This window comes from Pan troglodytes, chromosome 7, assembly GCF_028858775.2.
Source record: "Pan troglodytes isolate AG18354 chromosome 7, NHGRI_mPanTro3-v2.0_pri, whole genome shotgun sequence".
In the NCBI taxonomy this organism is placed as follows: domain Eukaryota; kingdom Metazoa; phylum Chordata; class Mammalia; order Primates; family Hominidae; genus Pan; species Pan troglodytes.
Window position 1 is genome coordinate 38,284,597 of NC_072405.2, and position 60,000 is coordinate 38,344,596.

Below are 60,000 nucleotides of genomic sequence, written 5' to 3' on the forward strand. Positions count from 1 at the left end.
TAATACACCATGATTAGGTGGGATTTATCCCAAGGATGCAGGGATGCTGCAACATACACAAATCAATAAATGTATGGATTGCATAAACAGAATGAGCAGCAAGAACCATATGATCATCTCAATAGATGCAGAAAATGCATTTGATAAAGTTCAGCATCACTTTATGATAAAAATGTACAACAAACTAGGCACAGAAAGAAAATACCACAACATAACAAAGGCAATTTACAACCAACTCACAGTCAAAATCACAGTTAATGGGGAAAAGTTGAAAACATTCCCTCTAAGAACTGGAACAAGACAAGGAAGTCCACTGTCACCACTCTTATTCAACATAGTACTGGAAGTTCTTACCAAACAATCAGGCAAGGGAGAAAAATAAAAGGCAACCAAATTGAAAAACAGAAAGTCAAATTCTGATAATATGATATCTAGAAAACCCTAAAGACTTCACCAAAAAAAAAAACATAGATTTGATAAATGAATTCAGTAAAGTTTCAGGATACAAAATTAACATACAGAAATCAGTAGCATTTCTATACACCAATAATGATCTAACTAAAGGACAAAATCAAAAATGCAATCTCATTTACAATAGCTACAAAAAAGTTAAATACCTAGGAATATATTTAACTAAGGAGGTGAAATATTTCTATAATAAGAACTGCAAAACTCTGATGAAAGAAACTGCAGGTGACACAAACAAACAGAAAAACATCCCATGTTCACGGGTTGGAAGAACCAATATTGTTAAAATGACCATACTGCCCAAAGCAATCTATAGATTCAATGTAACTCCTATAAAATTACCAACAGCATTCTTCAGAATTAGAAAAAACGATGCTTGAAGTTCATATAGAACCAAAAAAGAGCCCAAAAGCCAAAGAAATCCTATGCAAAAAGAAGAAAGCCAGAGGCAGCACATTACTTGACTTCAAATTATACTGCAAGATTATAGTAACTAAGACAGTATGGTAATGGCACAAAAGTAAATACACAGATCAATGGAATAGAATAGAGAACCCAGAAATAAAGCCACATACTTAAAACCAACTGATCTTTGACAAAGTTGACAAAAATAAATAATAGGGAAACTACACTCTGGGAAAATTGGCTAGCCATATGCAGAAGAATGAAACTGGACTCCTATCTTTCAACACATACAAAAGTAACTCAAGATGGATTAAAGACCTGAATGTAAGACCTGAAACTACAAAAGTCCTAGATGAAAACCAAGGAAAAACTCTTCTGGACATTGGGTTAGACTAAAAGTTTATGACTAAGACCTCAAAAGCAAATGCAATAAAAATTAAAATAGACCAATGGGATTTAATTAAACTAAAAAGCTTCTGCACAGCAAAAGAAATAATCAGTTGAGTACATAGACAACCTACAGAATGGGAGAAAATGTTTACAAATTATGTCTCCAACAAATGACTAATATCCAGAATCTACAATGAACTCAAACAATTCAACAAGAAAAAAAACAAACAATCCCATTAAAACGTGGGTAAAGGACATAAACATACCTTTATCAAAGAAGACATACAAGCATCCTCAAGCATATGAAAAAATTCTCAACATCACTAATCATCAAAGAAACACAGAGTAACACCAAAATGAGATTACACCATTCAGAATGGCTGCTATTAAAGAGTCTACAAACAACAGATGTTGGTGTGGATGCTGAGAAAAAGGAATTCTTATACCCCTCACATTTGGTAAGAATGTAAATTACTACCACCTCCATGGAAAACAGTATGGAGATTTCTGAAACTACTAAAAATAGAACTACCATTTAATCCAGCAATCCCACTACTGGGCATCTACCCGAAGAAAAATAAATCATAACATAAAAAAATAGACCTGTGCTAGTATGTTTATCATGGCACTATTCACAATAACAAAGCCATGGAATCAACCTAAGTGCCCATCAATGGATGACTGGATAAAGAAAAAATGTATATATACACACCATGAAATATGCAGCCATAAAAAAGAATGAAATCCTGTCCTTTGCAGGAACATGCGTGGAGGTGACTATTATCCTAAGTGAAATAACTCAGAAATGGAAAATCAAATACCACATGTTCTCACTTCTGAGTAAGAGCTAAATAATGGGTACACATGGACATAAAGATGGAAATAATAGACACTGGGAACTGCAAAAGGGAGGAGGGTGGGAGGGAGTGAAGGTTTAAAAAACTATCAATTGGGCTCAATGTTCGCTATTTGGGTGACGAGCACACTGGAAACCCAAACCTCACCATTATGCGATACGTCCATGCAACAAACCTGCACATGTACCCCCGAATCTAAAATTAAAAAAAAAAAAAAAGCAGTCTAAGGAAATAGGGAAGTTTGATAATTATGTACCTGGACTTCTAGAGAGTACAACTTAGAGTTTTGTCAAATAAGGGAGGAAAAGAGTATTGGGCCAAGGGAGAAAAATCAGAATATTATGGTGATAAAAGTACTAAAGAGAATAGAAAAGCAAAGGGGCTTACGATTTGTACAGTGATCAAAGAAACCAGGAAGGTTAAAGCAGACAGGGTTGCTACATCAGAAAAAAAGAAGAGGGAAGAGTGCAGTAGCCTCCTTAATCATCTGCCATGGAGTCAGCAGCTCAGGTAGTGATCAAGGAAGCCCAAATCTAGTCTTCAGGCACTCAGGAGTGGGCAGTTATTCTACCAGCTTTGGCTCTACGTTTCTGGTTCTGGTTAAGAGTAATGCATCAAACCAATGGACCACCAGGACCAAGGGATAAGCTTCAAAAAGTACAGTTCTGCTCTTAAGCACTTCCTCCCTACAGGACCCAGCCCAGAGACATAGGCGGAGGTAATGCTGCTGCTAGGTGCTTTGAGCCATTTTGTGCTCCCTCCTACCTGCCCCTCCTTTTGCCCCAAATTCTAGTCCCACCTGCTTTGTCATCCACTGCCTGCCTATGGTAGTTCCCTCTCTGGTCCTCAGTGTCCTCACTGGTAAAATGAACGTAATATATATATCCCTTCTCTAATCCCATATATTCATGCAGTGATGTAAATGATGGGAAAGGGCTTTGAAAAATGTGGTAAGTTAAAGAGGCTGGGGCACTGACTTTCTCCCACTTTCCCAAGTCCCACTTCAGAACTGCTCCCCTAGGTCCCAACCTCATAACTCTTTTCTAGCCCTTTGATAAATATTTGCCTACTGAGGGGCAAAACTACATGACATCCCAAGAACAGAGACTAATACTATAGCCCATTTCTTCTCTTTATTTCCCATGATTGTTCTTTTTTTTTTTTTTTTTTTTTTTAAGGAGTCTCATTCTGTCGCCTAGGCTGGAGTGCAGTGGTGCAATCTCAGCTGATTGCAACCTCTGCCTCCTGGGTTCAAACAATTGTCCTGCCTCAGTCTCCTGAGTAGCTGGGATTACAGGCACCTGCCACCACACCTGGCTAATTTTTATATTTTTTGTGGAGATGGGGTTTCGCCATGTTGGCCAGGCTGGTCTCAAACTCCTGACCTCAGGTGATCTGCCCATCCCAGCCTCCCAAAGTGCTAGGGCCACTACACCCGGCCCCCATGATTACTCTTAAACCTAGAAACTGGGACCGTTTTCCTGGTTGGTGGAGCCTATTCACTAGATCAAAAGGGAGGGGCATATGAGTTTCACAATGGGCATTCAGTTATGGGGTGATGCAAGGAGTGGGTGTGTGAGATAAATGCTGAAGTAGGCCTGGGGCACATTTTGACTCCTGTGGACAAGTGAGTAACTAGAGCTCTCATATGAAAAGATGTCAAGACAGCTATCTTGAATTTCTCCATCTCAACCCCAGCCTTCACTTTTTTCCATTCCTTCCTGCTCTCATCATCCAGCCCTTTCTCTCATTTTTTCCCAATTCTCAGGCTGCACCCTACTCTCCTGTTTCATCCAACTTTTTGTGTTTCTTCCCTACCTGTCAACATCATCCCTGCCCACTACCCTACCTTAAGGATTGCCCTGCCCAGCTGTCTTCTGTTGGTTTTAACCTGTGCATTTGCCACCACTATGTTCATCAGGGTCCCGATTTCCACTACTGCCTTCTTTTTCACCCTACCTTTCCTCCTAGGCCTAGTTTCTAGTCCTCTGTATTCTAGTCTCCACCCCCATTCCAGTCACCCCTAACCAGACCTGTTGGGGGCTCACAAACCTCATCCTAGACACATGGTTTCCCTACTACTGTGACAGTTCTTGGGCCAGGACTGTGGATTCCTGGAAGCCTAACATGGTGGGCATAGGGAATGCAAGACAATGGCAAACCAACAGTCAGCCTCAGCAGTCTGTTCCTTCCCTCTCCCGCATGAACAGCCAGACTTCATTAGCCTCTACATTTGGAACTGGCTTCTCCATTGAAACTTGCCTGTAACCACATAGCAAACTGCAGGACAAGTAGCAGAGAAGGTGGAGGAGAAAAGTGGAAAGCGTATAATCAGGAGGAAAATAATTGGCCAAAATCAGGTCTAATCGTGTGTCCAATACTTCCTGAGACTGCCCCTTGACAGTGAGCCCTTTCCTGGCAGTATGCAGGGGCGATTCTAGTAACCAGGCTGGGTTCTGAGAAGCGGGGGCAGGGCAGTACAGGGACACTGTTGCCTGGAGACAGCAGAGGACACCATTGCCTGGAGATGACAGAAGGCCGAGGATGGAGAGAGGCACTGATAGAGGCCAGACCAGACAAGCAGTGCCAAGTCCATAGTGGGACACCAAAGGGAGGAGGCAATCCCAGATGAGGTCCATCCCAGAACCAGACCTTGCAGGGACCTCAAGGAGCTATGAACATAGAAACCCTATACACGATATCACTTGAATCCCTCCACAGGGGCTTCTGATATTGTCTTAGACCTTCAGAAAGTTCAGGGGTAGTAGCCTCTGGGCCCATAGTGCTCCCCTGATGATGCAGCCCCACCCTCGACTCTTGCCACTGCAGATGCTCCTTGGGCAGTTTCATCTGGGCCTTTCACATCAGCTCCCTCCAAATGTGACTGGACCTCAAATGGATCTTCAGACCCCCATGCCCAACCACCTCCCAGCTACCTTCCCTGGACAACCCACAGGTCACATGATCACCAGGAAGCCCATGTCTCTGCATGATAACCTGGAGAAACCTACAGATGCCAGGCTTCTGAATCTCATTCACCGTGCTTCCCAGGGATCAAGGAAGAAATACCCAGAGATACAGACTGAAAAATCAGGAAACTGGATGGGATTCAGAGCCCTTGGAGCGGAGCCTTCTCATTCATTCACCCAACTCCAGTCTAAAACGTGCAGCTCTGAAGCCGGGCTGCTTCATAGAGACTTGAGTAAATAGCACAGTAAAGCCCAGGTTTTACCAGTGAGGAGGAGGGTAAATACACTGATCATTTGCAAGAGCACCTCTTCAGATATGGCACCTCTCCTTGGAGAGAGGAGACTATGGAAGACCGGGAGACAATTCTAGCTGAAGCTCACACCACTTACACAACAAAAGATCTAAGTCTAAAAGGGAGAGAGTAAAGACCTGGCTCACATGGGTGTGAAGTGTACGTGTGGAAACATTGCATGTTTAACATTTCACAACATCTTGTAGCAGGCTTACTACGGCGGGAAGGACAAGTGTGGCTGGCCCAGCCAGTGCTGTCCTGCTCAGACCTTCCTAGGCTTTGCAATGCTGGGATAATAGGGAAGCCACACTCAATGAGCATTTCTCAGCCTCACATCTCCTGGTCAACCCAGAATGCCACAACCACAGGCTGAACCACAGGTAAGAAAGGAAGTAGGTAACTTCTGGGTCTACAATGACATCACTCTGTACAAGGCTAAAATATGGAGTTTGGGAAAAGATAATGACCATGAGTAGCATCCCAGAGGATTTGATACCCTGAGTTTGCATGGCCCACAGAAATATTACCTTTAGAAAAATACAAGAGGGTGAACATACACCACTGAGGTGGGTCTAGGGGTATTCCCAAAGCCACCAACCTTACCTTAATATGTCACTCCTGTTTCTCAACACCATATAAACGGGAATATCTAATATCTAGGTAGGCATTCTTTTTTTCTTGGTACGTGTCTCAGTTTGTTTTCTGCTGCTATAACAAAATACCACAGACTGAAAATTTATAAAGAAAATGAATTTATTTCTCACAGATCTGGAGGCTGGGAAATCCAAGAGCATGGCACTGGCATCAGGCAAGGGTCAGCCCATGCTGGAGGGCAGAAGGCAGAAGTGAGCATGTGAGACAGAGATAAGAAATTAGGCTGAACTTGCTTGTATAGCAAACCCAGCCTCTCAATAACTAACCCACTCCGGCAATAATGGCATTAATCCATTCATGAGGGCAGAGCCCCCATGACCTAATCACATCCTAAAGGCCCCACATCAATCATATCTCAACATGAGGTTCAGAGGACACAAACATTCAAACCATAGCAGTAAGTAATCCTTTTTCTTAAAAAAAATTTATGTTTTTACTAAAATATTTTATAAATTTGCTTTAAAATTTTTAAATAATATGGAAGCTATAGAGTGGGAGTGGGTAGGAAGATTCTGCAAATCTCCAGTCTTCTCCTGCTTCCTCTTCACTACCCATCCCAACCTACCATTCTGCACTACCAGGGTAACCACTGCTAACATTCCATGCTGTGTGAATATTCTGAATGTTTTTTAAAGGAAATAAGATCATTTCTTACATAATATTCTGCAACTTATGTTTTAATGTAATGTATGTTAGAGAGCTTTCCATATTAATACAATATGTGTGGCCCATTTTAATAGCTATAAGCCATTGTATTAACATACCATCATGAGGGTACACTGCCACCTTGGATGAACACGTAGGCTACTTCTTTGTGTCTATATATTTGCTTTTGTTATTATTAGAAAGCAGCAAGGAACAGCCTGTACACATAACTTCGCAAGTTTACATGAATTTATCTACAAAATAAATTCATAAAAGTAGAAATGGTGAGTCAAAGGAATGAAGCATTTAAAATTTTTATAGATATTGCCAAATTGATCTTCAAACACTTGTACCAATTTGTTCTCCCAGGAACAACAGTGTGCAGGCATATTTGTTTGCATAGATCCTAGCCAACTGAGGGAGTTATCGAACTATTAAATCTTTGCCAATCCAATGGGGGTAATATGATAATCTGTCCATTTATTTTGTATTTCTTTCATTATCAGTGAGCATGAGTCTCTGTAAGACAGATTCATTCTTTTTTATGCAAACTCCCTCTTTATGTCTTATACACATTTTTCTCTGAATTTTGGTCTTTTTCCTGTTTTTAGAAGCAATTTTGGTACTATGGAAAATGAGTCCTTTTGTTACAAGTGTTGCCATTATTTTTTTTCCAGGCTGTCTTTTGACTTTCTGATGGTATTTTTTCAAGTAAATTTTTTTTATTTTTGTATAGGCAAATCTGTTTATCCTCTTCCTTATGGTTCTTAGTTTTACATCATACCTAAAAGAGTCTTACCCATTCTAAGATCTTTTTTTTAAAATTCATGAAGGTTTTATTCTAGTGTTTTTATAGATTCATATTTTTGCATTTAAGCATTTGATCCTTCTGGAATTTATTTTGATGTAAGAAAGGAAGTAGGTAACAAGTTTACCAGGTGGAAGAGCTACTCTTACCAGGAAACCATACTAAGTTCAAATATCAAAAAAAATTGTGCTATGCACACATCATGTATTGAATGTGTAAGGGCTGTGCAACACGTTGACATTTCATTGATCACCTCAACCTTGACCAGCTGTTTGTTCTGCCTTTATGACCTAGCAGTGTGTGCAGCTTGCCGATTCAAACCTCAGTTTACCTGCTGGCATGGAACCTAGTAAATGCCTTTTATTGGACTGTTTTCCTAATGCAGAATTTTTTTAAGTTTTGTAGTTTATTTACTACAAAACAAAGTTGACAAATACATAAATCTGTCTCACTCATTGAACCATTAAGTATCCTCCATTTTCTTCGATAGCTTTTGGGGTACAGGTGGTTTTACATAGCTAAGTTCTTTAGTGATGATTTCTCAGATTTTAGTGCACCTGTCACCCAAGCAGTGTATACTGTACCCAATATGTAGTCTTTTATCCCTCACCCCCTCCAAACCTCCCTCCCCAAGTCCCCAAAGTCCATTATATCATTCTTATGCCTTTGCATCCTCATAGCTTAGCTCCCTCTTATAAGTGGGAACATACGGTATTGGGTTTTTCCATTCCTGAGTTACTTCATTTAGAATAATAGCCTCCAGCTCCATCCAGGTTGCTGCAAAAGACATTATTTTGTTCCTTTTTATGGCTGAGTAGTATTCCATGGTGTATATATGCCACATTTTCTTTTTCCACTAGTTGGTCAATGGGCATTTAGGTTGGTTCCATATTTTGCAATTCCACCAATTCAGAAATTCTTAACCTTTTTTGTGCCATAGACCTCTCTGGCAGAATAATGTTTTTAAAACACATAGAATCACAAAAGAAACAAATACATTAAAATTGAGTTCTATCCACAGACCCCTTGGTTTATGGACCTAAGATTACTTGAGACTTCTTTTCTGCACCAGACGTTCCAAAAACACCACTTCTTAGAAGTAAACACAAAACCCTCTCCAATGGTCAAACTCTCACCTACAGATGCCAGCAGTTCTCTCTGAATCCTGGGCTTCCCTCTGCCTTAATGCCTTTTTCTGTGGTCATTGACTCACACTTAGCTAGTTTGCAATCTGCTACTCCATATCAGATGAACTATTGCCAAATTCATAAGAGGTAGGCCGTATTAAGGCAAGTGAATTTATATAAACTAATACTACCTTCTCTTGTTCTCTTTATTTCCATACTTACTGTCATTCCTTTTTCCCACCCGGTGCTAATATCTCTTGCCCTGTTGCTTCCTACAAGGGCATCGCTTACTACTCAGTCATCCAATGCACAGCTACATATTATAGTCCTGTTACAATGCTGAAGAAAGAACATAATCATATATTCTCATGAGTATGTGTCTATCATGAATTTGGTTGCTTTGTTTGTCCCTAAATAAGCGTATCTTTCTCCATGTCACCATACTGGAGGTCTTCCTGATCCCTGCCTCAATAAATGGGTTGACATCAGAAGGTCATCTATGATGAACTATTAACTGAAAATATTTGGAGAGCAGAAGGAAAATGATAACCATGGATTTTTGTGATAAGAGGAGCCATTCTGAATGAGGCATCAATTGAGTTGAGACTCACACAAAAGAAAAATCTCCCTTTGCAGACACCAGGAAGTCTGAAACTGATTCCATCTGGTTTGTCTGTGATGTATAACATTACTGGGTCATTAGTCTTTGCCTTTGCTCAAAGCTAACTCTAGCATCTGGACCGGCAATGTCAGAGCCCTCACAGGCATCCCCACACCAACAATTCTGTAGCCCATGTGGGAGAAGACCTTTGACTTCAAAGGCTGAAAGAGAATCAACAAAAAAACCTTTTGGCTCCCTAGTGACTAGAGAATACATAAGGCCCAAAAACTTTCTCTTTTTCTCTCTCTCTCTGCAACTCTATGCGGAAAGAGTTCCTGAAAGGAAAGAACTACAAAGAGTAAGTGGTGAGTTCCTTGACAAAAACAAGTCTCATTAACAAGCAATTCAACTTTTCTCTGAGATGAGCCATATGGACTGTAAACACAAAGACAAAAAGAATTTTAACCCCTAAGTAGCAAAGTTTTCACAGAGCTACTACATTAAAAAGAGATAATTGACATGAAAACACATTTTTTTTAACAGCTGGTAAGTAAAGGTATAATTATCATCAACAATAATCATAGTTTTCTTCATTGAACCTGGTTGAAAAATCATAAAAATTCCAAGTTATGAACTCAGAACATTTATTTTAGACCTCATTTTTTCTGACGTAAGATTACTCATTCCTGTAAGCACAACGAAAGGCCGAGAAGAGACCGCAGAGGTCATCTAGCTTAATCCCTTCTTACTGATGAGGAAATAGAGTATCAGAAAGGTTAAATGAGGTGTTCAAGTCACAATGAGTCAGTGCAGAGCCAGAACACACCACAGATCTGCTAACTTTGTGGTCCTTCTAGTGATACCATACCACCTACCAGAAACAAATTTAGAGAGTTATATTGTCTGTTACACAAAGCCCTGCTGGACTCACTATCTTCCTTTTGTTTCTCACATCTTCTATTCAGTCTTCCCCACTCTGCTGTCTGCCCCAGGAGGCTGACTTATATGGACTACCTCAACTGACACGCTTGACCTCTGACTTCCAGTTGAGTTTAATCAAAGACGACCCCCCAGCAAGAGGATGAAAGGACAGAGGATAGAGAGGTTGGGTTGCTTATTCCCTGGAGTCCCCTTCAGTCCCATGTTAGTATCATCCTGAGATGAGAGCTCCACACAGCTCTTTCCCTCTGTCCCTTCACCCCTTCAGGCCTAAGGGTGTATGTTAGTTCCCTAAGGCTGCCATAACAAATTTCTATGCTTCAAACAACAGACATTTGTCTCATAGTTCTGAGGCCAGAAGTTTGAAATCAAGGTTTTAGTAGGGCCATGCTCTCTCCGAAGGGTGTAAGTGAGATCCTTCATTGCACCTGCCTTGCTTCTGAAAGTTGCTGGCAATCCTTGCCATTCCTTGGCTTATAGATGCATCACTCCAATCTCTCCTTCAGCTTCACCTGATGTTTTCCCTGTGTCTCTGTCTATATCTCTTCTACTCTTATTATAAGGATGTTAGACATACAAGATTAGGGCCCACCATAATGACCTCATCTTCATTTGATTATGTCTGCCAGGATTCCCTTTCCAAATAAGATCACATTCAGAGGAACGGAAGGTTACAACTTCAACATGTCTTTTTGAGGGACACAATTTAACCCGTAACACGATAGTAACAAAGCCCTGTTACTACTTGCCCCAGGGCACTGCATTATCCTGTAGTTTTCATAGATCTGATCTGCGTTCCTACAAATAATTCCTTTACTAAACTTTCCCCAAGTTTCACTTCCACTTAGGATATAGAAAGCATAAGAGAATATTGATCCCACCCCAATAATGAGAAAAAGCCAAAGAACCTATTCTTGAGCCCATCAGAGAGCTGAGAACACAAAGCAACCAACTGAAGTAAGTTCCAGTGAGTCATAGACCCCTCTAAGGAGAGACAGGGCACACAAACTATTTCCCTTTTGGCAGAGCACAAAAGGAAAAGGCAGGTGCCATAAAGGTAGGTAAAAAGAAAACAGCTACAATTTTAACAAATTCTTAAAGGTCAAGTGTAGGCTAAAGACACAATATGCAATCCCTAGACCCCTTATATACAAGCAGAATCTGCACCCACACACCAGCTATTTTTCTTAAACCTTTACCAGGTACTCTTGAGAAGGATTTCAGGCAGAATAGGAAACTTGACTGAGTCTCTTCAATGTTGCCAACATTCTGGTCATGAACATCTGCTGCTGCGGTGGAACAAGCACAAGGTCTCGCTCACTTCTTTAACATGGAGCAAAAGTCTAAAGCTGCTGGGGAGAAAGCAAGAAAACCTCCCGCTTTCAGAGCCCTGGCAAAGATCCCTGCATCTCAAAGGGAAAGAAAGCAAAAGTTCTCTGCTACAGGGGTAAGAAAGCTTCTGGAACAGGAGAAACTCTCTCTAGCCCAGGACCCTACACTCATACAAAGCAGTGGCCTGTTGCCACTGAAGGCAAAACTGAAAAATCTGACTACACAAGAGCTCCCACAGATACTAGGTTGGTGCAAAAGAAATTGCGGATTTTGCCATTAAAAGTTATGGCAAAAATCACAATTACTTTTGCACCAACCTAATATAAGGCAGAGTTCGGCTGAAATGGAGGGGAGGGATAAGAATACTGAGAAAGTGCCACCACTGAGGCTCAATGACACAGGACCTACCTAACACAAATGCTGAACCAGGAGAACAAAGATCTTCCCCGCTGCATCACAAGCCTCACACCAAATAACATACAACAGCTGTCTACACCTGAGGGTATGACGGCAAGAATACGAATAAATATCCTATCTGTGATGGAACCATGCAGAGGCTGCTAAAAACTAATGATGAAACATAAATATAGAGAAAAACTCTCAACATCTCAGGCCCCATGTCAAGTGCAAGTTAGCAGCAGTCCACCACTGAAGGAATTTGAAGCTCACAGTCTACTGAAGGTAACTACAATAATCACAAAACCTAAGCTCAACACATGTACTGACAAGAGTAACTCAAGCTCGCACACTAATAGCATGAAATAAGAAAAGTCATGCCCATTTCAGAACATAAATACGACTTACCTCAGATACTACTATTCTTTTACATATAATGTGTGGCAGTCAATCAAAAATAACGAGACAGACAAAATAACAAGATAAAGCAAACCACTATGAAGACACGGAGAAATCAATAGATTAATAAGACCCAGAGATGATATGAGCATTGGCATTATCAGACAGATTTTTAAACAACCATAGAATATTTTAGATAATCTAGTTGAATAAGTGGGTAACTTACATAAAGAGATAGAAATCTTTAGCAAAGCAATACTATCAAAAAGTCACATGGATGGCCAGGTGTGGTGGCTCTTGCCTGTAATCCCAGCACTTTGGGAGGCCGAGGCAGGTAGGTAGATCACTTGAGGTCAGGAGTTCAAGATCAGCCTTGCCAACATGGCGAAACCCCATCTCTACTAAAAATATAAAAATTAGCTAGGTTTGGTGGTGCGCACTTACAATCCTAACTACTCAGGAGGCAGAGGCAGGAGAATTGCTTGAATCTGGGAGGCAGAGGTTGCAGTGAGCTGAGATTGCGTCACTGCACTCCAGCCTGGGCAACAGAATGAGACTCCATCTAAAAACAATAATAATTAATTAAAATTTTAAAAGAAGTCACATGGAAAGCTAGAAATAAAAAGCATGATACAATGAGTTTAGGGTTTGTTTTTGCTCTATTACTTTCAATAAACATGATATCTGAAATACAAAATTCTTTCAATAAGACATAGCTTAAGAAAAAACAAGTAAAACTGAAGAGTGAAAAAATATTATCCAAATTAAAACAGAATAAAGAAAAAACAGAGCACTAAAGAACTGTGGTAGAATACCAGTTTAACATACATGTAATTAAAATTCCAGATGGAAAAGAGAGAAAGAATACTGCAGAAGAAATATTTAAAGAGGTAATAACAGATGATTTTCCATAATTAGAGACAACACACCAAATCCAAACAGCTCAGAGAAACACAAGCTAGATAAATATACACAGACACAAAGACCCATCATACTCACACTGCTGAAATCAAAGATAAAGAGAAAATCTTGAAGGCAACCAGAGAAAAAAGAAGCATTACATACAGAGATACAAAGATAATATGACAGACTTTGCATCAGAAACTATACAAGACAAGACAAGACGAGAGAGGCATCTTTGAAGTGCTGAAAGAAAAAAAATCAACCTAGATTTCTACGCCCAGCAAAAATATCTTTTATAAATAAATGCAAAATAAAAATATTGTCTAAAAGACAACAGTTGAGAAAATTCATTGCCAGTAAACCTGCATTAAAAGGGGAGTTAAAGAAAGCTCTGCAGGCAAAAGGAGAATGATAAAAGACGGAGATTTTGACTCACACAAAGAAATAAAGGGCAATAAAATTGGTAATATCAGAATATATATAAAAGTATTTTTTCTGATTTTTAGTCTCTCTAAAGGAAAATTGTCTTAGGCAAAATAATAGCAATATATTGTGAAATTTATGACATATATAGAAGTAAAATATATAACAAAAATAACATAAAAGATGAGACAGAAAATAAAATATACTGTTGTACTATAAAGGAAGCAATATAATTACTTAACCATAGACTGTAATATGATAAGATGTCTTTTGTTAATCTTACATCAACTACTAAACAATTTAAAAGAGGTATAACTAATAATCCAATTGTGGAATCACACAAAAAAATACTCAAATAATGCAAAATAAGGCAGAAACGAGAATAAGGAAACAAAAAAGGTGGCATTTAGAAAATAAGTAGCAAGACAGTAGATTTAAATCCAACCATATCAACAATTGTATTAAATAATAATGAAGTCTATCTCTCCCCATTAGAAGGCAGAGATTGTCAAATTAGAAAAGTGGCAAAAGTAGCAAGACCCAGACACATGCAGTCTACAAGAAACCCACTTTTTATATATAAAGACAAAGGCAAGTGAAAAGGGGGGAAAAGATATAACAAAATAACACTAATCAAAAGAAATCTAGATCAGACAAAGTAGGCTTCCAAACAATGAATACTGCAAAATATGAAGAATATTACATAATGATAAAGGGATATAATACACCAGGAAGACTTAACAATCCTAACAATCCTAAATGTACCTAACATGACTTTCCAAAATACATGAAGCAAAGACTAATTGACTCAAATGAGAAATAGACAAATCCACAAGCTGACATTGCAGTTAGAGAATTCAAGTTAGAGGATTCAACGTTCCTCTATTGGTAATTAACAAAACAAATATACAGAAAATTAGTATGGATATAGAAAATCTAAATAATAGTATAAACCAGCTTGACCTTCTTGATACTACGTAACATTCCACTTAACAATAGCAGGATAAACATTCTTTTCAAGCATATATAAAATATTCACCAAGAGCAACCTGGTTCTAAGCTATAAAAAACCTCAACAAATTTAAAGGGAATTAAATAAATGCAAAGTATGTTTTATAAATACAATGAAATTAAACTAGAACTCAGTAACAGAAAGATATCTCAAAAATCCCCAAACATTTGAAAATTAAACACACTTTAAAATAAGAAAATCACAAGGGTAATTAGAAAATATTTGGTATTGGATTTAAAATGAAAACACAATCAAAATTAATGGGATGCAGGTCAAGCAGTGATTAAAGGAAAATTCATGGCATTCAATGCTAATATTGGAAAATAAGAAAGTTCTTAAATCAATGACTTAACCGTCTAACTTAAGGAACTAGAAAAACGACAAATTATACCCAAAGCAAGCAGAAGAAAGAAAATAAAAGTGAGAAGAAATCAATAAAATATAAGAAACAAAATCAAACTATCTCTCTGGGTTTCCAAAGATAATGCAACATGACTGAAAGATAGTATGTGTCTAGTTCCTAAGTTCCTGAATGTGTGAAGCTGAGATAATAGCAACCAACATTTGTACAGGCCCAGCCAATTGGCACACCGTTTTCCTAAAAATTTGCCTATTTGGTCCCACAGTGATCATATTGGGTAAGGTAATACAGCAATTTTCATTACTATCTACAGGTAGGTGATAGTTACAGGTGACGTATCTATATTAGGTGACCTACCAAAGACTAAGTCAAGATATAATTTCAAAATTCCTATTTCCAAATTTACCTTCCGACTATTCCTTCCTGATTCCTTACACTGGGTGCTATGGAAATTTTGTAGAGGACTGAAGCATCTTATTCCTGCCTCCTGGGTGAACTCGGGAGTGAAATAAATCGGAAGCAAAAATCCAAAATGTGTAGCCATGGCTGAGTTGTTGAAACATCAGAACATTTTCATAATACTTGAAGAAATTTTTTTCTCACCAATGTTCATGCATTTCAAAGACAAAAATCTACATTCTTCATCAACATTCCAAAAATACTACCCATTGTCTACAAATTGGCTATTTGTATTTTTTTTTTCACTTAACAGAAAGACCTTTTCAATAACTAACTAGACTTTCCACACCCTCCCCCCTCCATTGGATGTAATAAATCTTAAATTATCTGTCCAGGAAACATCATACTTGGAAAGTAATTTGGACGAACTCTCCGTTTCATTTTGGATAAGTAGTAATCTAACCTCTCCTTGAACATAACCAGGACTCTGAACTTACTTCAGGACATTATATTTTCAGAAAACAGTAATTATTTGAAAATCTCTGCTATGTTGCATTCCGTCCAAATCTACCTCCCTGCGTCTTATACCTATAATAGTAATAAAGGAACACCTAATGAAAATAATCCAGATTGATTTAGTCTGGAAAATCACAAGGCACCCTAATAAAGATGTCCTTTCCAGTGGAAACAATAGCAGGTAACTCATTTGTACTAACAGCCACTTGACTGAGTAGCAATCTAGACGAGTGAGTAGTTGATTTCATCCATATAAGTTATTTTTTTTTCTCCCCCCAAGACAAGAGTCTTGCTGTGTCGCCCAGGCTGGAGTGCAGTGGCGTGATCTCGGCTCACTGCAACTTCTGCCTCCCAGGTTCAAGCAATTCTCCCTGCCTCAGCCTCCTGAGTAGCTGGGATTGCAGGCGCCCACCACCACGCCAGGCTAATTTTTGTATTTTTTAGTAGAGATGGGGTTTCACCATGTTGGCCAGGCTGGTCTTGAACTCCTGACCTCAGGTGATTCCCCCCACCCCTCGGCCTCCCAAAGTTCTGGGATTACAGGTGTGAGCCACCGCACCCAGTTCATCCATATACATTTTTATGTGGATAACTGCTAGATGCCGGTATGGAGGATTCAAGACCAGTTTTGTGTTTCAATTGCTTTTGGATGTATACAGAGGAATGTAGCAAATATTTGCTGAGTTTCTATTATGAAATAGGCACCATACAAGGCACTTTATAGAGACACTCTCATTTAATTCTTACTGATAATCCTTACTATGTGTTATTACTTCCCATTTTATGGATGAAGAAATTAAGGTTCAAAGAGGTTGAATAACGTGTCAGAAGCTACGGAGTTTGTAAGTAAAAACTCAGGGTTTTGAACGCATCTTTGAAGCTTCAAAGCAGATCTTACCCAGTGCATCAGTGTGCCTTGATTAACCGAAAGCAGAACCTAAGCTGTCCTTTCCTGATTCCTTACCCTGGTTGCTATGAAAGTTTTGTAGAGGACTGAAGCACCCATTCCTGCCTTCTGGGTGAACCCAGAGTGAAGTACATCAAAATTGAAATCCAAAATGTTTAGCCATGGCTGATGAGAAATGGGTAGATTTATTAATAGTTTCCCCATTCCTCCTTCCCCACCCACCTAATACTCCTTCCAGCACCCTCTTGGGGTCCATAACAGCCCCAGGTCCCCCAAACACCACCTGTCCTGGGTTTGCCTTTCCCAGATTTTGCTCCTGCTTCAGGATGAGCCCTCATCTTAGCCTCCTTCCTGCTTGTCTCACTTTCCCAAGGCCTGGTTTGATCACCTCTGAAAATTTAATTCATTGCTTCAAAAACTGCTAGGAGGGGTAGCATTGTAAAAGAGGAGTCCTGGAGAGGTCACTGTGATAGAGTAAGGGAACGTTTGGTGTGAAGAACAGTAGGACATTTCAGCCCCAAAGTTTAATACCCAGTGATCTAATCTGACCACAATGACACCCCAAACCAACATTCTTTTCCATAAAAACTTCCATTATTTCACCTCTTCTACCTGGGGGTGCTCATTTTCTTATAAGGGGAGCAGGCCCTGCATGGGATGCTGCCAGCATCTCGAGGGCACAATTCATGTCTTATTCTTCTTCATATTCCTGATGCCTAATGTAATTCCTAGCACATAGTAGGGGCTCAGTTGCTCTTTGTTAAGTGAATGAAAGAAGGAATGGGCAGAAAAACATAGGATTGCATGGAAATGTCACTAGTTCCAGCTTAGTCAACTCAGCTAATTTATCTCTCTGGCCACTGTCCTAAGGAAGCAATGACATTAGCCATAACAAAAACACACATTGCCAGGTCTCCTTCGTAGAAAAACAGTCTGAATAAACAGAATAGGAGCTCTGATGATAAAGAGACCTCATTCCAATGAGGGAGGCAATCCAACTCGATCTAAATGTTCAGGGAATCTGAACACTCAGAATTCAAGAAAAAGTATGTCTAGACTTCTAGGGTCATTAAATCCTCAAAGTCACGTCCTTTATTCCTTACTTCATCCCGGCTTCTGAGTATTTTAGATCCAGTACTATACGACCTGAATGAATAGCTCTACAAACCCAGGATACAAAGCAATTAATTACATCTGTCATTTTTCCAATTTTATCTCAAGCTTCCTCCTGCCATTATCTCAACCTTGATAGAGAACCCCAGAAATCTGCCAAGGGTCCCCCTTGAGCATTTAGCCGAGTACTGATCAATGGATGTATATGGACAAACTACTCAAGACAAAGGAAAGAACCAGGCAAAAGGGTCAGAGAAAGCATCTCTCACACAGGGCCAAGAAGAGTGCCTGTTCCCATCACCCACATTGGAGAAATTCAAAACTCACTGGGCGTGACGTAGAGGACGGAAGAAGATCTTGCCTCAGTGGTAGGAAATAATTAGCCCTACACTAGCACTGCTCAGACCCACCTAACAATCTAAAAAGCAAGCTCTGAAAGGATCTACGCATTTCTAAGGATCTACAGTTTCTAACGCCTCCCAGAGCGAAACTCCAGGAGATTTACAGGAATACGAAAATATCCATTGTCGCTTTGCTTTGTATACTGGTTTTGAAAATCTGACGCTAGCCTAATTCGTTTGTCTGTGTAAGTGATTTCATCTTTTTACCTGGAGACAGGCCTTGAGAACTTTATTTTTTGAGAACTAATAGTTATACCAGGATAAGTCTGAGAATTCATTGTTTCTGCATTAATTTTGCCAGATGACTTCTTTCAATGTGTGGGTTTACGTCTTTTTCTACTTTTGGAAAATTTTCTTAGATTACAGTTTTAAATGTTAGTTCTGTTCCTTTGTTTTATTTTCCCCCTTCGGGGACTCAGATAACATGAATATTATTTGTTCTTTGCCTGTCTTCCATTTTTACTACTTTCTGAGACTTTTTACCTTTTTCTCTACTCATTTTCATTTCTTTGGTGTCTTCCTGTTTTCCTGCCCCTTCTTAAATGTTCATTTGGTCCATTCTCCCTTGTACATCTTGTAATTTATTCTTCATTTCTGAGACAATTTTGTCTTTTTCTACCATTTCTTTCCTGAGTTTAAGGAACTCTTTTTTTTCTCCCTGTTTTTTGTTCCATTTCTGCTCTTAATTTTTGAATTCCAGATCCTCAAATGTTTGCTTCACCTTCATGCACCACATAATGGCATCTCAGTCAACAATGGACCACATAGAGGACAGTGGTTCCATAAGATTTTAATGGAGCTGAAAAATTCCTATCACCTAGTGATGTCGTAGCCATTGCGATGTCATAGCACAATGCATTCCATGTTTGTGGCAATGTGGGTATAAACAAACTTACTGTGTTGCCAGTCATATAAAAGTCTTGCACATACAATTATGTGCAATAAATAATGCTCGATCATGATACTAAATGACTGTTACTGGTTTATGTATTTACTGTACTGTACTTTCATCACGTTAAAGTGTACTCCTACTTATTTTTTTTTAAGTTAACTGTAAAACAGCCTCAGGCAGGTCCTTCAGGAGGTATTCCATAAGAAGGCATTGTTATCACAGGAGATGACAGTTCCATGCATGTTTCTGTCCCTGAAGACCTCCCAGTGGGACAAGATGTGGAAGACAGTGATACTGATGATCCTGACTCTGTGTAGGCCTAGGCTCATGTGTGTGTTTGTGTCTTCATTTTTAAGAAAAAAGTTTTTAAAATAAAAATAGAAAAAAGCTTATAGAACAAGGATATAAAGACAGAAAATATTTTTGTACAGCTATGCAATATGTGTTTTAAGCTAAGTGTTATTACAAAAGAATCAAAAAGCTTTTAAAAATTAAACATTTATAAAGTAAAAAAAGTTATAGTAAGCTAAAGTTACTTTTGTGATTGAAGAAACATTGTTTCATAAAGTTAGCTTAGTCTAAAGGGGCAGTAATGTCCTAGGCCTTCACATTACTCACCACTCACTCACTGATCCACCCAAACAACATCCTGTCCTGCAAACTCCATTCATAGGAAGTGCCCCACACAGGTACACCATTTTTATACTGCATTCTTACTGTACCTTTTCTATATTTAGTTATGTTTAGATACAGAAATATTTCCCATTATGTTCCAATTACCTACAGTATTGAGTCCAGTAACCTGCTGTACAGGTTTGTAGCCAAGGAGCAATAGTCTAGACCACACAGCCCAGGTGGGTAGTAAGTATACCATCTGGACTTGCATAAATAAACTCTATGATGGTCACACAACACAATGACAAAATCGCCCAATGACGCATTTCTCAGAACTTATCCCCATCGTGAAGCGAAGCATGACTGTATATTTAATTCATTTTGGAACGTAGACCTACAATTTTCTTCTGCTTCATGGTTGTTTTTCAGGAAGGGACTTTTTCTCAGTTGATTTGCATGCAAATGCATTCCCTCATTTTCTGAACTATTTCTCTAAAAACTTTCCTTTTATTCATTTCTATGATACTGCAGTATTTTAGAAGATTTCTCATTTAATTTCTTTTCTGTCTGGAAAAGTCCAGGTACTTCAGTGGGGTTTCATCTGTTTGTTTGTTTTGGTGGCATGGGCAGGTTAGGAGGCTGCCAGTTTTTAGTTCTCTTTTGTCTTGTAGGACAATAAAATTCCTCTTTTTTCTTTTCCTCTTCACCACCCAAGTTCCAAAGCATGCTTCTTCCTTCCTTCTCTTTTGCCTTTTTCTCTCCCAGAAGCTTTTCTCCCCAAAAGACCATCCTTTTAAATCAGATTTTCCCATTTAAAGAACATCTATCCCTTTAAACAGTATGTCTAGTCCAAAGAAGAAATACAAATGGCCAACAAACATATGGAAAAATGTTCAACATCATTAATCATCAAGAAAATGCAAATTAAAACCACAATGAAATACCATCTTACCCTAGCCAGAATGATTATTATTAAAAACTCAAAAAGCAAGAGGGCTGAATACGTTGGATCCCTTCTCTGCTGTCACGCTCTGAATATTTTCAGATTTCAGGTGGATTTCATCCTGCTGGGGGTCGCTCCACACTCAGGCCGCTTCACTGGCGTCCACTCTGCATGTTCCCCTGAGCTTGTTTCATCTGCCTTTGCCTGCTTCCAAACCCCACCATGTGAGGCAGGAGCATGTGGGACAATGGCTCTGGTGTTTGTTGACTTTTCTCTTTTTACTCACAGTTATTGTACAGTTTCTGCATTCGTTGACATTAATGTTGAGAGATGGTTGTCAGAATATTTTCTTTTTCTTTTTCTTTTTTTTGTTTTTTGTTTTTTTTTATGGAGACTTGCTCTGTCACCCAGGCTGGAGTGCAGTGGTGCAATCTCTGCAACTTCTGCCTCCTGGGTCCAAGGAATTCTCCTGCCTCAGCCTCCTGGGTAGCTGGGACTATAGGCGTACGCCACCATACCTGGCTAATTTTTGTATTTTCAGAGAAACGGGGTTTTGCCATGTTGGCCAAGCTGGTCTCGAACTTCTGGCCTCAAGCAATCTACCCACCTTGGCCTCCCAGAGTGCTGGGATTACAGGTGTGAGTCACCATGCCAGGCCAGTCGTAGCATTTTCACAGATGTAAAGTTATCTCATTTGGGAAGGGGACTAGGTGAATAATTTACTACACTCTACCATTTGTCTATAGCACCCTGAATCCCCACTTTTTTTTGAGATGGAGTCTCACTCTGTCCCTGAGTCCCCACTTTCAAAGGGCTCATTAAAGTATAATATCCATACAAAAAGTGTACATATCACAAGTGCAGATCCCAATTAATGTTCACAAACTGCACGCACCTTTGTGTCCAGCCCAACGGCCAGGGGAAAGAGCTTTCTAGCACCATGGAACCCTCCTGTGTTCCTTCTCAGTTGCCACCCCTGCCCCTCACCAAGGGTAACCATGGCATGGATTCATCGTGCCCTTGTTTGTACATTATAGAGATGATGTCATATGGCATGTACTTGGATGTGCCTAGCCTCTTTCATCATGTTGGTGAGATTCATCCATATTGTGCAGTTGGCCCATTCTCACTGCTAAACACTGTTATCCATTTGTGAATACACCACTATTTACCCCTTCTATGGTAATTGAAGTAGTTTCAAGTTTTTGGCTAATTTGAATAGTGCTGTGGTGAACGTTCTTGTACGTGCCCTTTGGTGAATATATGTACACATTTCTGGTGGCAATACACCTAGGACTAGAGTTGTCTGTTCAGTATATAAAAATTCCTATTGCTGTACATCCTTGTCAAAATGTGGTATTGCCTATCTTTTTTATATGATCTGTTCTGGTGGTATTTGGTGATATTTCATGGTGGTTGAGCATCTAGTCATCTTTTACTGGCCATTTGGTTCTGCCCTTTTGGGAAAATCTCTTTTGGCCATTTTTCCTTTGCTAGCACTTCATTTTAGAGCAAAAAGAACTATTTCCTGGTAACTTGTGATTTCACGCTGTTCACAAAACAAATTAGTCATAGAGCAAAAAAGTCAGACCTTGAACAACGGCACTAAATTCTCCAGGATTGTGCTACCATCAGGTTAGGGATTTGGCATTAATACTGCTATTATTTGGTAATCATTTAAGGTTTTTGAGCCAGGTAATGATGGGGCCATTGGTGAATTACATAGGCTAATCTAAAGATGATGGGCGGGATGGGTTACAGAAAAGCGAACCTGTGGCTAGATAAACCAGACAAATAATGTGCCCATGGTTCAAACAGAGAGAGAAACAATAAAATTGGAAAATAAGGGACAAATCAGAGATAAATTGGAAAGAAAAATTTAACAAAAACGAAAGAGTTCTCTGATCACTTTTAAGCCCATGAGAAGAGTAGTCATAACACAGACAGAATTAAGTAAATCAGAAGAATGAGCTATTTTGGAAAAGAAAAGCATGAGTTTGGTATGAAATCCAACAATTTTGACACACCAACAGGACATCCAGGATAAAGTATATGAGAGACAACTGAAAAACAGGGATTTTAGCTCAAGAGATGCAAGATAGAGATTTGTGAATCATCTGTTAAAAAAAAAGTGATATAGGAGTAAAGACAACATAGAGAAAGAAGAACATAAGATCAAGAAGAGAAACGACACTCCTATTTAACGGATGAGGAAAAGAAAAGAATTTAAGGAAGAAGTCGGAGGAGAGTAGACCTACATCAGTAGAAGGAGAACCAGAGGAGAATTAGAAGAGTCTTACATCATAAGCATCAGAGAAATAAGACTTAAAATAGGAGACAATCAACACAGAAGCCTCAGAGAAGCAAAGTAATATATGAGATCTGGGGGAGGAGAAAAGCCTTTTGGATATAGCATACATTGTCATTGGTGACAGTGGAGAGAATGGTTTTGAGTGAGTGCTAGAGAGGAAAGTCATAAGACATTCAGAAATGAGCTGATCATCAGACAATACAGTGAGCAATGTATTATTAGAACACTATCAATGGCTTCGATTGTGAATGGCAGAAAAGAATTAGGTCAGAAAGAAGAAAAGGCAGAGAGTCAAGTGAAAACTTTTTCCAAATAAAAGAGATCTGTACTTGGATTAGGCACACAGAAAGATGCCCCCAAAAGAGTGATTCATTGATAATTTTGGAAAGTAAAGGATCGTTGCAGACCTGAAATGCAACAGGGAAAGAAGGTTTAAAAAACTCCTCCTGGGGAGAATAGTAAGAAATGAATTCTTCTACAATATAATCTAAAGATCCTGGATAAAATATAAAAACCATTCTTTAAAAGTATAGGTGAATGTGCAAGAAAATAAAATTCTCAAATTCCAGATACAAAAAAGAGCTGAAAACCAAAAAGCCTTCAAGCTAACGTCACTTCCCAAGGCAGGGAAGGGGGATGGGCCTTGTTATTGATACCCTGGGGATTTGGTTTTTTGTCCACATGGGGATTAGAATTCGGGCCTCTGTGTAAAGCTAGGATCCTTTAAAATCCATCCTTATAAAAAGGTGAAAAAAGGGGGGAAAAACCAACCATCAGCCCAGGCAGACTTTAAAAAAAAAAAAAAAGTTGTCTGTCTCAGGCCTAGCCTTGGGTAGAAAAAACAGTCTCCCCTAGGAGCTCATGTATCTGGGTCTGGGCTGCTATGTAATGTACTAACTCTCAATCTAAGAAACCACCATAGGTCAGGCGTGGTAGCTCATGCCTGTAATCTCAGCACATTGGAAGGCTGAGGCAAGCAGATCACCTGAGGTCAGGAGTTCAAGCCCAGCCTGGCCAATATGGTGAAACCCTGTCTCCACTAAAAAATTACAAAAATTAGCCGGCCATGGTGGTAGACACCTGTGATCCTAGCTGCTCGGGAGGCTGAGGTGAGAGACTTGCTTGAACCCGGGAGGTGGAGGTTGCAGTGAGCCGAGATCGCATCACTGCACTCCAGCCTGGGCGACAGAGTGAAACTCCGTCTCAAAAACAAAGAAAAAAAAAAGAAACCAACATAAAATTTTGTCCCAGGTTGTTAATACCTTGGAATATGAATGCAAAGCAACCCTGTATTGGCTATGCCCCAATACAAGCCACATAGAAGTCCCATGAATAAAGTGCCAAGGAAGATGAACTTGGAGCTCAATAACTGTAAATCACAAGTAATAGTTTATAAGCATACCAAGAATCTGTCCACCCAAGGCACAATAAACTGCAGAGTTAATCTTCAGTAAATTCAGATAATTAAACAATTCAAGTTAAACCATAAAATAATTATGTTTAAAATGATTAAGGACATAAAAGAAGATATGGGAAAAAAACTTCAGAGTAATACACTGTTTAAAAATTAAAATCAGGAAAGAAAAAGCTGAGAAGGAAGATACATTGGAAATAAGTGGGCCGGGCTCTGTGGCTCACGCCTGTAATCCCAGCACTTTGGGAGGCCAAGGCAGGTAGATCACGAGGTCAGGAGTTTAAGACCAGCCTGGCCAAGATGGTGAAACCCCGTCTTTACTAAAAATACAAAAAGTTAGCCAGCCCTCGTGGCAGGTGCCTATAATCCCAGCTACTTGGGAGGCTGAGGCAGGAGAATCACTTGAACCAGGGAGGCAGAGGTTGCAGTGAGCTGAGATGGCACCACTACACTCCAGCCTGGGCAACAGAGCGAGACTCCATCTCAAAAAAAAAAATAAGAAAATAAGAAAATAAGTAAAATTTCTAAGAATAAAAAATAGGTATAGCCATCGAAATTATAAAACTCAGCAAATGCATTAAAGAGCAAGGTCAACATAGGAAAAGAGAGATTTGGTGTACAAAAAGCTAGATCTGAGGAAATTGCTCAATTGAATCTCAAAGAGACAAAAAGAGATGAAACTATCAGGAAGAGGTTAAGAAACAGAAAGGATAAAATGAAAAAGAGTTCTAGAAGGAGATCCAACCAAAGAAAAGAAGGGATTGGTCATTCATTCATTCATTCATTCGAGGGCCAAATGAATCTAGAAAGCTTGAATTTTAAATCACTCAAGTTGACACAACCGGTATACCAGCTCTTCCGTCTGATTATTCCAATCCACATTCTTCTCTTCCTTTTCTAAAGTTCACTGGTAATTACAACCCATACCTCACAATGCACCTCCTGATTACACGCTGCCTCGTATACAGCAATGTTTTCACACATGCTATTTATATCTCCCTGACTAAACTGCAAGAACCTAAAAGAAATCATGTCTTATATCTTACATTTCCTACAGTGCCTGGTATTACTCAATCTAAACTAGAATTTAAAGAGATAAATAATAGAATTAAAGATAAAAGCCTTCATTTGAAGGCTTCAACCTGTAATCATTTACTTTAATAAAGGCATATTCATTTATCTTTTTTATAGACAAAACATATCCCATTCAAAAACATGCACATTCCACCAACATGTGCATGAGTTCAGCTTAAACTTTATCTTTAGCTTAAAATGCCTTTAAGTATTCTTTCTTTCGGTATGCACCCAGCAAGTTTGCATGCTGAGCATATTTTGTAAATCAAGCTATAAATAACTATAATAAATGTCATATGTAAATTGATCTATTTTCAAGGTTTCTGAGTACAACAGAAGATCTGAATAATTTTTTGAATAGCTGACAAATACTTTTTCTGTTTTTGCATTTGGATATCTCCCAAACAACTGAGCAAATTTTCCTAAAACTTCATCTACAATTCTCTGTAGGATTAAGAACGGACATGAGAAAATTCATTTCTGAAACAGGTAATTAATGAAGGTCAAAGGCAATGAAAATTAACAGCTCGATACATGATCCCTGCAATCACTCGGCTTTATTCTAGTGACACAATAAAGAATGCATGATGGTAACATTGAAAAGAATAACCAGTAGAAATATGCATATTTTCTACTGGTTTTTTTTTCAATGTTACCATCTATAATTCTTAATGGCACATCACTGCTGTCCATTTCAGCATAAAATTCATTTTTAGGACACAAGTTGAGAGTATCTTAAGCAATAATCTACACTTTCTTCATCACCTCTAAAATGACTTAATGAAAGCAAGTCAAATCTTTAAAAAGGTGTCTGCACCATTAAAATAACTGGATTCATTCATCCCACTGCTATCTTCCCCATATCATGGAAAGATTCATTGCTGAGAAGACATAATATAGTGGCCAAAAAGGAAATTGGTCTGAAGAAATTAATAAATCAGGAGACACAAGCCAGCAAACCCAGAGAGAAAAACCCAAAGTGGTTTCCTCTTATTCGCTCTGCTTAATCTTCAAACCAAGAGAGACTTCAAAGTCCAAGAAAGTCCAAGAGCAAAAATGACAAAGCAGCAGCAGCAGCTGTCTCAGCTGATTGGGACACAGGTTTAGGTACCATGCTCCTCATTAAAAAACCCAGCTAAGTTCCACATTAATCTTCATAGTTAATTTCTTTTACTTAAAGGCATACATGTTTGTGGATAAGAATTTGACTAACAGTTGTTTGGCCAGAAGCTAAAATAAAATTTTAAATTCTAAATGACATCGTGTAATATACATGATATTACACGAATGTGAAGCCAGCTATGCCAAGCCCCTCAGCCACCCCGGTACTCTGCTCTTGAGGTGGTCCAAGCTCACCTGTAGAAAAGGTAAACACAAATCGAGTAGTACATGTGAAATCCATTCATTCCCTGGTCTGTGTTTACAGGTACCATGCTTGCAGCCACACATCAAGTAAGGATTTTTGGCCATGAAACTTTCCAAATGAAGTCTGCTAACTCCTGAATAACAGCCAACAGCTATCTCACCAACGTTTCCTTGGGGACCTCCAGGACTTAATTCCTTCAAAGAGTTCTGTCTTCTCCATCTGCACACCATTCTATTTGTAAATGTGAGACTTTGAACTCAAGAGAGGAGATCTAATTAGTAGAGAAAGCAGAGGGATGTTCAACAGGTCTATCTAGGGGATCGGGGCCTTTAGTACACAATAGGGAGAGAGAAGCCTCAGCGCCACTTGTGAGACTCACGGAAAAGTGACAATTAAGTTCTCTGAGCTCCCTAAGAAAAAGAGGTCTATGCATGCATTCTCTTTTGCAAGCATTCTCCTTTGAATACTAATCCTAGAAATGTCACTCCAGAAGCCAGAAGAAATTATAAGATGTTTCCTAGTTCTGTCAATGCGAGAGACCCTGAGGGAATATCTTGTTTAGAGCTGTGCTGCAGGCATTCAGAGGGATAGAGCAGAGCTTCTTAGCAAAAATAAATAAATAAATAAATACACCCCCATATGCAAACTATCTAATAAGCAATCACACTTCTCTGTTAAGCTAAGACCCTCCAAAGCACTCTAGGAAAAATTTGTCTTTTAGAGTAAATCATCCCTGGATTAAGTCTGGGTTTTCTTATAATTTTTTTAATTAAACAAATATTGCATTCATAGTATCACAGTACGGATCATACACCAAACAGAAGACTTCTCATCTGATTTCTTACTATTTGCATAGCATTCCACTTTCAGTTTTTGAGATGGGAGAAGAGTCTCTGCAGCTAAAGGTCACAGTCATTCTGTGGCACTTTGCCCATGGAAGCGCTCTGTCAATAGAATATCCTCAGATGTGCTGAATTGAAGTATGCATGCTAAAATAGATAAACAAGCAAACAAAACCTGAGAATCGGAAAGTACCAAAAGTCCAATCCTCTACTGAGGCCCAGAGAGAGGCCCCAACTCTCATGCGTACAGTCAGAGCCATTAGAAACTGGGGCCACAGGCCACAGCCTTTCTATGCTCCACACTTCTGACACTGGTAAGAGTAAAGGGCCGCAGGACACATATGCTATACCAGTTGGGGGATTCAGAGTTACATGCCATTCAGCTTGGACCAGTATGATTTATTAGGTTGGTACAAAAGTGTTTGTGGTCTTTGTCATTGCTTTTAATGGCAAAAACCGCAACCGCTTTTGCACCAACCATATTATACAATATGTTGATGTGGTCTGGTGTAGTTCTCCTTCAGAGTCCACTATTATGCTCACCAATCCCAGTGCAAAGCCATTATTACCCTAGGTCACAGGGAAAGTCATATCTCTTGGGTTCACCTCTCCCTTGCAAGTCTATTAGGGGTGGGAGTGTTTGTTTTTAGAGACAGGATCTCACTCTGGCATCCAGGTTGGAATGCACTGGCACAATTATAGCTCACTGCAGCCTCGAACTCCTGGGCCAAAGCGATTCTCCTGCCTCAGCTTCCCAAAGCACTGGGATTACAAGGCATAAGCCACCACACACACTCTCCAAGTCTTGTTTTTTTTAAGTCACTTGACTTAGTAACTTCCAAAATTCTAACCAAAAGTTTTCTCCTGTTCTAAACTTCCCCTTCAATGAGAAAACATGGTTTGCGTCGACTCCTTTCAGCTACCCATGTTCAAAAAGCTCCTTCCCACTTTCTGAACCCACTGCTTCTTTAAAATGACACCATTCCATATGGTAGCACCAGCCACATGTGTTGTATCAATTTAAATGTTCATTATTTTAAATTAAATAAAATTGAAAATTCAGTTTCTAAGTCACATTAACCACACATCAAGTGTTCACGACCCACATATGTTGATGGTGGCCATAGCACTGGACAGCACAGTTGGCTACAGTATTAGACAGCACAGAGAACATTTTCATCATCACAGAAATGTCTATTGGACAGTGCAGCTCTAGAAGCTGCAGATTTCCTCCCAGCTAGACTGTGAATTCCTTAATCTTCTCAAACACTGCAACTCTGAAACACGGTTGATTATTATTAGGCCCCAGCTAAAATGGGATTACACTAAATTTTATTTGTAGCAGAGGACTTTGCATCCTAGGCCAATATTTTTTTCACCTTTTATTTTGAGATAATTGCAAATTTTGATGCAATTGTTAAAAAAATGATACAGAAGGATTTCATCTCCCCTTTCCTCAGTTTCCTCCACTGGTTACATCTTTTATAAATATAATACAACATCAAAACCAGGAAATCGACATTGCTATTATCCACCTACTTTATTCAGATCTCACCAATTTTATATGCACTCATTCAAGTGGGTATATGTCTCTGTGTGCATATGTGTATTAGTTCCATTAAATGTTATTACATGTTCAGGTTCAGGAACCACCATCACAGTCAAGATTCACATGAATCTCTCCTGCCACCACTTTGTAGTCACAACCACCTCCCTCCTTCTCCTCTCCCTAACCCCCAGAAACCACTAATCTGCTTCCTATGTCTATAATTTTGTCATTTTAAGACAGTATATGAATGGACTCAAACTGTATTTAACATTTGAGACTGGCTTTTTTCACTCACATAATTCCCCTGAAATACATTCAAGTTGTTAAGTATTTCAATAGTTTATTCCTTTTATTGCTAAGTGTTATTCTATGGTATGGACATACCACCATTTGTTTAATCATTAGCCCATTTATGGACATTTGGGTTGTTTCCAGTTTTTTGTTTTGGGGTTTTTTTTTTTTTGGAGATGGAGTCTCACTTTGTCAACCAGGATAGAGCGACATGACCACAGCTCACTGCAGCCTCAACATCCCGGGCTCAAGCAATCCTCCCACCTCAGCCTCTGGAGTAGCTGGGAACACAGATGTGCACCACCATGCCTGGCTAATTTTTGTATTTTTTGTAGAGACAAGGTATCATTGTGTTGTCCAGGCTGGTCTCAAACTCCTGAGCTCAAGCAATCCTCCTGCCTCAGCCTCCCAAAGTGCTGGGATTACAGGCCTGAGCCATTGCATTTCCAGTTTTTAACTATTACAAGTAAAGCTGCTATGAGCATTCGTGTACATGTCTGTGTGTGAACACAGTTTTCATCTCTCTGAGATAAATGCCCAAAAGTGCAATTGCTGGATCATATGGTAAAAGCATGTTTAGTTTTTAAAGAAACTGCCACGTGCTTTCCCAGAGTGGCTGGCCAGTTTACATGCCAACCTGCAATGTATGAGTAATCCAGTTTCTCTGTATCTTCATCAGCATTTGGTGTTGTCACTACTTCTTATTTTGCCATTGTAATAGGTATGTACTGATATATTTTTGTGGTTTTGATTTGCATTTCCTAATGGCTAACGATCATCTTTTTCATGTGCTTGTTTACCATCTGTACAGCCTCATCTGTGAAATGTCTGTTCACACCTTTTGCCCATTTTCTAATTGGATTGTGTGTTATTTCACTGCTGACTTTTGAGAGTCGTTATTAATCTAGATACTAGTACTTTATGAGATATGTGGTTTGCAAATATTTCCTCCTATCCACTAGCTTGTCTCTTTGTCCCCCTCACAGGGTCTTCCACAGAGCAAAGTTTTCAATTCTAATGATGTCCAATTTACCAATTTTTCTTTTTCTAGATCATATTATTAGTGTCAAGTCTATGAACTCCTCACCAACCCCTGGGGCCTTTTTTTCCTAAAAGTTGTATAGTTTTGCATTTTATGTCTAAGTCCATGTTCCATTTTGAGTTAATGTTTGTGTAAAGTGTAAGGTTTAGGTCAAGTTCTTTTTTTTTTTTTTTTTTTTTTGCCTATAGATGTCCAATTGCTATAGTTCCATTTATTAAAAAGACTGTCTTTCCTGCATTGAATTGCTTTTTGCCTCTTTGCCAAAAACTAGCTGGGCAGAAGAGGTTCTAGAAATCTGTTGCACAACGACATGAATGTACTTAACACTAGCAAACTGTGCACTTAAACATAGTTAAGATGACCCATTTTATGTTGTGTTTTTAGTACAACTGAAATTTTTTAATTTAAAAATTACTTGGGCATACTTGTGTGGGTCTGATTCTGGATTCTCTATTCTGTTCCATTGATCTATGTGTCTGTCTCTTTGTCAATATCACACGGCCTTGATCTAGAGTAGATATTTAACATGTTCAAATCAGGTAAAGTGATTCCTCCCACTTTATTCTTTTTGAAATTGTTTTAGCTATTCTAGATTCTGTGCAGATAATTCTATTTTTATTTTATCCTTCAAAAAAGTTAATAAAAGCATTTCATAGAAGGAAAAACTGAGGCATTAATCTGTATTTACTCACCAAAAATTTATTCAAATAATCATTGAGCATCTTTTCTTTTTTTTAATTATACTTTAAGTTTTAATAAAATTTAATACTTTAAGTTTCATGTCATGGAGGGTGTTTTAGGATACATGAAAGATCATAATCATTCTCCCCACTGAGCCTACTGTTAACTCTCAGGTGGTGATAGTCCTGTGTTATCAGTTAGTAGTGGAAGCTGTATCTATGATACAGCTCAGTTAAGCAGAGGTTAGTAGAGGAAGAAGATGGACACAGCTACTCCAGAGCAAAGACTTAGGGTCGATGGCTTTACTTGTCAACAGATGGCATCTTTACTGCTTGGCATAGGCCACTTGATAACTGGAATACACCCTATGGTAAGGTCCATTTAGCTTCTGCACAGCTGAGGGGCTACTTTGCAGTGACTGTAGCTTTTCATGAGTTTCCAACTGTCAACACAATGATCCAGCACAATAATGCAATGCTATTTGGAAATACAATACTTACATCCTATTAATATCTGCTTTTAAGGTATCATTCGGGAAAGACAAGAGCAATATGGAATCATCTATCCCATTACAAACACATGACTTCATTACTTTTGCTGTATGGTTCTCATATGAGCAGAAAATTTCTTGGTTTCTTAGAAGATTAAGGAAGGTCAAATGGGGTTTTCATTGTCTATCAAAAGATAACTGTTGGTTTCTACAATAGGATTTTATATATAAGGTAATCCCTTACAAGAAAAGAAAAGTTCCAGAATAAATTGATCACTATAGGCAGGTCACATTAAAGAACTCTATAAGGCCCATTTTCAAATATTGTGCAAGACAACAGGCTTACAGAGATGGAAAAGGATTGGTCTCTGACCTCAAGTATTGAATGACAGCAGGTAACTATAATAAATTCTAAAATAAAGGTTTGCATAAAGCTCCACTGGAGCCTGGAGGAAGAAAATTTGTACTCAATCAGAAGAGGTCAGAGAAAGCCTTACAGAAAATTTGAAATTAGAGTCAGTTTTGAAAGGCTTAAAACTATAGATCAAAGTCAAGAAAAGAGCCATCTTGGAAAAAAATTGTTTTAATCCTCAATGGAATGTTTTAGTGATCTACTGCACTGAATGTTGACCACAGTTAACAATAATGTATGGTATATTTCCAATTGCCACAATAGATTTTTAACATTCCCACCACACAAAGAAATCACAAATTGGTGAGGTGATGGCTATATTAATTAGCTTGACTGAATCTTTCTGTAATGCACACATAGATCAAAACATCCCATTGTGTCCCATAAACATACACAATTATTTGTTACTTAAAAATCAGTTTTAAAAATTCCTCAGTGAGAAGTTTCACTGCAGAACTCTTCCTTCACATACATATCTGTCAGCTTATTTATCATAAAACAGGACAGACAATTGACACTGTCAGTCAGGGCAAAGGAAAAGTGAGGGTAAAAAAAATAATACCCAAATACATGTCATAGGCTCTGTGTAATGACTACAAAAGCATTACAAGTGGATGTGTGCTTCCTGCCAGCCAAAACAAAGGGAAAAATTAGTATAGTAGTCACAGTATTCATGAAATAAAAATTTACCTGCTTCCCAGGAGATTCAGAGCTTGTCTTATACCCAAATCTGAGAAGTGTTTCTTAGGAGGTTCCACAGAGAGGTATTATATGCCTAGCCAATTAACACCCTCCATGACATCCCTGCTGCACAGGCAGAGGATGTCATAGGCCTTTTTCTTTTTGTATCCCTCAGTGTTGCTTAGGCAACTCCCTGATGGTCTCATTGACTGAGCAAGGGATGGACAGCTCCTCTTTTTAAAATGTTTTGTAGAAATGGGATCTTGCTATGTTGCCCTGGCTGGTCTCAAACTCCTGATCTCAAGCGATCCTCCTGCCTTGGCCTCCCAAAGCACTGGGGCTACAGGTGTGAGCCACCATGCCCAGCAAACAGCTCCTTTTTGAGGCAATATTCCACAAATGTTATTTCTTCCTTGTGGACTTTTGATGAGAATTGGGCTAGCCTGGAGTATGCCCTGGGAATACACCTTAAGTCTTACTAGAAACAATATCAATTAAATATGCATCTCCTCATGTGATAAAACCTTAAACTCTATAGTGCTGTTTCAGGTTTTTGCGTGAAAAAATTATAGTAATTTCATTTCCGTGTCATCAAGAGTGTCACACAGAGACTGTGAGAAATGATTGTGACACTCTTGATGACATGGAAATCACTACCAACCCAAGAAACAATGCACATCTTTATGCTCTTTGAGTCACACCCATTCCTAGAGGTTCCACTTCACAGCAGAGTCTGAAAACACAGATTTCTATTGGCCCAGGGTTTCAGGAAGAATCCCCCAAGCAAACAGCCCAGGGCCCTGAAAAGAGTTAGGAAATGTTTTCAGTAGTGACAGCATTTGACAGCTCAGATCCCCACATTAACTGTCACCAAGACAGAGACATAAATATTCACCTGGCCTGCCGCAGCAGCTCACACTTGTAATCTCAGCGCTTTGGAAGGACAAGGTGGGAAGATTGCTTGAGCCTCGAAATTCAAGACGAGCCTGGGCAACAGAGTGAGACCCCCATCTCTACAAAAAAACACAAAGAAAAAGAAATAATGTTCAACTAAATGCAAAGCAAACTAATCAACGTGTTAATAGAAGTGTGGCCTTTACTCCTTTTGACAAAAGGAAGAAAGGACTCTGCTGTCCAGATAATGTGGTCCCGTCTCCTTGTTGACCAAATTACTAAAATTTTTTCACCCAAAAACCTGAAACAGCACTACAGAGTTTAAGTTTTTATCACACGAGGAGATACATATCTAATTGATATTGTGCCTACTTATACTTAGAGTGTAGTCCCAGGGCATATTCCAGGCTAGCCCAGTTCTCATCAAAAGTCCACAAGGAAGAAATAACATTTGTGGAATATTGCCTCAAAAAGGAGCTCTTTGCTGGGCATGGTGGCTCACACCTGTAACCCCAGTGCTTTGGGAGGCCAAGGCAGGAGGATCGCTTGAGACCAGGAGTTTGAGACCAGCCAGAGAAACATAGTGAGATCCCATTTTTACAAAAAATTTTAAAAAGGGGAGCTGTCCGGCCGGGTGCGGTGGCTCACGCCTGTAATCCCAGCACTTTGGGAGGCCGAGGTGGGCAGATCGTGAGGTCAGGAGATCGAGACCATCCTGATTAACACAGTGAAACCCCGTCTCTACTCAAAATACAAAAATTAGCCAGGCGTGGTGGTGGGCGCCTGTAGTCCCAGCTACTTGGGAGGCTGAGGCGGGAGAATGGCGTGAACCCAGGAGGCGGAACTTGCAGTGAGCCGAGATCATGCCACTGCACTCCAGCCTGGGCGACAGAGTGAGACTCCGTCTCAAAAAAAAAGGGGGGAGGATAGGGGGAGCTGTCCATCCCTTACTCAGTCAATGAGACCATCAGGGAGTTGCCTAAGCAACACTGAGGGATGCAAAAAGAAACAGGCCTATGACATCCTCTTTGCCTGTGCAGCAGGGATGTCATGGAGAGTGTTAATCGGCCAGGCGTATAATACCTCTCTGTGGAACCTCCTAAGAAACTCTTCTCAGATCTGGGTATAAGACAAGCTCTGAATCTCCTGGGAAGCAGGTAAATTTTTATTTTATGGATACTATGACTACTGTACTAATTTTTGCCTTTGTTTTGGCTAGCAGGAAGCACACATCCAGTTGTAATGCTCTTGTAGTCATTACACAGAGCCTATGACATGTACTTGGGTATTATTTTTTTTACCCTCACTTTTCCTTCACCCTGACTTCATTATTTATTTTTTTGTCCTCTTTGTTATTTCTGTAGTATATAAAAAATAAAATGCTAGCCAAGGGAATAAATGTTGATATATATCTGTCTGTAATTTATGCAGGTCGGTAGAGAGCATCAACATATATTGTGGAGCAGGAAAACAAACGTCCAGAGAGAATGTCTATGATGGTACCCAATGAGTCTAGGACCAGGATTCTTATGCTATGGTCACTCATATTTTTGAGTTTCATCAAATGAATGTCCTCCACATCACCAGCAAGCAGCTTCCACCTTCTGGATCTTCAGAATGGTCTTAAAGATGAGGGATGGAGGCCAGGCACGCTGGCTTATGACTGTAATCCCAGCAGGAAGCTGGGAGCCCAAGGCAGGAAGATTGCTTGAGGCTAAGAGTTCAAGATCAGTTTGGGCAACACAGCAAAAACTATCTCTACAAAAACTAAAACTAAAAATAAATCACCTGAGCATGGTGGTGCATGCCTATAGGCTGAGGTGGCTGAGGTGGAAGGATTGCTTAAGCCCAGGAAGTTGAGACCACAGACAGCCATGATAGCACCATTGCACTCTGAGCAACAGGGCAAGACCCCAACTCTAAAAAAATAAATAAACAAATAGACAGAGATGGAAGGAAGAATTAATGGATAAAGTTTTGAGACAGTCCCACTTATAAAAGAATTATTTTTATTTCTTGAATATAAGAAAGACAGGGTCTTGCCATATTGCCCAGGCTGGTCTCGAATGCCTGGGCTCTATCAATCCAACCATGCCCAGTTAATGTATTTTTTTACATTTATTTTTTGTAGCGATAGGTTCTTGCTATGATGCCCAAGCTGATCTTGAACTCCTGGCCTCAGTTGAGCCACTGTGCCCAGCCTTAGGAGAATTATTAAATGTATAAGTAAATGTGATTCAATGCTCATACCTCTCTAAACTTATTTCATAAATACATTCAGAATCATAAAATCATGGTTCACTTTTTTAACCCACATTTGTAAAATATAGTAAACATAGCTATAACTTAATTACTATCTTAGCTTGGGTGTCCCTGAAAGCAGAGCTTGAGACAAAGACTTACGTGTGAGTGTTTTCCTGAGATACATGATTCCAAGGAGAGGATGTGAATGACAGTGTCAGCAAGTGAGCAAGGAGGAAGGGTCCCTAGGAATGGGCATTGGCAAGTTGGCCTCCACTGTGGGTAATTGGCTTCTCAGTCCTGAAGGACTATTTGACAAGCCATATGAAATATGTTTTAGAACTGTGAATAGAGGAAGAAACATTTATTCACCAGTTTCCAAAACCCATTGATCAAAGGTCATGCCCCAAGTGTTAACACCCCCAGTGCCTTCCAGCTTATGCACGTGTGAGCCCCGGTGGGTTTCCAGGCACCTGGCACCCAGACTGCAATGGCAGAGAAGCCCAGAGTGGGATGTTAGAGGGCATAGTAAGGGTCAGAGGCATCTGCAGGAAGGAACTGATGATCCGCAGCATCTTGTCATATTCTGAGAACTTATTAAAAGCAAGCAAAAGAAACTGTACTTTTTTCTTGATCTGTCTATAACCCGTTTAAAGCTGAAAAGGAAATTAAAGCTTTTTATTTCATGGCCTCCTGTGCAAAAAACATAGGTCAGATGAAAAATCAAATACTGAAGTTACCATTAGCATCTGAGAAGAGCTGGAAGCTAAATATCCCATTGTGTCTGATATAAGTATTACATGAAATTAATGAAGAATATCAATACAGGTATGACAAGAGGGCAGTGACTAAGAGTCTTCTCATCTGAAAGAGACAGTAGGGAAGGACCACCCATCCCACTGCCAATCTAAACACTGTGTGGACTTAATATAGTGTTTAGTCTCTATCTTCCAGCTGAACACCAAGTTGAAGATGGCAGACAGTAGCTATTTAAATGGAAAATTAGTTCTCATACATCCAAACAATATCCAGGAACTCTGGCAGCCTGAGATTATCAGAACATAATAGATCTTTTGCTATTATCATCAGAATTTGCAGCAAAGACATAGAATTCCAGTTACAGAGGTAGTTACAAGAATAAGCCAGGAGCTGTGAATAGGGCTTATGGAATTTTTTAATAAATGAGTGAAAGCTAGACATTTCTCCATAGAGCAAAAAAAACCTTTAACAGACAGACTCTCACTCTGTTGCTCAGGCTGGATTGCAGTAGCACAATCATTGCTCACTGTAACTTCAAACTTCTGGGCTCAAGTGACCCTCCCATCTCAGCATCCCAAGTAGCTGGGACTACAGGTACATGCCACCACATCTGGGTAATTTTTTTTATTTTTTTGTAGAGAAGGGGTCTTGCTATGTTGCCCAGACAGGTCTTGAGCTCTTGGCCTCAAGTGACCCTCCCACCTCAGCCTCCCAAAGCACTGAGTTTACAGAAATGAGCCACTATTCCTGGCTGAAAGACATTTTTAAATACAGCATTAAAATACATAATACAAAATTAAGGTAGTGAAAATAAATAGTTTTAATGTACAGAGAGATTTATCACAATATTTCTATAAGGGCTATATCCCTTTAAATCTAAATTTTATATTAATCATTTATAATTACTCATTAAACTTTTATAGGGGAAAAAATAAGTGACTAGATTTTATGGGAATGTAGCTCTGTTTCACATTAGGGGATTGTCTTAGATAACATTTCACCAAGTTATTAAAAGGACTTCTGTGAGCCGAGAATTGCATGGTAAGATATGCTAGAGAAACTCTGGGTTATACAAGGTAAACCAGTCTCTCTTCTGCAGGAATTTCACTTTGCTGGACGTGGAGATTGCTGATGGGGTCTAAGAGTGCCCTGCTTCTGCCAAGCTTGTTTAAATAGCACTATTCCAAGGACATTCCATGGAACATAAGTGCACTAAATGCCAATGTGAGAAGCTGATCAAAGCCCTAATTTTTGAACTGTGTCTGCCCGTGAAGTCCTGGAGTTCCATGGCTGTGCCTCAAGGCTACTCAAGAAAGGGAGGGAGGAGACGAAAGTGGAGAGTCCCTGAGCCAACAGAGCCCTGAGCCTTTCATTCCTGTGGTTAGCCAGAGTCCTTTTACATCTATATTTATATACTCATTTAACATCTTTATATTTATATATTCATTTTATATCTATATTTATATGCTGGGTTTCCAGGTAAGATTTTGGTTATGTAAAAACTCAGGTCTTTTTTTAAAAAAAAAAAAAAAAAGTGCAAACACCTCATCTAGAATCAGTGCATCCACACAGACATAAGTCTAAGGCAGCAGTTCTATGAAGACAATTGTGGAACCAGGCTCACCCCTAATATCAGCATTGCCTTGGCCAAGAGTACAAATGGAGGCCCACATAGATTATACATCCAATGTATGAGTTATATATCAAGCTAGCATCGCTAGTTAAAACATTGCTACTTCTACCTTGACAAATATACCCAAATTCAGAATCCTTAGACTTCCAGAAATCTACTCCCGAAAAATGGTCTCTTCCCACCTCCAGTTCCTACCACAAGCAGTCCAGTGTACAACCAAGAACGTAAGTTAAAGCTTCACCCGTGGTCCTTGAAACAGTCAATGAGTTGACCATCACTTGGCTCAAGTGGGCACACACAGTCAGCATACTTCACTCTAGAGAGGAAAGACCTCAGAAAGAGGGCCACAAGCATTGGAAGTTTAATTGTGACCATTTGGGCAGAGAATTCTGAAGTCTCATGTATCAGGAATGTGTTCCAGAAGGAAGATATATGGGGTCCAGATGGTTTTATTCTCTTATCCCAAGGACTTCTTGCTTAATGGGGAGGGAAAGGAACAAAGAAGGATGAGAGTGGAGCTCTCTAAAGCATGGGGCTCAAAGCAAGAGGTCTTCTTGCCAGGATTTAGGGCAGTACTAGCGGGAATCCCAATTGCAAGACGTCAGGCAGAAAAGGAAAGATGAAGTTGTCCCATGGGGCCAGCTTGCAAAAACCCAATCATGACAGCGATTGCAAACACTGTGGGGCCAGTCTCGGTGCACCTGAGCTTTCTTTTTTCTGATGAGAAAACCCAAAGCGTTTTATTTAGCTTTCTGAGCTAATCTTATAAGAAAATAAAATTCCAGCCTCAATTGTTGAAATTGTTACTTAGGAGAAAACTAAATAGAGAAATTTGAGATTAAATTCATAAACAGGGATGTTAGTAACAAACCACTTTGTAAGAGTTAATGAGAGACGATGAGTCATAAAGACAAATTTCAAGCAAACATTTATCCATTAAACAAGTGTCATTAGCATCCATATTATAGGTACTAGGGATATGCCAGTGAATAATTCAAAGTTCTTGCCCTTGAGGAACTTAATTCTTTTAGGATCAGCACATATACGTGTGCTCACACACCACACCCACTTCACGCACACACTTGAATAGTGATAAATTCTACGATAAAATGTAAACAGAGGTGGGAGTGGTGAGTGAAGAACTCTCTGAAGCTGTGATACTTAAGCAGAGACATGAAAGAAATGAGCTTTGTAAATCTCTAGGGGAAGAGCATTCCAGGCAGAAGTAACAGTAAGTGCAAAGTCCCTGGGGTAAGAATAAGCTTAGAATGATCAAAGAACAATGCAGGAAAGTATAGCTAGGTCAGGGTGGGTAAAGGGGAGACAGGTAGAAAATATGAGAGTGGAAAGGTTGGCATTGCCAGATTGTGCAATGTACCATATGGATCTAGAATTCAAGACAGAGATCTGGACTCCAGCTGAATATTCAGGAGTGACTAGCAAGAGGTGACAGTTAAAGCTCAAAGAAAAAAAAATTCACCCAAGAGTAAACAGAATAAAACTAATCAAATTTGAGAGGAGCCCTGGAAATCATTGATAGTGAACGTGGCAAGAGGAATCAATGATGAAGCCTGGAAATAAGTGATCCTTTCTGGAGGAATGAAGTGTACAGGAGGGTTAAATATTAAAGAGAAGTTAGTTCAACTTAAAACCACCAGAGGTCCATTGACTTTGACGAGCAGGAAGTCACTGGGGGACTCTGCCAAGGCAACTGCTATGCACTAGTGAGAGTGGAAGTCAAAACTCTACTTGAGTTTTGAAGTCAAAACACTTGAGAAATGTGTTAGAAATGAGTGAGGAGATTCTGCAAATTTGGATTGGTTTTTTAAGAATCTTGGCTGTGTAAGAGGGAGAATGGATAGGGCAGCAATTTCAGGATGAATTGGGGAAAATACTGGAGTTAAGTTGGAAAAAACTGATGTATGCTTGTTGGCTACATCAATAAGCACACACCAGTTTTTTCCATCTTAACTCCAGAAAGGAGCTGAGAAAGAAAGAGACGTTTAAGGTGCATGGGAGAGGATGTTGCTGAAGCAGCCTTCTCCATTCCACACATTGCCTTCCTGTGGGAAGACTTCAATTAACGTTGCTTACTCTATCTTATTTCATTGGCAAATTTAGGAAGAAAATGGCAATCTTGGCTCAAGTCTTCCCTTTGCCCTACCAGAAGTGAACCTGCCCACAGAAGGCACAAATTTGCCTCTGCTCTTCCATGATGTAATTTTGACCGGTAAAGGCTACCATACAGCACTGCTGAGAACTGACCAGTTCTGGGGTTCAGATCTCAGGTCCATTTGACAGAGACACCAAGCCACATCCTCCAACTCAGCTCTATCCATAATATTGCTGTGGCCTCTGTCTTTATTCTTTGATTTACTTCCTGAATTGTGCAGCACTGAGGTGGAAAAGACAGAAGGCTGCTTACTGGTCCTCAATGGACTCAACATTGTGAATAATTGATTAATGAAGGTATGAAGGAAAGGAAAGGAAATTTTACAAAGAAGGAGCAAACAGAAGAAATGACTTCCCATCCTCTCATACCAAAAAGTAGGAGAGAAGCATGTGCATGGGAGACAGGAGTTGAAAGTGTTCACAGTTGATATTGTCTACTTTCTCTATGCAGCTGGAAACAAAGCTATTTGCTGAGAGTGAGAATGTTAAAGATTTGAAGCCTTGAAGAGGTTGAAACACTACTTGAGAGAATGAGAGAGAGGGGATCAAGGATAAGTAAATGTGAGGAAAGTCCCCTCATTGCAATATGTTTACAACTAAATTGCACTTGCCCCAAAAACAAAGCCAAGGGAAAAAAATGTAGAAAATGTAGGTAGAAAATGGCTACATAATCAGCTTACAATTTCAACTTCAATTGACAATCAGTATTCCTCCCAGGGTAGACTCTTGGGGAAAGAGCAAGGGCCTAGAAACCTGGATTTACATCCCAGAACTGCCAGTAATAAATGCATTGGGTGAGCTGATGAAGAAGATAATTGCATGTGGTTGGAAGCTGCTGGCAGGGCCCTCATGACCCCTCCCTCCTGGTGTCCACTCCTATGTGTAACTCCCTCCTCTTGTATGTGAGCTTGACCTAATGACTCACTTCTAAAGAACTGAGTACAGCAAGAGTAATAGGATGTCACTTCTGGTATTGGGTTACAAAAAACTGACTTCTGTCTTATCCACGCTCTCACTCTCTCCATGTTTGCTCTGATGAGGCAAGTTGAAGAGGTACACATGGTGGGGAACTGAGGGTGACCTCCACCTGACTACCAGCAAGGAACTGAAGCCCTCAATGCAACACCCATCCAGGAACTGGCCTGGGTCCATAAATACATGAGTGAGATTGAAAGAAGATCCTTCCATGTTGAGTTTTCAGATCAGAATGCAGCCCTGGTCAGCACTTCTGTTGCCTTCTTATGAGGGATCCCAAAGCTGTGCCTGGATTCTGACCCACAGAAACTGTGAGCAAATAAATGTGTATTATTTGAAGCTGCTAAGTTTGGGGGCAATTTGTAATGCACAATAAATAATTCATGATGTGAAACTGTCCGACATGCTGGTAGGAGCTGACTGGTGTTTCCGCGGCAGCTGAGAGATGGATCATTTAATGGGATGTTGTATTAGTTCATTCTCACACTGCTATAAATAACTGCCCAAGACTGGGTAATTTATAAGGAAAAGAGATTTAATTGACTCACAGTTCTGCATGGCTGGGGAAACCTCAGGAAACTTATAATCATGGCAGGAGGGAAAGCAGGCACATCTAACATGGTGACAGGCGAGAGGGAGCATGTGAAGGAGGAACCGTCAAACACTTATAAAACCATTATACCTCGTGAGAACTCACTGTCATGAAAACAGCATGGGGGAGACAGCTTCCATGATCCAATCACCTCCCACAAGGTCCCTCCCTCAACATCTGGGGATTATGGGGATTACAATTCGAGACAAGATTTGGGTGGGGACAAAGAGCCAAACCATATCGCATATCTTTCTGTCCTTCTCCCTATTCTGTCCAAAGAGAAGATGAAGGAAGAGGGTTAGAGATAACTGCAATTTATATTTATCAAGTGCCTACTGTGTGCCAGCACTTTAATAAGTACATAATTTAAATTATCTCATTTATTCTTCACCAGAACTGTGAGATAAGAACTTCCATTCTCCTTTTACAAAAGAAGTTACAGTCTCATACAGTTGCTATGAGGATTAAATAACAAAATATGTGTAAAGCACCTGACACAGTACTTGGCAAATTATAGTTGCTAAATAAATCTTCCTCAGCTTCCCTTCCTTGTCCTTACAGAGAAACAGCCTGGTTGAAAAACAGAGAAATTAGAGGCTTGCATACTACCTCTACGATTATTGCAGTACTAGAAGAGAGAGTTGTAAGAATAAATGATGAGTCAAGATTCAAAATTAATCCTGACACTCAAGAGTTCTGGGCCAAAATTACTAAAATGAAATGAAACAGGGTTAATGTGAAGATTTACATTTAGGTTTGAAAAATTAATCAAGTAAGCTTAGGAGAAAGTTGACTAGACACTAACTTATATAAAACAGAGCTAGGGTCAACCACCCAGCTTAAAATGAGCCAAAAAGTGATAACTGGTTCCTAGAAAAATAATTATCTTGTTCTTGGTCTTCATTGATTCAAAAATAGTATATCAATAGTGATGCAAGAAGAGAAGTATCCCTGTGCACTCTGCACTGGTCAAAGCACAGCTGGAAAGTCAAAACTAGATGTGGGCTCCATGTTTTATAAGGAAACTGACAAACTAGACTTTGTCCAGAGTCACCAGGTTGCTGAGGCATCTGGACTATGTCACCAAGGCATGATTGAAGGAATAGCAATATCCCTAACCAAACACTGATCCAGCTCATTTGGACTGCTCACTCTACCACCAATGTCCATTCCACTAACTGAACTCACAGTGTGCCCTGCAGCCTGCCCACCAAATGAGGCAGTTCAATGGGCTCTGAGAATCAAAGGACCTTGGTGCTAGCATCAGCTCCCACTAACCAGGATGCAACCCTGAACACACTTATGAACCTCTCTGGGCCTCAGTTCCTTGATATATAAAATGATGAGGTTGGACTTAGATCTCTGTAGAGTCCTTGGGCTGAAAACTGAAACAATTCTGTGTTCAGAAATGGTCCAGTCTCACTCTCACAGATGAGATTATTGACAGCACTGGTCACACTCTTGACCTCCTGGTCCTCATTACAACACAGCCTGAAACTTCTACATTGCCTAGATCAGTGGGGTTTCCATGCAGCATCATTTTTGTCAGACTATTAGTAAAAAGGTCTTGAGGCCAGGTGTGGTGGTTCACACCTGTAATCCCAGCACTTTGGAAGGCCAAGGTGGGAAGATCACTTGAGCCCAAGAGTTCAAGACCAGCCTGGGCATCATGGGGAAACTCCATCTCTATTAAAAAAAAAAAAAAAAAATTAGCCCAACATGGTGGCTCATGCCTGTCATCCCAGGTACTCAGGAGGCTGAGGTGAGAGAATCAGTTGAGCCCAGAAGACAAAGACTGCAATGAGCAGACATCACACCACTGTACTCCAACCTGGGTGACAGAGCCAGAGCTAAACCCTGCCTCAAAGAAAAAAAAAAATGGGTCTTGGAATCAAAGTTTGGGAATGCTTTCTACTCCATTCTGCTCTTAGAGATTCACAATGCATATTAGCACCTTAGCATGTGAAGGACCCTGAAATGTCCAACAACCCAGAAACCAGTATAACTCTGTTCAGATTAACATTTTTAAACTTATCATAATCCCTTGTGCTAAATATCAGTCAACAGTCACACTTTGTGAAGCAATGACTTGGATTAATGAAAATCAGTTACTTTATACCCTACCAAGCCTTCCTTTCTTCTCTATGAGCCCTAACGCACCATCAGCAAAGAATCACAGCCATCAGACAGCCATAGGCTTGGGTTATGCATGCTTGTAAAGAAAGTGAGCCTTTTAGAATCATCCCATCACCACCGACAATCCTGGAGAGCCAGGGGCATCCACCTACTTAGAATTGCAACCACATGCACACATTACTAGTCAGGTTTCAGGATTCAGCACTACCTGACGTACACATTATTCTCAGGATCTAGGTCTCTAAAAATCAGTCCTTTAAGAAACTGTATCAAGAGAGAAGAAACAGGAGATTATTTTTAAAATCTCTTTCCACAAGTAATTCCTTACATTTCTAAATATTTTTATACCAGTCAAAAGCCTCAGTTATCAATGTGTGTGGGAGTATTGAAAGCCAGAAACAAGAATGATAGGTACAACTAAAATAAGGTATGAAAAAAGGATTTTTTAAATCAGAAATTCATATTAGCACTGTTCTGTTGTTCATTTTAGCATGAAATTAATTGTAAGGGCAAACTCCAGGATATCCTACAGCAATAATCTACACTGTCCTCATAACCTTTAAAATGACTTAATGAAGGCAAAGTTAAGTCTTGAAAGGTTTCATTACCATTAAAGGAGTGGCCCATTTACTGTTCTCTTTCATAATGTTAATGTGATTTTCCTAGCACATAAAATTTAATTACTGGGAGAAACAATATATTACCTGAGGACCCACCTTGCATGGAAAATTGATAGTACATCCATGTCTTTATTCCTGTTGCCCACTCTGCATCCATCCAAATCATGTTTATCTTTAAGTCCAACCCTTTCTTTGCAACAGGGTCTTATCCTGTTGCCCATGCTGGAGCGCAGAGACTCAAGCACGGCTCACTGCAGCCTTGACCTCCTGGGCTCAAGCAATCCTCCCACCTCATACTCCCAAGTAGCTGAGACTACAGGCACATGCCACCGCGCCCTAATTTTTGTATTTTTTATAGAGACAGGATTTCGCCATGTTGCCCCAGGCTGCTCTTGAACTCCTGGGCTCAAGCAATTCTCCTCCCTCAGCCTCCCAAAATGCTGAGATAACAGATGCGAGCCATCATGACCAGCTTTAAGTTCAACTCTAACTCTCTTTCTTGCTTGAAATATTCTTCCTCGGTCTTTCAAAGTTGGAACTCCATATGCTACAGACTGACTAGACCTGTATGAATGAGAGGCCATAGGAGGCCAGTCTCAATGAAGGAGTGTATGTTACAGACTGTAGGGAAAGTTTGGATAGGTGGGTAAAAAGGAGGAAAAATCAAAGGAGGCCTAAAAAACAACCAAGTAATTGAGCTTGGTGTAAATAAAACAGTAGTTCCCTTTTACCAAATACTAGTCATTGATTTAGCCATAATTAGGGTCGGCCCTCCATATCCCTGGGTTTCCCTATCTGTGGGTTCAGCATCTGTGGATTCAACCAACCATGGTTCAAAAATATTTGGGTCGGGCGCAGTGGCTCACGCCTGTAATCCCAGCACTTTGGGAGGCCGAGGCAGGTGGATCACGAGGTCAGGAGATCGAGACCATCCTGGCTAACCCCAGTGAAACCCCGTCTCTATTGAAAATACGAAAAAATTAGCCAGGTGTGGTGGCAGGCGCCTGTAGTCCCGGCTACTCCAGAGGCTGAGGCAGGAGAATGGCGTAAACCTGGGAGGCGGAGCTTACAGTGAGCAGAGATTGCGCTACTGCACTCCAGCCTGGGCGACAGAGCGAGACTCCATCTCAAAAAAAAAAAAAAAAATTGGAAAATAAAATTTCATCTGTACTAACATGGACAGACTTTTTTTCTTGTTATTATTCCCTAAACAATACCGTATAACAACTACTCACATAGCATTTACACAGTATTAGGTATTATAAGTAATCTAGAGATGATTTAAAGTACACAGGAGAATGTGCATAGGTTAAATGCAAATACTAGACCATTTTATATCATACACTTGAACATCCACGGATTTTGGTATCCTTGGGAGGTCCAGTCCCCTACAGATACCAGGGGGATGACTGTACTTAAATACAAAGCACAAAGTTCAAATCTTTATTCTGTCTCTTCCCAGACGTATTAGTGGGCAAGTTACATAATCAATATATTAGTTAGGAATAGGTTCAATGACAGATTTCAGGGGGAAAATAAAAATAAATAGCAGTACCTTAAATGGGATAGAAGATTGTTTATCTCTAGTATAAAAGTTCAGAGATATGCAGTCTAAGACTGGTATGAAGGTCTGGCTGACCAAAGCCCTCAGGGACTTAACTCCTTCCATTCTCAATCTTGTTCTGGAATGTGGCCTCATTGTCACAGCCCTAAGAAGTTTCCAATTCTAGGCAGCGGGATGAAAGAAGGAATAAAAGGCATATACAAACTGTCTCTTAGAGAAATTGTCATAAGCTACTGCCTACTACACTCTAAATCCCACTGGTCAGACTTAGTGATATGGCCACACTTAACTGTAAGGGATAATGGAAAATATCATCTTTAAGCTAGACAGTCAATAACCAGCTAAAAATACCTATTGGTATTGACGAATGGAAAAAATATTAAGGGACAACTAACGGTTTCAACCACAGTTTACCTGAAAATAGAGACCATATCTACCGTGTGGAATTTACTTGGGAAGGGGTCAGAATTAAATGGGAACATACATATAAAGCACGTTGCATAACGCTGCATGAATGAGAATCTCATTCCTTCTTCTCCTCTGTATGCACAAAAATAAGCTTATCCACATTTACCTCTTGTCTACCTTGCATCTTCAGGCCTAGATACAATTCATTAACCTTTCCAAGCAGAAAAGTTAATATGCCATAATTTCCTCCTATTTTGACTTGCAGATATCAGCAACCAAACACAAAATACTGCTCACTATCTTTCTCAGCTTTGCATAACTGTTAACATTGTATATTTCAAAGCTGCCCCAATGGCATAATAGCAATGAAATTCTGGGTTTACACTGTCTCTGGAATGTGAGCTCCACAAGACCATGGCCTTGCCTGATTCGTTCACAGGAAAGTTATAGAAGAATACCTGGCACATAATTGGGCACATTCAATATTGGTTGAAGGAATTGATACTGGGATTATCAAATATATGGGAGAAAATAAGAATTTTCAATATTAAAAAGAAAAGGAGGAAGCCAGCAAGATACATCACTATTGCAAAGCACATTGGAGCCTTAAATGGCAATATTGTGGATCAGATGTTTAGAGAAAACTCTCCCAGTACAGTACACTGATAAAAGCTGGATGCGTTCCAAAATAAAAACTTTTAAACACATGAATGAGCTACCAAGAAAGTAAAGGTATTCTCTGAAGGCCAGAAAAGATAAGAAAGCTCAAATTGAAAGAAATAACTAGTGTTCAAGATGGAAATTTCTTTTGGGGGTCTAAGAAGATAAAGCCTGGGGCCTTAACTGGATGTGAGGTTAAATTGAAGATATTCACTTTTTAAAGCAGCGATCCCAAGAGGGTAAACATCCTTTTCTAAGTGGATGACCTAGGGGGGAAAGGGGAGTTAGTAGGATACATTATTATCTCATCTTGGCTCTTGGTGAAGCTAAAAAAGAGAAAGAAAGAAAAAATTCTACCCTAAGAATTCCTAACCACAAATGTACATTTAAGGGATTTAGAATAAGAACTCAAACCACCTCTATAACGAAAAAGAAACCTCAAGCCAAAAATGGAATTTAAAGTGTCCCAGGTAGATAAATGCCCCCAGGCACCTAGAAAAACCAAATGAGCATCCTACCTGAAAAATATATATTTTTAAACCAGGCCTCAAATAAGTCTCACAGACAAAGCTCACAATCAAAAATCACTGAAGACAACAGGAAAGAAACTGCCATGAGGAAGAGGAGGCAGAAACAACAAACCACAGAATCAGAATGGCAAAGACAGTAGATGTTGGAATTATCAAAGATAGACTACAAAATAAGAATGAATAATATTGTTTTTAAAAATATAAATTAAAAGACTGATATAGAATCAGGGACTATAGAAGGTGACCAAGAAGATATGCTAAGAAACCAAATAGAAATTCTAAAAATGAAAATAAAATAACTGAAATTAGAAACTTCATGAAAAGTTTAACAGTAGATTAGACCCAGCTAAAGAGAGAATTAGTGAACTAGAAGAACAGATATACAGATATCTCAGAGTTCTCTTAAAGCCAGCCCTGAGAGACAAGGATTTGAGTGTAAGTAGTTAATTTGGGAGGGGAAAGAAACACCAGTGAAGAAGTGAGTAAAAGTCACAGAGAAGGCAAAGTAGCCAATTAAGGTGATACTGAGCTTTTTACCACTGTGGGAAACTGGAGCTTCATCATGCTGGAGGCACTCCAGAAGCCCATCTAGAACACATACCTCAAGGTTGTCCCACTTGAGCTGCTGTGTTCATTCACCCATCAGTCACTGGTTGAGGGCTGTTCCTGCTAAGCCGTTAATTGCCAGGCACTTCTGACCTTCACAGGAGTGGCAAAGTGGGCTCTGAAAACCAGAGCAATGAAATTCAGATGTTGGCAGTTAAGAGCTAGGCAGATATACTGATGTGGTAAAGACAGAGGGATACATACAGACGGACCACTGACTCCATCCGTTATAGTGGTTTTGAAGAAATTACCCAGAATGCGGCATAGGGAGACAAAGAATTGGAAAATATAAAAGAAATATTAAGATTCATAGAAGATAGAGAATGTGCATATTATATGATCTTGCAATTCCACCCCAGGTATATTACCTAGAGAAACTCTAACACATGAACACTAGGAAGTATGTGTAAGACTTTGCATAGCAGCACAGTTCATAAAAACAAGAAATTTTAAAATATGTCTATCAAGTGTAGGATGGATAAATTGGGGTATATTTTTACAATAGAATTCTACAAAGCAGTAAAAATGAAGAACTGTTCACACACATCAGTAGGAATAAATCCCTCATAGACAGTACTGAACCAAAAAAGCAAGTCACAGAAGAATATGTACAGTATAATTTCATTTATATAAAGCTTAAGAACAGGCAAAATAAATAATATATTGTTTAGGACTTAATTAAAATAACAAATTATTATATAGTATTTACTCTATGCCAGATGCTAGTCTGAACACTGTACATATTTAATTAATTGCACTCATTTAATCCTTATAACAACTCTGTGAGATAAGTACTCTTCTTATTCCCAGTTTACAGATGAGTGCACTGAAACACGGAGAGGTTAAGTGACTTTCCCACAGTCACACAATTAACATAATATGTGCAGTAAAAATAGAAAGAAATGCAACAGAAATATTAGCCCAAAGTCATGTTTACGGTTATCTTTGAAGACAGGGATACAACTAGAGGTGTATCAAGGGTTCTGGAAACATCCTCTTCCTTTGTGTGTATCATGGTGTATTAGTCTGTTCTCACACTGCTATAAGGTAATACCTGAGGGCCAGGTACAGTGGCTCACACCTGTAATCCCAGCACTTTGGGAGGCCAAAGCAGGCAGATCACTTGAGGCCAGGAATTCAAGACCAGCCTGGCCAACTTAGCAAAACCCCGTCCTCACTAAAAATACAAAAAAAAAAAAAAAAAAAATAGCTGGCCATGGCGGCAGGCACCTGTGGTCCCAGCTCCTCGGGAGGCTGAGGCATGAAAATTGCTTGAACCTGGGAGGCAGGGGTTGCAGTGAGCAGAGATCGCACTACGGCACTCCAGCCTGCACAACACAGAAAAACTGTCTCAAAGAAAAAAAAAAAGAAAGAAAGAAAATACCTGAGACAGAGTAATTTATAAAGAAAAGAGGTTTAACTGGCTCATGGTTCCACAGGCTGTATAGGAAACATGGCTGAGGAGGCCTCAGGAAACTTACAGTCATGGTGGAAGGCAAAGGGGAAATAGGTATGGGGAAATAGGTAAGTGTCACATGGCTGGAGCAGGAGGAAGAGCTGGGGTGTGGGGAGAGGTGCCACACACTTTTAAACAACCAAATCTCATGAGAACTCCCTCACTACCACGAGAAGAGCAAGGGGCGAAATCTGCCCCCATGATCCAAACATCTCCCACCAGGCCCCTCCTCCAGCACTGGGGATTACAATTCGACATGAGGTTTGGGCAGAGACACAGATCCACACCATATCACATGGGTACATGAGCGTTATTTTTGTTACTATTCTTTAAGCATATGTGTTATATACTCTTTTTTGTGTATGATACATTTCATAATGACAATTATTAAGAAAGAAATGCATTAGCATAAGCAAAGATTAAAAGGTGCAAGTGAGCTTATCTCAACTAAAGAGAGTTTATTACAAAGTGAAAAATAGTTCATTAGAAAGCTAAACAGGAAAAAGCCATAACAAAAAGGAGAGAAATACTTTGAATTGACAGAAATATTGTTATATACATTAAAGAAGAATTCTACTTTACTGTCCAGTTCAATCTAATATGAAAGGCTTACAATTATAAATAGACAAGCAACAGAAACCTATAATTAAATGAAAGACAGACAGAGAGAAAGAGCGAGCGAGAGCAGCATTGGAAAGAGATACACCAAAATGTTTTCTCATGCTGAAATGGCAGGGTTGTGATGGTGATGGCAGGATTGTGAGTGATTTCCTCCCTTACTTTTTAAAATTACAGACAGACTCTGGAGTTAGACAGACATGACCTTGAATTGAGCATCCATAATTCACTGGTCATGAGACCTTAGAAAATTTGCTTAATCTCTCTGAGCTTTAAATTCTTCCCATGTAAAAGGAGGATAATAGAGCCTTGGGAATGTGCTGTGAGGTTTTAATGAGATAATCTGTCTTAGTAGCAGAGCACCTAGCTTGTAGTAAGTCAACAAAATTTGTTATGGTTACTTCTAGTGACCATTGACTCCCTTTATTCACCTTCACCGCGTTTATTTTGGGGCACCTTCTCTGGCTCAGGAATTGAGCCATCATCTTGATAGGAGCCCACACCTCAATCCAGGGTAATAAGACTCAATGCTAAAACTTTAGATGGAGTTACTGAAAAGAGGTGCCCTCTTTTCTCTGACATCACCAGCTCCAAAGATGTAAATTAGAGCCTATGCAATGAGCATCTTTGGAACCACAAAAGCAGAAGCTGCATGGAAATAAAATTAACTCAGAGGGAGATGAGAGGAGAAAGAAAGAGAAAGAGAGAGAGACTGAGTCCTGAAGACAACATTGAAGCCCTTGAACCCAGCCACAACTAAATAGATCCACATGTAACTTTTCTGTAAATAAATGTTTTGCATAAATTAATTTATGTTTCTGTCACTAGCAATCCAAAAATCCTGGCTAATAAACGAGTTAGTGCCTAAAGCGCAGTTAGAGCAATATAAATCCGCTATTATACTATCAATACACCATTCTCTCTTTTTTCCTACACTGTTTAGTTAGCATGTGTTTTTATTGCTTATTTTCTCATTATTTTTCTATTTTTACCTATGTAGATTATTTCTTTCAAAGTTCTTTTTGAATTATTGCATGTGTTTATTGTCTATGTACGTTTTTTGTGTTCTCTCTGAAATGTTTGCCAATATACTTGTTGAATATTTTAATTATCAAATTTAGAACTTTACCTGCAGATAATTGCAGCCCCAACTGACAGCCTGACTTATCTCATCCTGATAAGTCAATCCCAGATTCCTGACCCTCAGAAACTGAGATAAATGCATGCTTGTTGTTTTAATGCTGCTAAATTTTAGGGAAGTGTGTTATGTAGCAATAGACAACCAACACAATCTCTTTTCATAAGTTTTACCTCTAACCAATGGTCATTCATTTTCAAGCAGAAAACTTTCTTTAAATGAAGATTTTTTTTCCTTTGTTCCTTTGAACATGTTGTTCTCTTTGTTGTTTTTTCCTTCAGAAACTGTTATTCCCAAAGAATTGGGATCTCCAAGACCTGTCATCCAACTATTAGCTCATCAGTTTAAGTCTTTTGTTCTTACACTTTTGAAACCCTCCTTAAATTTGTCCTCTACTATATGAATTCCCTTTTCCATGGTTTCAAGTTTGCTATTTGCTGCCTGCAACCTGGTATCATTATACTGTTATATTTAGCTTTATTACAGTCTTTTCTTGTCTTGGATTTTTCACATTTTTTTTTTGTAATAGCTGACTCTTGTTTCTCTGAGGAAATGTCCCCTTACATATTTTTGAACAATTGCAGCAGATATTTTTCTAAAATTGGCCTCTGTTTCTTGTAGTAAATCTATTTCAGGTGCAGGCCATTTTCCTGAATCATCAGGACAAAATAGCATAGTGGTGGATATGGTTTGGCTGTGTCCCCACCGAAATCCAAATCTCATCTTGAATTGTAGCTCTGGTAATTCCCACATGTTGTTGGAGGGACCCAGTGGGAGATAAGTGAATTATGGGGCAGTTCCCCCCATATTGTTCTCCTGTGAATAAGTCTCATGAGATCTCATGGTTTTATAAGGGGTTTCCCCTTTCACTGGCTCTCACTTCTCTCTTGCTTCTGCCATGTAAGATGTGCCTTCTGCCATGATTGTGAGGCCTCCTCAGCCACGTGGAACTGTGAGTCCATTAAACCTCTTTTTCTTTATACATTACCCAGTCTTGGGTATGTATTTATCAGCAGCGTGAAACAGACTAATACAGTGATTAAGCCTACAGATTAGGAATCATTCTGCCCAGGTTCATATCCCAACCTTGTCGCCTATTAGCTCCGGGACCTTGGAAAAGCTCCTTAAGCTCTGTGTTTCAGTTTCCTATCTGAAAAATTGGGGTAAGAGTAGTACCTGCCTCATAGAGTCACTAAGCTAAAACATGTAAAGTGCTTAGAACCACTTCAATACATTTGCGTGTGCTCAAAAATATTAGTCATTATTACCAAGACAATGGCCAACTTGTGCTGCAGAATGTGATCATACCACCCTACCCCCCTCCCACTAGATTCTTCTCTCTTTACTCATCTTCTCACAGTCCTGGTATAGCAGGAAAATCAAGATGCCGAGTTTCCCCTGGGCTCAGTAACAGACTGGTGTGAGGCCCTATCCTAAAAATGGTTAAAAGCCAAGGTTGCATCTCTCCCTGGTTAAGACTAAGATTTTTATAAAATAAAATATAATTTTTTAAAACTTAATCAATGCCAGAAGCCATAGCCCACACCTGTAATTCCAGCACTTTGGGATGCTGAGGTGTGAGTATTGCTTGAGCTCAGAAATTCCAAACCAGCCTGAGCAATATATCAAGACACTATCTCTACTAAAAATCAAAAAAATTAGCCCATGCACATGGTGGTGCACGCCTGTAGTCCTAGCTACTTGGCAGGCTAAGGTAGGAGGATTACTTGAGCCCAGGAGATCAAAGCTGCAGTGAGCTATGATCACGCCACTGCACTCTAGCCTGGGCAATAAAGTGAGACCCTGTCTCAAAAATAAATAAATAAATATTAGCAAATTACCTGTTTGGCATCAGTGAGTATAGACTGGGGATAGTATTACCATTGCTTACAATTTTCCCAGCACAGATAACGGAAGGATGGGTTCCTAGGGGAATGATCCCTTGTGCATTTACATAGTAGAAAAAACACACTCAAACCCAGGTCCCTGCAGCATTGAATGGTACTTTTCACCCCAACTCCTTTCCACCATCCCAAGAACCCCAAAGTCTCATTCTACCATAGCTTCAGACTCAAAGTCTAGGACCTTGTGATCTATATTAGGTTTGGATGTGACTCTTCTTAATTTGGAGACTTATAAATTATCTACCTCCATATTCCTGAGACACAATGGAGAAATAGTGTAATTGCAATAAGCCTTTCTTTTTGAAATAGTGAATAATAATTGCAGGCATACAGCCGCCACTAGTCCGAAAAAATTGAAATCACTTAGTCAAATGTTGTTAGGTCTTCCCCATTCTGAGGGTAGGCGGTGTTACCTTACTTAGTCCTTGTTCTGCTTCCTGGAGTAGCTCCTTATCCACCACTCTCCAAACCTCTTGGCTTTGCCCTCTGCAATGTCCTTTTTTTTTCTTATCACTTCTGTGGATGCGTCTGAAGAGAACATTAGAAAATATGCACATTTTAGTAGCTTACCAAATTTCACAGCCTGTTTCTTGTCTGTGGAAAGTTTGGATGAGGTGACCATATTTTGCATGTGGGAAAAATGCAAATCACTGAGGCCAAGAAGACAGACTGGTAGATTTCATTCTCACCTCAATTCTTCATCCCTCCCTGCACACAGACTTTTAGCTATGTGACTTTGCAGTCCAATAGGCCGGGCATGGTGGCTCACACCTGTAATCTCAATATTATGGGAGGCCCAGGCAGGAAGATTGCTTACGGCTAGGAATTTGAGACAAGCCTGGGCAACACAGTAAAACCTCTCTACCAAAAAAACTCTTAATTAGCCAGGCATGGTGCTTGCCTCGAGTCACAGTTATTTAGGAGGCTGAGGCGGGAGGATCACTTGAGCTGAGGAGTTTGAGGCTGCAGTGAGCCATGATAGCACCATTGCATTCCAGTCTGAGCAACAGAGCAAGACCCTATCTCTAAATAAACAAATAAAAGCATTTCTCCACCCCCTGACTTGGGGCTTAGCCATGTGGTTTGCTTTGGCCAATTGGATGCTGGTAGGTAAGTTACTGGCAAAGGCTTGCCCCTGCGCAGTGGTGACTCTGCCTTCATCATGAGAAGAACGTGCCTGGGCTAACTCACTGGACCTCAGAGGAGGATGAGAGACATCTGGAGTAGAGCTGCCCCAGCTGCCTAAGCCTGAAGCAGAGTAGCAGGCCAGCCTACATCAGCTGAGCCCCAGCTGACTCAGAGGCTCATGAAGGCTAATAAATCATTGTTGTCTTAAGCCACTGTGTTGTGAAGTAATTATGCAACAATGGCAAACCAATATACTTGGAAAAATTTTGCAGAAAAGCCTTATGTAGCATTTTAAGCTAAACTGTGCCCCCCAAAATTGATATGTTGAATCCCTAACCCCCTGAAAAATATTCTCTGTTGACCAAAACTTAGTCAAGCTTTTAAACTTTCTCCAAGTCCATCTGTGCACTCCATTGTAAAGCCTAGTTTTAGCAAAGAATCCTGCTAAGTCAGTGTATTAGTCCATCCTCACACCACTATTAAGAACTGCCTGAGACTGGGTAATTTATAAAGAAAAGAGGCTTAATTGACTCACAGTTCCACATGGCTGGGGAGGCCTCAGGAAACTTACAATCATGGCAGAAGGCAAAGGGGAAGCAAGGCACTTCCTTCACAAGGCAGCAGGAAGGAAGTGCCAAGCAAAGTGGGAAGAGCCCTTATCAAACCATCAGGTCTCTGGAGAGCTCACTCACTATCATGAGAACAGCATGAGGGAAACCCGCCGCCCCCGTGATTCAGTTACCTCCACCTGGTCTCTCCCTTGACATGTGGGGATTACGGAGATTATGGGGATTACAATTCAAGATGAGATCTGGGTGGGGACACAAAGCCTAACCATATCAGTCAGTTTAGCAAGAACCCTACCCCCCCATCCTCAACATCAGATCATTCTTGACATCTGATCAGGTTCCTCATCCCCCAGGTGATGTGTGATCATCCTAGCTTGTCTTCAGCTGGAATCTTGTTAAGTGGGTTTAGCCACAATCCCCCTTACCTCTGATGTTTCCTCTTAGTAATTTTGCATCCACCGACGCCCATCCTGCTCCTTGACTATAAAGTCCCACATGCCTATGCTGTATTCAAAGTTGATCCCAATCTCTCTCCTTCACTGCAAGACCCATTGCAGTGGTCTCTATAGCTATCGCAATGGTCCTGAATAAAGTCTTCCTTATCATGCTTTAACAAATATCACTGAATAATTTCTTCTTTAATTATCATTGAATAATTTCTTCTTTAAATGTGACTGTATTTGGAGACAGGGTCTTTAAGGAGGTAACTGAGGTTAAATGAGGTTGGTTATAAGATGGAACCCTAATTCAATAGGACTGTGTCCCTATAAGTAGAGGAAGATATTGCTCTCTCAGCAAGAACACATGTGTAAGGGCCATAAGGACACTGCAGAAGGCAGCCAACCTAAAGACGAGGTCAGCAGTCATAGCAGAAGCATTTGTTGAGTGCATATCATTGATCAGACACCATGCTAAGGATTTTACAGATATTAGTCTCTCTTGTCTTAGTGAAAGTCCTCCCCCTCCCTGATATCAACACCTCCCTTCCTGCCCTTGGGGCCAGAATGTGTCAGCTCTGTTTCCAGGTGGGTGGTTCTCGATTGGCCCTGATGTAAACAAGAGATAGGTGTGGGGGGTGGACTGGGAAACGTGCTGTGTGCTTTGACCCCTCCTGACCCCACACTGTCATACTAATGTTAACAGCAGCCTGGAAGAGAGGGGGATAGGAAATGAAATGCTAGAAAGAAAAGGAGTATTAGTATTTCGTGAGGATGCTGATGGGAGTATGGACGAGATCAATGATAAGGGAAGCCTAACACAGGGTGTCTCACACAGCACATACCAGTAGACATTTATGTCCAATAAACATTGGTTACATGCATGCATGAATAATTTAAATTTTTTAAAAATTTTCCAACATAAGCTGATATTCTCTCCACCTGCTACAAGGTCAGAGTCACTAGCACCAAAATTTTAGTACTGTAGCACAGAAGTAGTATTTACTGAAGGAATTTTAATTTTTTAAAGCTACTTAAATAGCATATTTTAATATTAAAAATAGCCATATAACTTTCCATTATATATTCCTAACTTTATGAATTGGTATTTGTAAATGCTGGTCATAGCTACCTATGTTTGGTATTAAGAGCATCTGCTATGTACTAAGGTTCAATTAGGCCAACTATTTTTTTTTCCCCAGAGAACCTCATTGAATAATTCAAAGATCCTGAGTAGAACAATTACAGGGTTGTTCTCTTAAATCTTGACTACAGTGGGGGCTGTCTCAGAGAAGACCACCAGCAGGTGATCACATGTTTCATTGATGGTTCAAGGAAACTTAACGTCCAACGGGGTTGCCACCTATACAAGCCTTTTCCATGGACTCAGGTCCTAGGATGGTTTTCAGGTGAGCTCCTGGGGGGTCCTAGCTCACCACTGGCCAAATTCATCCTGGGCAGACAGACCTTTCTCTATTTAACTCAGAGAAATAATCACACTGAGAAATGCTAGGCAAAAATTTACTATTTGTAGAAAACTGTTTACTCAAAGGGCTTAACCCCTTCCAGGGAAGCCCTGAAGGTGTAATGTTGCAGCAGGCCATCCCCCATTGGAGCATTTTTTTTTTTTTTTTTTAATTGAGAAGGAGTTTGTCTCTGTTGTCCAAGCTGGAGTGCAATGGCGCAATCTCAGCTCACTGCAACATCCACTTCCCGGGTTCAAGTGATTCTCCTGCCTCAGCATCCTGAGTTGCTGGGATTAGAGGTATCCACCACCATGCCTGGCTAATTTTTGTATTTTTAGTAGAGACAGGGGTTTTGCCATGTTGGCCAGGCTGGTCTCAAACTCCTGACCTCAGGTGATCCACCCACCTCGACCTCCCCAAAGTGCTGGGATTACAGGTGTGAGCCACCATGCCCAGCCAGCGCATTTTTTGTAATAACAAATAAACCAGGCTGGGTTCAGTGGCTCACACCTGTAATCCCAGTGCTTTGGGAAGCTGAGGCAGGAGGATCACTTGAGTCCAGGTGTTTGAGATCAGCCTGGGCAACATAGTAAAACCCCATCTCAACAAATATTTAAAAATTAGCTGGGTGCGGTGGCATGTGTCTGTAGTCTCAGCTACTAGGGAGGCAGGGTGGGAAGATCACTTGAGCTCAGGAGTCCCAGGGTGCAGTGAGCCATGATCTCAACATTGCACTCTGGCCTGGGCAACAAAGCAGGACCCTGTCTCAAAAAAAAAAAAAAAAGGAAAGAAACAAGAAAACACCTAATAAACTATGATGCAGCCATATAAAATAATTGTAAGCAAATGTTTAAAAGAGTAAGTTTGGTCCATATGCAATGATATGGGAATGTCTCCAAAATATACAATTAAACAAAGAAACAGAAAAGAAAAGGTGTTGAAGGGTGAATATTGATCCTGTGAGTATTTTTTCAAAGGATAAACATTTACAGTGGTGAACTATTTGAATAGTGATGTAATCTTTGTTCTTGATATTTCCTGTTTCTCTGTGACCTTTCTGACACTCCAGCTGCAGTCAGAACATTCTACATGTACTGCCTCAGAGAAGCACTACGCAGAGAACAAAGATGTCAATTCCTGGCTTTGGAATTTTTAAATAGGCTATTGATTCTGCAGGCATGATAGCTTTGAGAGTTTCAAAAGCTAATGTTTTTGAGTTATAAGAAGCTGGCTTTTGAAATCACATCATTTGTGCCACAAGCCATCATGTTGGAAGAATGCATGCTCAGCTGAACCCATTTTTGCTCACTCTCAGACTAAACAGAGATTCCATGGACCAGGAAAGGGAAGTAAGTTAACTGCAATTGGGTCCCTAAGAAAGGGCCCTCCCCAACCACGCACCAGGGAAGGATATGGTAGAAATCCCAGACACACTGGGAGATCTGAGAGCAGAGAAGATACAGCCTCACTACAGGGAGGTGGCAAACATTCCAGAGTTCCTCATGTGCTGCAGGACATGGCAGCAGAAGAGCAGAGACAACTGAGTGGGGTGGCCCTGAGACATCGCACACTTCCCCTGTGCAACACCCACTCAGGAATGGGGAGAATCAAGTGTTTCCTGAGGCACCCAGAAGGGTCCCAGAAGTAACTGAGAAGCCAGATCTCAGAGGCCTTGAAGCCAGAATGAGAAAGTCTGCAACAGCTCTCTGCACGAACCACTGGCTGGATACTGAATGGGGCAAGAGCCCCAAAATGCTGGGTGGCAGGCGACACCAAGGAGCTCCTGCCTCATCCACTTTGCACCTTGCACCCTATCACCCTCCATCCACCAACCCTCAGTCACACCCCTCAGTCACCACCCCTCAGTCACAACTCCAGGAAAGGGCGAGGGTAAACCCTGAAATGTCTGTGCTTAAGTTCACATTTCCCAATGGCAGCTTAAAAATAGAAGTAATTTATGTTATAGGAAAAAATACTATTAATAATTCTACTTCCTGCCACCTGAATGTATGGCCTGAAGTTTGCCCCTGTTTAGAATCACCTATATGCATATATAGGTATTAGAAATTTCTGAAACTCTAACAATGGTCACTCCTAGAGAATGGAACTGGAAAAGAGAGGATAGAGACTTGCATTTTTCATTGTCTTCTCGCTGGATGGTTAGTTTTTTTAACTATACACAATAACGTAAATAAATACCACTTTGACTTGGTGGAGGTATTGGGGAGGGGTACACATTCCTGGAAACTGAGCATTGACTTTATCAGACCCTCAAGGTGGTTGTAACATTTCACTTAGTAAAGATGTGGCCCTGGAATCGTACCCTGGTAATAATGGGGCTTTCTCTTCTAATCCACTGAAGTCAAAACAAGACTCTCTGCTCAGTTTCTTCTGACCTCCATTTGTTCTGTTATTAACCAATCATTCCCAGGTTGCAATTGTTTTTATGGTGTTGTTCATCATGTCAAAGGACATCCACAAAGCCACGACTGCTTCCTGAACTTTACCCTCTGCTTCCTCCACGATGTCCTTGAATAAACTCCAGACGCCACGGATGTTCTCATGTGGCTCTT

General features: G+C 40.0%; 1 long non-coding RNA gene across 2 annotated transcripts; it reads left to right on the forward strand.

The window, feature by feature from the left end:
* Nucleotides 1-4,623: 4,623 nt before the first annotated feature.
* On the forward strand, nt 4,624-41,996 carry LOC107976277 (uncharacterized). Of its 2 annotated transcripts, none has more exons than XR_010159467.1 (3): nt 4,624-5,762; nt 6,149-6,433; nt 40,570-41,996. It is a non-coding gene; the product is annotated as an uncharacterized LOC107976277 (long non-coding RNA). The 2 variants fall into 2 exon arrangements; XR_001720123.3 differs by lacking the exon at nt 40,570-41,996 and adding an exon at nt 35,247-36,051 and having other exon boundaries at nt 4,626-5,762.
* Nucleotides 41,997-60,000: the final 18,004 nt, after the last annotated feature.